Source organism: Scyliorhinus torazame, chromosome 7 (genome assembly GCF_047496885.1).
Source record: "Scyliorhinus torazame isolate Kashiwa2021f chromosome 7, sScyTor2.1, whole genome shotgun sequence".
NCBI classification, from domain to species: domain Eukaryota; kingdom Metazoa; phylum Chordata; class Chondrichthyes; order Carcharhiniformes; family Scyliorhinidae; genus Scyliorhinus; species Scyliorhinus torazame.
The window spans coordinates 79,679,320-79,750,989 of NC_092713.1; the positions used below are offsets into that span (position 1 = coordinate 79,679,320).

Genomic DNA, 71,670 nt, shown 5'->3' on the forward strand with positions numbered 1-71,670 from the left:
AGATTCCGGCTGAGCAGGGAGAAGTGCGGCATATCTGCCAGCTGATGGCATACCTGTCACCGCAGGGGAATGGGGGTGGACACCCGCTCCCAGTGGCCATCAAGGTGACGATCGCCCTGAACCTTTATGCTACGGGGCCCTTACAGGCGCCGAATAGGGATCTCACAGACCTCGGTGCACAGGTGCATCCGGGCAGTCACGGAGGCCCTATATGCCCAGGTGGCTCAATACATCCATTTCAGGGTGTGTGGGCAGTGGGGTTCACTGCCATCGACGGGATGCTCCAGGTCCAGGGGGTGATTGACATGTCGCATTACGAGCCCCTGCAGATGACAGGCTGCTCTGCACAAACCGAAAGGGATTCCACTCGATGAACGTGCAGCTGAAATGCGACCATCAGCTGCGCATCAAACACGTCTGCACCCGGGCAGTGTACAAGAAATCCAGGTACGGCCTCCGCAAAGTCATCAGGGATGCCAAGAGACAATATCAGACTAAGCTCGAGTCACAGGCTAACGTCACAGACTCTCGTCGGTTGTAGCAAGGCTTAAACAAAGTAATGGGCTACAAAGCAAAGACGAGCAGATTCTCCGGCAGCCGCACACGCCTCCCCGATGAACTCAATGCGTTCTGTGCTCGGTTCAAGCAGAAACCGTCAAACCGCTGTCGACTGCAACAGCAGCCCTGGAGCCAAACATATCCATGGGTGGCACGCATGGTCGTCACCTCCTCCTGCTCCTGCATGCGGTCGGACTCCTCCAACTGCACCTGCAGGTTCTGGATGCTCGCCAACAACCCCTCATGTAGTCCCTGACTCTGTGACTGCATCTCCACAATTGATGGGACTGTCCGTTCCAGAAGCCCGAAGCCTGTCTGGACAGCATAGTCCCTGGGATCAGCCCGCCCCTCCGACCAACCGTCCCCTCAGGTGTTCCTACCTCCACCTGCTGTACCGGATCAGCTGTGTGGTGTGCATCAGAGAGTGCCCCAGGAACCTGTTTACTACAATGCTCAACCGAGATGAGTGTCTCTGGGATGGTGGAGGCTGTTGGAGACAGCTGTGACGGGAAGTCAGTGTCATCCTCAGACTCGAACTCTGGCGTGTCCTACGTCTCAGGTGGAGGGCTGGTTTCCGAGCTGCTCCCATCGCTGCTCGGCTCACGGGGGAGCGTACGGCTGTGGCACTGGCTAGGGGCGGGGGACAACAGATGGATCCGCCCCATCTCCAGCAGGTCCTGCATGACACAAGATAAGACGCATGATTTAACCGTGGGGCGGGAGTGAGTGGGGATGAGCGTGTGCATGGAGGGGAGGGGGCGGTGAGGGTGGGGGTGGTGTAGGGTCGTGTGGGGGGGAGAGTGGTGTGGAGGTGGTGTTTGGGGGGGGGTTGACATATGTGTCATGGGAAATCGCAACTCAGCGGGGTCTCGCCTCCTTAGTCGCGGCCGAGCTCCACCCTGGCGACCTCCCTTTCCTCCAGGCTGCCGACCACGTCCCTCTGCTCTGTCGTGGTGAGGGGAAGCAAGTCCGGCGGTCGCTCTCCGGTTTTCTCCCGCTCCCAGCGGTTATGGGCGGCCATCTCCTGGGGTCGGGCAAACGGAAAACGACAATGTTAGCCAGTCTGACACGTGCAGCCCAGGGGTGGGTAACTGATGGCCTCAGTGGTCAGGGCACACATGGCGGCCGGTGTGGGTGGCGGCGTGTGATGCAAAGTTGGGGTACGGCCACCCTCCGGGTTGGGGGGGGGTAGGGTTACGGGTGTGTGGGACGGGTTTGGTGCCAGGGGCACAGTGCTGCCTCCTCACCCTGGCCGCCCTGAGGAAGTCATTCCGCTTCTTCTGGTACTACTGGCCAGTTTTGACGGTATTTCCCATGGTACTCATTGCCTTTGCCACCTGTGCCCAGGCACAGAGGATGGCAGCGGCTGGCAGCCTCCTTCCCAGGCAAGGGTTCAGTGTCATCCGCCTCTTCTCCACCTCGCCCAGGAGGGTCTCCAGCTCGGGGTCGGTGAAGAATGGTACTGCTCTCCTCGCTGCCATCTTATTGGCTGGGATGGTGTGTGTGGGGAGTGATGTGTGTATATGCACATGCAGCTTGTCAGCCTCCTGAGTGTCACTCTCGGTCCCGGCGAATCCTGCAGTTTCCCATTGGATTCAATTGTGTTCCACCTGGCACCGGTGCTAGCCCCTTAACAGTAGCTGGATTGGTCCAGGTGCGGCGCCGGCTTTGCTCTCATGGAACTCCACGAATTCTGCGCCGGCGTCAACGTAGTCTCAGAAATAGAGAATTCAGCCCAAGGTGTCTCTCATTTAAGACCAAGTAAAGTAGGATTTTATTTTCTCTCAGAATGTCGTTAGACTTTGGAATTCTCTTCCACAGAGAGCAGTGAAGGCTGTGCCATTAAATATTTCAATGCTGAGTTAGAAATATTTCTGATCGCTAAGGGAGCCAAACATTATGAGGAAAGGCAGGAGAGTGGATTAAGGTCACAATCAGATGAGCCATGCTCTTATTGAATGGAGGAGCTGGCTTAATGGGCTGAACAGCTTAATCTTACACTTATTTCATCTGATCTTATGACCCAAACAATCTTATTAGGCGCAGGCTATCATACCTATTTTGTATGTGCAGGCTTTGAGGTGCCCCGAATGCCACTCTCATCCTCACTGACCCACGTCAGTTCAAATTTGCACTTTTGTATTTAAATTCTTTCATGGTCTTGTCCCTCCCTATCTTTATAATCTCTTCCAAAACCACCCAAGCAACCCCACTCTCCCTCCATGGTTCTATTCTTCTGACTCTGGCATTTTGCGCATGCAACGCCTGCTCCAACATTGACAACTGCTCCAATACTCCGGAAACCCCTCTCTAAACTACCCCATCCCTCTACATTTGTCCCCTCATTCAAGACTTTCCTTTAAGCCCACCTTTGTGACCAAGCTTTTTGTCACCTCTGCAAATCTCTCTGTCTTTAGCTCAGCCTCTATTTAACAACTCTGTATGGGCAGCACAGTGGCGCAGTGATTAGCACTACTGCCTCACGGCGCCGAGGACCCTGGTTTGATCCTGGCCCCTAGTCACTGTCCATGTGGAGTTTGCATATTCTCCCCGTGTCTGTGTGGGTCCCACCCCACAGCCCAAAAAGATGTACAGGGTAGGTGGATTGGCCATGCTAAATTACCCCTTAATTGGGGAAAAACAAATTGGGTACTGTAAATTTATAGAAGAAAAACATCTCTGCAAGTGCTATGGGACATTTTTAATGGTAAAGGTATAATTGTTGTTGCTATTGATTGTCCTTAGTCAAAAACACTGATACTTCACAGTGACATTACCCTTTCATAACTGAGACAATTTAAGCATATGGTTGAATGCTCCTATTCCAAAATTGCTAACCTAGTCATATTAATGGTTGATGTATAATGTACCATCTTAGTTAGAATTTAATGCTTCACTCTGTCATATGCACATGTGAAGGTTGAAAAATTAAACTGTGTATTTAATGATCCAAAGAGCAAGAATTCAAATCACAGCTGGAAAATTACCACATTACCTCATGCACAGGGATAATGTAAGCAGCTGTCACAAGCAGAGCTCAGAAATTAAGGTGAAAACTGGAAGCAGGATTCATGCTAACAATGCATATTAAAGCTCTAGAAGATTATTTCATGTGGTGCTTAGTTTTAAAATCATTACTGATCATCCCAATGGATTCAGGGCAAGCGTGCTTATATACATTTCTAAGATGTGGAGATGCTGGCGTTGGACTGGGGTGAGCACAGTACGAAGTCTTACAACACCAGGTTAAAGTCCAACAGGTTTGTTTCGATGTCACTAGCTTTCAGAGCACTGCTCCTTCCTCAGGTGAATGGAAGGATTCACCTGAGGAAGGAGCAGCGCTCTGAAAGCTAGTGACATCGAAACAAACCTGTTGGACTTTAACCTGGTGTTGTAAGACTTCGTACTATACATTTCTAAATCAGTGATTGGAATGTTTGTTGAATGTGACAGCACCATGAAGGAATATCCTTATGATTTCCATTATCTGTTCTCAAAATTCCTCCTTCACAGTTCCCAGCAACTCTTCTACAAGGAAGTTGAATGGCTATAATTTAATCTTCTAATTTGGATCAATAAGCTCCATAGCTTTAGTGGAAACATTTGAAAGAGTAATGCCAATCGCTTGTGTAAATGAGGTTTCCACTGCAGATGCCAATTGTGTTTTCATGTGCTGAAGGTTGAACTGTAATGCAGGCATCCATTGGTTCAATCAAACCGTACAATTTCCTGAATGCCATGTGTATGGAGACAAATATCTGTTCAATATAGATTCTTACTGTGGTGGCTCAAAAAACACTCTGGAGGCTTCCAGTTGTATATTTATCAATTTCCAGTTTATTAAGGAAAGGCAAAGGTTGTTAATTATACAGGCACAGAACACAATAGGTTGGGTCTTTTCTCTTCAGCATCAATGTCCACACTGCACAGGCTTCTGCTACCAGAACCCCAGGCACATTCGCTGTTGGCTGGGGTTCATATGCTGCCGTGCAATTGGTCCCAAGCCGGTCACGTGGTGAGCCAAGCTTGCCTCCTTAAAGGGGCCTCGCTACCACATCTCTTCCCGCCTCCCCCCCGCCGCTTAAGTCCCGTATAACATTTTACACAATAACTATATATATGTTCTACATACATGGTAAAAGACTACAGGGGGTGTGGTAAACACCACTGGTAACACACTACGCGTATAACGGTGCTGCCACTGTACTACAGGTAACAGCCAGCCTGCTGGCTCATCCCAGCAGGCGACGTATAAAAGTGTAAGCTCTCCTGCACTGCTCCCATTCTGGTTCCAGCTGCAGGAGGCTCAATATCTTGTGCAATAAAGCCTCAATGGTTTCACCATTTTCGTCTCGTGGTCATTGATATTATATCAATTTACTGCACAAGAATGTTAGAGGTGAACGTTTTAATCAAGCCTGATCGCCTGGAGCTGAACCCTCACGTAGCCGATGCCACAGGCACCTTCAAGTACTGGCTAGCCTGCTTTGAAGGATACCTCGGAGCATCTACAGAAGCCCTCTTAGACCCGCAGAAGCTCCAGATCCTCTATCACGGGTGAGCCCACAAGTTTTCCCCCTCATTCGGGACACGCCCACCTACGGGGAAGCGATGGCGCTATTAAAAGGACAGTACATCAGGTCTGTGAATCAAGTGTTCGCCAGGCACCTCCTGGCCACGAGACGGCAACTCCCGGGGGAGTCTCAGGACGATTTCTTGCGTGCTCTGCGGACACTGGGTAGGAACTGTAATTGCCAGGCAGTGTCAGCAGTTCAGCACACAGAGCTGCTAATCAGAGATGCTTATGTTACGGGCATTAAGTCTAATTACGTTCACCAGCGGTTATTGGAAGGGGATACGCTCGAGCTTACAGAGACTGTGCAGCTTGCTAACTCCCTAGAAGTAGCCTCCCACAATCTGGAGGCCTACACCACCGACCGCGCAGCACCCTAGTGGGCATCGTGGGCCCCACCAGCTGCCGACTCGAGTGCACAGCAAGCCTGCGCCGCGCGGCAGCCAGCCAACTCCGGAGGGCCCAATTGTTATTTTTGTGACCAGAGCAAACATCCCAGGCAGCGCTACCCGGCGGGGAGCGCGACCTGCAACGGGTGTGGAAAGAAGGGCCACTTCGTCTTCGTTTGTCAGGCCTTATCAGTCGCTGCCGTTTCCAGGCCCAACATCGCTGCACCCCCCATGTGCGATCCAGGGGCGCCGCCATCTTCTCCGCCACCCGCCACGTGCGGCCCTTGGGCACCGCCAACTTGGATGTCATCCGCCATGTGCGCCCCGTGGGCGCCGCCATCTTTGGCGCCATCTTGGACCGCGCCTCAGGACCCTTGCTCGCCCGGCCGTTCGCGGCCCGCCGATACCTCTGCCACCGCTGACCAGCCCAGCGACTCCCAACATCTTCCGCAGCTCGCCTCCATCACCCTTGATCAGTCTCGGCCCCACAAACTCGCGACCGCTACGACGACGGTAAAGATCAACGGGCATGGGAAGACCTGCCTCTTTGTCTCCGGGAGCGCAGAGAGTTTCATCCCCCCTGCTACGGTAAGGCACTGCTCCCTCCCAGTCCTCCCCGTCAGCCAGAAAATCTCCCTGGCCCCAAGATCCCATTCTGTGCAAATCCGGGGATATTGCGTCGCGACCCTCACCGTTCAGGAGTAGAGTACAGCAACTTCAATCTCCACGTCCTCCCCCACCTCTGCACTGCCCTGTTACTAGGTCTCGATTTTCAGTGTCACCTCCAAAGCCTTACTCTGAAATTCGGCAGACCCCTGCCCCCCTCACCGTTTGTGGCCTCACGACCCTTAAGGTCGATCAGCCCTCACTTTTCGCAAATCTCACCCCGGACTGTAAGCCCGTCGCCACGAGGAACAGACGGTACAGTGCACAGGACAGGTCCTTTATCAGGTCGGAAGTCCAACGGCTTCTGCGGGAGGGGGTCATTGAGGCCAGTAACAGCCCCTGGGGAGCCCAAGTGGTGGTAGTTAAGACTGGGGAGAAACACAGAATGGTCATCGACTACAGTCAGACCATCAACTGGTACACGCAGCTCGATGCGTACCCCCTCTCACGCATATCTGACATGGTCAATCAGATTGCGCAGTATCGAGTGTTCTCCACAGTTGACTTGAAACCCGCCTACCACCAGCTCCCCATCCGCCGGAGGACCGCCGATACACTGCGTTCGAAGCAGATGGTCGCCTCTTCCACTTCCTTAGAGTCCCCTTCGGCGTCACCAATGGCTCTCGGTCTTCCAGCGAGAGATGGACCGAATGGTTGACCAGTATGGGCTGCGGGCCACGTTCCCTGAGGCACGATCAATTTGGCTGGAGACGAAGTTGAATTCAAACTGAGGCTTTATTAGTATCTGAAGTGTGGCCTCCGACGGCAGCTGACGAAAGGGCTGCTAGCTGAAGGCCACGCATATTTATAACCCGGCTCCTGGGCGGAGCTAGCATGCAGGGGCCCAGGTGAACCTGTAGTGCAGGTTCTACCGTACAACCCTTAATATAGGAACACAGTGGTTTACCACATTCACCCCCTGTTAAAATTGAGTCCGGCGGGGGTGGTGGATAACTATATACAAATCGCAATCTTTAATATTTACAGAACAGTGAAAAAAAAATGTCTCTGGTCAACCGGTGGGCCGGTCAGAGGTTCAGCCGGTCCGGCGCCTTGATCGTCCTCTGGGATCGACGAAGTGGAGCCGGCGATGTTGGTGCTGTCATGGTCGAAGTTGACTCCGGGATCGTGGCCGAAATCCTCTTCATCAACGGGGGTGGGCGGGGGGGGGGGGGGGAGGGGGGGATGGTCCTAGGGGGGGGGTGATGGGGACAGTGGGGGACGGGAGGGTGGCGCGGGGGGCGACGGGGGTGGTGTGAGGGCGGAACCTGCTGGTGCCAGGTCCCTGAGGGAGACGGTATCCTGGCGGCCGTCGGGGAACGCCACGTAGGCGTACTGTGGGTTTGCGGGGAGCAGGTGCACCCTGTCCACCAACGGGTCCGCCTTGTGGAGCTGCACATGTTTACGGAGAAGCACGGTTCCCGGAGCTGTGAGCCAAGTTGGGAGTGATACCCCGGATGTGGACTTCCTGGGGAAGGCAAAAAGGCGTTCATGTTAGTAGCAGTGCAAAGTAATGAGCGAATGGAATGTAGTGCATCAGGGAGGACCACTTGCTAGCAGGAGGCCGGGAGATTTCTGGACCATAGGGCCAGCTGGACGGCCCTCCATACCGTCCCATTCTCCCATTCTACTTGTCCGTTTCCCCAGGGGTTGTAGCTCGTCGTTCTGCTGGAGGCGATACCCCTGCTGAGCAGGAACTGGCGTAGCTCATCACTCATGAATGAGGATCCCCTGTCACTGTGGATGTAGGCGGGGAAGCCGAACAGAGTGAAGATAGAATTAAGGGCTTTAATGACGGTGGCAGACGTCATGTCGCGGCATGGGATGGCGAAGGGAAAACGGGAGTATTCATCGATCACACTGAGGAAATACGTGTGTCGGTCGGAGGAGGGGAGGGGGCCTTTGAAATCCACGCTGAGGCGTTCACCAGCTGCGCGCGGTCCAGCCAGTAGAAGTGCGGTTTGCACTCCGCACAGACCTGGCAGTCTTTGGTGATCGTCCTTACTTCCTCGACGGAGTAGAGCAAAGTTTGTGCCTTAATGAAGTGGTACAACCAAGTGACCCCTGGGTGACAAAGGCTGTCGTGCAGGGCCCAGAGTCGGTCTACCTGTGCGCTGGCACATGTACCTCGGGATAGGGCGTCTGGGGGCTCGTTGAGTTTGCCAGGGCGATACTTAATCTCGTAGTTATAGGTGGAGAGCTCGATTCTCCACCGCTAGATTTTGTCATTTGAGATCTTGCCCCGCTGCGTGTTGTTAAACATGAAGGCTACCGACCGTTGGTCAGTGAGGAGAGTGAATCTCCTGCCGGCCAGGTAATGCCTCCACAGTCGCACAGCCTCAACGATAGCCTGGGCCACCTTTTCGACGGATGAGTGCCGAATTTCGGAGGCATGGAGGGTGCGGGAAAAGAATGCCACGGGCCTGCCTGCCTGGTTGAGGGTGGCGGCAAGGGCGACGTCCGAAGCGTCGCTTACTACTTGGAAAGGACGTTTTTCGTCTACAGCGTGCATTGTGGCCTTGGCAATATCAGCTCTGCTCCGGGCGAAGGCCTGTTGGACCTCTGCCGTTAGGGGGAAGTGAGTGGACTGTATGAGTGGACGGGCCTTGTCCGCATAGTTTGGGACCCACTGAGCATAATACGAGAAGTACCCCAGGCAGTGTTTGAGGGCCTTGGGGCAGTGGGGGAGGGGAAGCTCCATGAGGGGGCGCATGCGGTCGGGATCGGGCCCCAGAACTCCGTTCTGGACTACGTAGCCGAGGGTGGCTAAGCGGTTTGTACGGAACACACACTTCTCCTTGTTATACGTGAGGTTGAGGAGAGTGGCGGTGTGGAGAAATTTAGTGAGGTTGGCGTCGTGGTCCTGCTGATCATGGCCGCAGATGGTCACATTGTCTCGGTACGGAAACGTGGCCCGCAAGCCATACCTGTCGACCATTCGGTCCATCTCCTTTTGGAAGACTGTAACCCCATTGGTGACGCCGAAGGGGACCCTAAGGAAGTGATATAGCCGGCTGTCTGCCTCGAAGGCGGTGTATGGCCGGTCCGATTTACGGATGGGGAGCTGGTGGTAAGCGGATTTCAGGTCCACCGTTGAGAAGACCCGGTACAGTGCAATCTGGTTAACCATGTCAGATATGCGTGGGAGGGGGTACGCGTCGAGCTGCGTGTACCTGTTGATGGTCTGGCTGTAGTCCACGACCATTCGATTTTTCTCCCCAGACTTAACCACTACCACTTGAGCTCTCCAGGGGCTGTTGCTGGCCTCGATGACTCCCTCCTGAAGCAGCCGCTGGACCTCGGACCTGATGAAGGCCTTATCCTGGGTGCTGTACCGTCTGCTCCTGGTGGCGACGGGTTTGCAATCTGGAGTTAGATTGGCAAAGAGGGAAGGAGGATCGGCCTTTAGGGTCGTGAGGCCGCACACAGTGAGGGGTGATAAGAGTCCGCCGAATTTAAGGGCCAGGCTCTGGAGGTTGCACTGAAAATCCAGGCCAAGGATAAGTGCAGCGCAGAGGTTAGGGAGGATGTAGAGGCAAAAACCGCGGAACTCTACGCCTTGGACTGTGAGCGTGACCTTGCAGTACCCCCGGATCGCTACGCGATGGGATCCGGAAGCCAGGGAGATACTTTGATTGGTAGGGTGAACCTTAAGGGAGCAGTGCCTTACCGTATTTGGACGTACAAAGCTCTTGGTGCTCCCGGAGTCTAGTAGGCAGGGGGTCACATGGCCGCTGACTTTCATGCTGGTGGATGCGTTGGTCAGAGTGTGTGGTCTGGACTGGTCGATTACCATGGATGCGAGTCGTGGCTGATCGTCAGGTAGTGAGGCGGCCGCTGCATCGGGGTCCTGAAACGCGTTGGTCTCCGTGTGCTGCGGGGTGGACAAGATGGCGGCGCCCGGAGGTCCTGGGGGTCACAAAATGGCGGCGCCCATGGAACGCACGTTGCGGGGGTGGAGCAAATTGGCAGTGCCCATGAAACGCATGTGTTGTGCGGGGGAGAAGATGGCGGCGCCCATTGCTCGCACATGGCCTGGGGAGGAGGGGAGGATAGCGGCGCCCATTGTCCGTGACCGGGGGGGGGGGGGGCGACCGCTGCCGCTGAGCGGGCCTGGCACACCGCTGCGTAGTGGCCCTTCTTCCCGCAGGCCTTACAAAGGGCAGTGCGGGCCGGGCAGCGTTGGCGGGGGTGTCACTGTTGGCCGCAAAAATAGCAACGGGGCCCCCCGGAGATCATCGGCTGGCGCGTAGCGCAGGCGTACTGGGTGGGTAGCGCCCCCGCTGGGGCCGCTGCCTGTGGGGCCCATGAAGCATAGGAGGAGTGGGCCGCGCGGTTGGGGGCGTAGGACTGTACATTGTGCAGGGCGACCGTCATGGAAAACTCTAGTGTTTTAGTCTCTAAGAGGTCACGCGTGGCCCCTTCTAGGAGCCGCTGCCTGATAACATCGGACCCAATCCCAGTTACAAAAGCGTCCCTCATAAGGAGATCAGAGTGCTCCTCAGCTGTAACGTACTAGCAGTCACAGTCCCGAACTAGTGGGATCAGGGCCCTCCAGAAGTTCTCGATTGACTCACCAGGTAGTTGAGTACGCATTGCGAGCGCGTGTCTGGCGAAGAGCGTGTTCGTCTTCTGTTCATAACTCTCTTTGAGTTGAGTCATAGCGTCAGTGTAATTGGGCACATCCTGGATCAGCGAGAAGATTTTAGAGTTGAGTCTGGAGTACAAGATTTGAATCTTCTGAGCCTCTAGATCAGGGATCGGCGCCGCGTAGATATACGCTTCAAAACAAGCTAGCCAGTGCTGAATATCCTTTCTGGCGTCGCTTGCGTGTGGATCCAGCTGCAGTCGATCTGGTTTGATCCGGAGGTCCATCTTCTGAATCAGATACTAATAAATTGAGGCACGATCAATTTGGCTGGAGACGAAGTTGAATTCAAACTGAGACTTTATTAGTATCTGAAGTGTGGCCTCCGACAGCAGCTGACGAAAGCGCTGCTAGCTGAAATCCACACATATTTATAACCCGGCTCCTGGGCTGAGCTAGCATGCAGGGGCCCAGGTGAACCTGTAATGCAGGTTCTACCGTACAAACAAAGAACAAAGAACAAAGAAATGTACAGCACAGGAACAGGCCCTTCGGCCCTCCAAGCCCGTGCCGACCATACTGCCCGACTAAACTATAATCTTCTACACTTCCTGGGTCCGTATCCTTCTATTCCCATCCTATTCATATATTTGTCAAGATGCCCCTTAAATGTCCCTATCGTCCCTGCTTCCACTACCTCCTCCGGTAGCGAGTTCCAGGTACCCACTACCCTCTGCGTAAAAAACTTGCCTCGTACATCTACTCTAAACCTTGCCCCTCTCACCTTAAACCTATGCCTCCTAGTAATTGACCCCTCTACCCTGGGGAAAAGCCTCTGACTATCCACTCTGTCTATGCCCCTCATAATTTTGTATACCTCTATCAGGTCGCCCCTCAACCTCCTTCGTTCCAGTGAGAACAAACCGAGTTGTTTTTACAACCCTTGATATAGGAACACAGTGGTTTACCACATTCCCGCACCTACATAATGTCACCATCGAACAGTACAGCACAGAACAGGCCCTTCGGCCCTCGATGTTGTGCCGAGCATTGTCTGAAACCAAGATCAAGCTATCCAACTCCCTGTCATTCTGGTGTGCTCCATGTGCCTATCCAATAACCGCTTGAAAATTCCTAAAGTGTCTAACTCCACTATCACAGCAGGCAGTCCATTCCACACCCTAACTACTCTCTGAGTAAAGAACCTACCTCGGACATCCCTCCTATATCTCCCACCCTGAACCTTATAGTTAGGCCCCTTGTAACAGCTACATCCACCCGAGGAAAAAGTCGCTGAACGTCCACTCTATCTATCCCCCTCATCATCTAATAAACCTCTATTAAGTCGCGTCTCATTTTCCTTCGCTCCAATGAGAAAAGCCCTAGCTCCCTCAACCTTTCCTCATAAGACCTACCCTCCAATCCAGGCAGCATCCTGGTAAATCTCCTTTGCACCCTTTCCAATGCTTCCACATCCTTCCTATAATGAGGTGACCAGAACTGCACACAATACTCCAAATGTGGTCTCACCAGGTCCTGTACAGTTGCACATAACCCCACGGCTCTTAAACTCAAGCCCCCTGGGGTTTTGTGGAGGATGGGTTGTGAGGGAGATGCAGGAAGCTGTGTTGTTGGCCTCTAGGGGATTGGGAGAAGATGCGAGGAGTGAGGGACGAGAGTGAAATCAGGGGAACAGAGGTGGTTACTCACCCAAGCAGCTCTAAGGAGGTCATTCATCTTCTTCCAGCATTGTGTGTCACTCCTTCTGGTGAGGCTGGCAGCACTGACAGTCTCTGCCACCTCATCCCAGGCCTTGTTGAGAATGGCAGGTTGGAGTCTCCGCCCCACCCTGTGGAAGACAGTGTCCTTACTCTCCTCAATGGCGTCCAGCATTCGGTCAATCTCCGACTTCAAGACCCTTGTAGTAGCCATCCTCTGGGCTGGAATGACAGTCGGTGTGAGTGGAGCACTTAAAAGCTGCTCCAGCTTGTGAGGTTATTAATGCGATTCCTGACCCCAATGAATCAGACACCAGCGTGGCCGGGAATCGGATGTCTGCATGTCGGCAGCATGCTGGCCCTTTTGCATGACCTGAATTTCTCCTGGCCAGTGGTCCTAGCAGGAGCCGCAGTCCCTGCAATTGTATCCTGGCCAGCTGCCATCTCCAAAACGGAGAATCGAGCCTGTAATCTTTTACATGCCTGTCAACCAGGTTTCATCTAATGGGGCTTCTCAGCCGGCTAAAATAATTCAAATAAAAAGTGAGTGCAGCTCAAAACTGGGCAAACGTGAAGCACTGTGGCGTGAGCTATCAGCAGCAGCAGCAGATTTCAGTAATAATCTGTAACCTCTTGGCATTTTCATCACTCAATTATTGCTATTAAGCCACAGATGAATCTGTGGCCACGAGCTGCAGGACCACGACGCAAACCTCCAAAAATTCCTCTATACCGCCAAACTCCTTAACCTCACCTACAATAAGGAGAAATGCATTTTCCGCACCAACCGCTTAGCCATCCTTGGCTACGTTGTGGAAAATCCTTGGCTAGGTTGCAGTCCTAGGGCCCGACCCCGACTGCATGCGCCCCCTCCTAGAACTCCCCCTCCCCCACTGCCCCAAGGCCCTGAAACAATGCTGGGGTTTTTCTCATATTACGCCCAGTGGGTCCCTAATTATGCGGACAGGCCCGCCCACTCATCAAGTCCTCAGTTTTGTCCCCTGACGGCTGAGGAAGCCGGGCCTTCAACCACATCAAGGCGGACATCGCCAAGGCCACGATGCACGCGGACGACGAGTCCCTCCCCTTTCAGGTGGAGAGCGATGCATTGGCCGTGGCCCTGGCCGCCAGCCTCAACCAGGCGGACAGATCCATGGCTTTCTTTTCCCGCACACTCCATGCCTCTGAAATTCGGCACTCCTCTGTCGAAAAGGAGGCCCAAGCCATTGTAGAAGCTGTGCGACATTGGCGGCATTACCCGGCCGGCAGGAGATTCACTCTCCTCACTGACCAACGGTCGGTTGCCTGCATGTTTAGCAATACACAGTGGGGCAAGATCAAGAATGACAAGATCTTGAGGTGGAGGATCGAGCTCTCCACCTATAACTATGAGATCTTGTATCGCCCGGGGAAGCTCAATGAGCCCCCAGATGCCCTATCCCGCGGTACAAGTGCCAGCGCACAAGGGGACCGACTCCGGGCTCTCCACAATGACCTCTGCCACCCGGAGGTCACCCAGTTCTTCCATTTTATCAAGGCCTGCAACCTGCCATACTCCATTGAGGAGGTCAGGACCGTGACCAGGGACTGCCAAGTCTGCGCCGAGTGCAAGCCACACTTCTACCGGCCAGATAGAGCTCACCTGGTGAACGCCTCCCGCCCCTTTGAGCGCCTCAGCATGAACTTCAATGGGCCCCTGCCCTCCACCGACTGCAATGTGTACATTCTCAATGTTATTGATGAATACTCCCGTTTCCCATTCACCATCCCATGCCCCAACATGACTTCTGCCACGGTCATCAAGGCCCTGCACAGCATCTTCACCCTGTTCGGTTTCCTCACCTACATCCATAGCGATCGGGGATCCTCTTTCATGAGTGATGAGCTGCGTCAGTTCCTGCGCAGCAAGGGCATCGCCTCGAGCAGGACGACCAGCTACAACGCCCAGGGAAAGGGACAGGTGGAGAGGAAGAACAGGGCGATCTGGAAGGCAGGAGGTCCTCCCTGATGCGCTCCACTCCATCTGGTCGCTCCTGTGCACTGCTACTAATGAGACCTCTCACGAACGTGTGTTTGCCTTCCCTAGGAAGTCCACCTCCGGGGTCTCACTCCCAACCTGGCTGACAGTTCCTAGGCCCGTCCTCCTCCGGAAGCATGCGAGGAGCCATAAATCGGATTCCCTGGTCGAGAAAGTCCTCCTCCTCCATGCGAACCCACAGTACGCCTATGTGGCACACCCTGACGGGCGACAGGACACAGTCTCCCTCCGGGATCTGGCACCCGCTGGGTCCCCACCCACAACCGTCACCACCCCCGACCTGGTACCGTCCCCTCCCCCTCCGGTTGCCTCCCTTGCCCCTGCGCCACCCACCCTCCCACCAGCGAACCTCGCCGCGCCCCCACCCCAGAAGCATCCGTCCCCTCACCGGATCTACTACTGGGTGAAGAAGGAGAGGACAACACGCTCCCGGAGTCGCAGGTACCCACATCGACACCACAACCAGGACTGAGGCGATCACGGCGGAGGGTCACAGCCCCTGACAGACTCAATCTGTAACGTTGTTTTTCACCCCCGCTGGAATTTTTTTAAAACAGGGGGTGAATGTGGTAAACACCACTGGTAACACACTACGCGTATTACGGTATGCCACTGAACTACAGGTACCACAGTAAATCCCAGCCTGCTGGCTCCTCCCAGCAGGATACGTATAAAAGTGTATGCTTTCCTGCGCTGCTCCCATTCTGGTTCCAGCTGCAGGAGGCTCAACATCTTGTGCAATAAAGCCTTAATAGTTTCACCATTTTCGTCTCGTGGTCATTGATGGTACATCAGGGGGAAAAGAGTTCATCAATGCGTCAATCGATCCCGGGACCTTCACGTCCTTCTGGACCACCGAAGACCCATCCACAAGGCTCGACATTATTCGAGGTAGTTAAGTTACCAACAGCCGGAACAGTTCAGTAGGCATTGTCTCAACGGTGTGAGAACTAGCCTCACCGGACTCCAAAGGTACAGCTGGCTGGGTTGAATTGGTAGTTCTCAGCTCCCTCTGCTTAGGAACATTCACAGGAGTTTCGGCAAAGCATTTGCTCTAAATTGTGGGTCGTCACCCCCCCCCCCCCCCCCCCCCCCATCCCACCCCCCAAGTTTCTCAATGTGCTTTCTGACAGTCCTCCCATTTATATTCGCCACATATGACACAGACCCTGACTGGGACACAATCTTTCCAGCTAACCATAGCAGCCTGCAGGTGAAGTTATGAACCAAGGCTGGGCCCCCCACCCGGAATGATTGGTCGCCCCTCTGCGTAACCCGTTGACTTTTCTGAGAGGACTGACAACCTCAACCCTTCCCACCAAATTACGAAACACTAAGTCGAAACGGGTTCTGAGGCGATGACCCATCAACAACTCAGAAGGTGTAACCCCCCCACCCCCCTGGTGGTTGGGGGGTCAAATTGTATGACAACAAAAGTTGGCAAGCCGTTGGCGCGGCAGCTTGTCAGATTGTTGCCTCATGGCTTCTTTAAAGGTCGTCTCAGCCAAGCCATTGGATGCAGGGTGGTATGGGGCCGTCCTGGTGTGGCATATGCCGTTAGCTTGAACAAAAGTGTGGAAGCTGCCCCTTATAAAAGGGGTGCAGTTGTCCAATATAATAGACTCAACAGTCCATAAATGGCAAAAGCTCGGCGCAAGGCGTCCACTGTGGTCGCCGAGGTTGTGGTCTCCATCTTCTGTATAGACTAAAAACATCCTGCCAAAGAAAGGGCCCGCATAGTCAACATGGACCTGGGTCCTGGGTGACTGGGCCATTCCCAAGGGCGGAGAGTGGCGGACGGAGGCAGGAAATGTTGTATGCTACACCATCTCTTCGATGGCTTTATCAATGCTTGGCCACCATATATAGCTGCGTGCCAGCATCTTTATCTTTGTTTGCCCTGGGTGGGCACTATGCAGCTCCTGAAAGAGAGGTCACCTGGCTGGTGGCGGAACAACGACTTGTTAGCCCCACAAAATCACACCACCCTCGTAGGTCAGTTCACCTTGGCGGGTCAAGTGCCCGGATTTCTCATAGTGACACCAGGTATGTATCCTCTTTACTTTCAATAATATGGGATCCTCCTGGGTTCAGTTACAAATGTGAAGGTGCCTCAGAAATTCAAGGCCAATATGATCTCCTGGGGTACAGGTGAGGGTGGTATACTTCTCAGCAGGGGGAGTCAGTTCAATGCATCTGCATTGGCAATCTGCATGTCTGGCCAGTGCTGGAAGGCATAATTGTGGGCCGCCAGCAGCAAGGCCCAGTGCTGCACCCTAGCCAAAGCTATTGGTGCTTTGGTTTGTCCTCCCTCAAAAGGCCCAGTAGGGGGTTATGGTCGGTGACTATATTAAATTGCAGCCCATACGCAACTTGTTGGAATTTCTTCACACAGTATATGACCATTAAACCCTTTTTCTTGATTTGAGCACAGTTCCGCTCCACTTCTGAAAAGGTCCTCGAGGCAAAGATGATGGGGCGGTCGGAACCATGAGGGCAGCACGGTAGCATAGTGGTTAGCATAATTGCTTCACAGCTCCAGGGTCCCAGGTTCGATTCCCGGCTTGGGTCACTGTCTGTGCGGAGTCTGCACGTTCTCCCCGTGTGTGCGTGGGTTTCCTCCGGGTGCTCCGGTTTCCTCCCACAGTCCAAAGATGTGCAGGTTAGGTGGATTGGCCATGCTACAATTGCCCTTAGTGTCCAAAATTGCCCTTAGTGTTGGGTGGGGTTACTGGGTTATGGGGATAGGGTGGGGGTGTGGGCTTGGGTAGGGTGCTCTTTCCAAGAGCCGGTGCAGACTCGATGGGCTGAATGGCCTCCTTCTGCACTGTAAATTCTATCTATCTATCTCCTATCATGGAATAATAATAATAATCTTTATTGTCACAAGTAGGCTTACATTAACACTGCAATGAAGTTACTGTGAAAAGCCCGGGTCACCACATTCAGGCGCCTGTTTGGGTACACAAAGGGAGAATTCAGAATGTCCAATTCACCTAACAGCATGTCATTCGGGACTTGTGGAGGAAACCCACGCTGACACAGGGAGAAACATGTCCCTTCTGAGGCCTGAAAAGCACATTTTTTGCATTTCAGCCAGACCCCTGCATCCCAAAACCTTCTTAACACCTTCTCCAGGCTCGGCATGTGCTCTTCAGGAGTGGTGCCGGTGACCAAAACGTTGTCAATAGACCATCACCGTGGGAATCCCTTGAAGGAGATATTCCATCTTTCGCTGGAAAATAACACAGGCTGATGTGACAGCAAATGGCAACTTCGTATACTGAAAAAGGCCGTTATAGGTGTTTATGGTGGCAAACTCCTGGGATTCCTCCTCCAATTCTAATTCAAGATATGCATGGTTGAGATCTCATTTAGAGTAGACAGCTTTGCGTAGAGGTCCTCGATGTGGAAGATCAGGGACCTATCCACCTAAGCAGCCTGATTTATGATTAACTTGTAGGCCCCGCAGATTCTTATGGAATGATCAGGCTTTAGAAAGGGGACTATGGGGGCTGCCACTCTGAGAACTGAACCAGTTTGATTATGCTCAGTTCTTCTAATCTCTTGAGGTCAGCTTCAACCTTCTGATGCAGCACATCAGGGACTGGTCTGGCTCTAAAGAACTTAGGGGTCAATTCCAGATTGATGTAGATTTTGACTTTGTTGCCTTTAGTCCACCTAGTTCACTGTGAAAAACGTTCTCGTACCTTCTCGGGATATCTTGAAGGACACCGTTGGAAATTAAAAATATTTCTAGCCAAATAAGTTTGATCTGATGTAACCAGTCCCTTCCCATGAAGCTGGGTCTATGTCCTTCCATGACAACTAGCGGTAGACGGACCTCTTGTTCTTTATAAACCATTGGTGTGCTGGTGGTTCCAACGATGATCAAGGTTCCCCCAGTGTAATTGGAAAGCTTGGCTTTCCATATTTTCTCTGTGTCATTTCTCTGTGACAGCAACACAGCTAGTCCCACTCCTCGACTTTATTGCTTTTATATTATTGTAAAATCTTTTCTCTTCAGATAATTATCTAGTTCCCTTTTGAAAACCATAATTGAATCGGTCTCCACCATACACTCAGGCAGTACATTCCATATCCAACCACTTGCTGCACAATAAGTTTTTCTTCATGTCTCCTCTTGTTCTTTTGTTAATCATTTTAGGGTTCTCAACCTTCTGCCGATGAGAACTGTTTCTCCCCATTTATGCTATTCTGACCTTTCATGATTTTTAATGTCTAACAATTCTCCTCTCAACCTTCCCTTCTCCAAGGAGAAGTGCCCAGCTTCACCAATCTGTCCACATAACTATAGTCTCTCATCCTTATGTTAAGAAATAGATATAGTTGTAAGTAACTTATATTTGTATGTATGTGTGTTTAGCTTTTCTTTCTATTTCTGCAGTTGTTTGTTAAGGCAATTTAAATTTAGTTTCACTTTAAAAGATGCCTGCATTTTAATGAGATTTGTACGACTCTAAAACAAATACTGTGTAAAATAATTTGGCCATTGCCAAACAACCATAGCCAAAAGAGGCAACAAAGGCAGTTTGAGTTCAGTTGAAAGAATGTAACCAAGAAGTAAGGAGCTTTTCACAAAAACGGCTGGAACAGAAACATGAAGGTAGACCGCAGAGAGCAGGTTCCAAGCTAAAAAATAGAAATTGCTCCAAAACCAGGGAGAGGGACAGAAGGCAGTCCCAGGACATCTTTCTAGTCGACCTAACTCAAACCAGGAATCTTGGAAACAAGTTCTGTTCAGTGAAGTTAAGAGTGAGGAGCAGAAAGAGACTCCTAAAAGGCAAAGCTGCAGAAAACAGATGGAAAGTGAAGTGGGCTTGTAAAACCAGAGAGCAAGATGACCAGAAGGCTGATGACTCCTTACAATGGGCCTGTGAAGCAGTGGTGTTCTGTTGGTACAGCTGGGTATCTGAGAGATTGTGTGGAAAAGAAGCTTAAATGCATATGGCAACCCTGGGGGGGACATAGAAAGGAAAGGTTGAAAACCTGGATGTGGATCCTTGGTCAAGGCATGTGAAGAAATGTATTATTTGGGGGAAGATTCCAAGGCATGTCCTTCGAGAGCAGAGATCGGAAACTCATGTATGGAAGACAGATCTCCGGTGAGAGCAGTTGATTGATTCCCAGTGTGACATGCATCTGGGGTAATTGATGAGAAATGTGTTAAAGTTGTTTAGGGTGGCGTCTGTCACTTGGTTTCAGAATGTAGGGTATCTGATCACCAATTGGATAACATGAACTGTGTACCTATTGTGAATATTGGTGTATAAGATGAATTTTATAACTGGTGTTATCCTTACAAATCTGTATGCTGACTTTTGTGGGGTAACATACCTTCAACTATATCCGTGACGGAGTCCAAACTTTAAACTTGAGCAACACCATATGTTGAAAGGTGTTTTAAGTCTTATGGATGTTAAAAGGAAAGCTTTAAGAATTACTTAGTTGTAGTGTTTGGGGGTTGTATTTGAATTAATGGTTTCTAAGATGTTCACTGTATGTTTTAAAAAGGTTAACTTGAGTTCATAGAATAAACATTGTTTTGCTTGAAAAAAAAGTTTCCATTTCTGGTGTACCACACCTGTAGAGTGGGCCGTGTGCTCCCCATACCACAATCTAGTAAAAGTTGTGGGTCAGGTGAACTCCAAGGTATACTTTGGGGTTCTCTAAACCCTGGCACATAACAGTCCCTCAGTTGAAAAAGTCTTAAGACTGCTCCATTTTCTGCCCCTACTAATTTTCAATCATAATTTTTTTTTAAACCTCTTGCAATGAAGCTAGTCTGCAGATGAATGCGAGGTCACAGTGGGTGTCAGGTAGGAGCGGCGTGGTGAGCAAGCACACGGAATGTAGATCTTCAGGATCCCAGCCAATCTGTAACCCTGCACCAAGAGGTGTAATTCGGAGTTTGGGAAATCCATTTACAATCCACAATGTTTCGCCAAGGTCTTCAGCTGTGTTGTGTTTTTATCGCATTGGTCTCTGTAAATACCCAGAATGGTAGGTGAATAGTTTTTATTTAAAATGCGAGGATCGTATAACGCGTGAATCGAATTAAAACCCAGCTAAACCTCGAGAGACCCGTTGAGGCAAAAATGTTAACAGTTGTTAACATTGTTCCCCAGTATTGTTGATACTTAGAAAAAAAGAGTGTTCAGTAAACGTTGATCTCCAAGGTGGTTTAGGAAGCCTCCAGAGAACAATAACAATACACATCCTTAAGTAATTCAAATATTATAACCGGCTGGGTGCTATTTTAGGATCGATTTCATTACTTTTCCGGAAGTTGAGTCCATTTCATGGCATTAGAAACACATCGGATTGTCATTTCGGATTTTTGTAAATTCAACATTTTGTCCCGTAGGTATTTTTAAAAACAAACTATCTTTCTCATGACCTTTATTTCAATAAGGGGGGCGTTCGGACTGAGTGAAAGGTGATCATACGGTGAAAGGCACAATTAATAAAATAAGCCTCGATGTTGTTCAGTTTTCTGATGAAGGTATTCCGAGTCAGAATCCATTGTTGCAAAGCGACACAGGCCACCAGTCCAACAGTTTGTCGGTTCCTTACAGCTACGCAAGTGTAATATCGATCGGCCAGCCTTCTCCTCTAACCTCACTGGGCTACAATAAACACTGCAATGTTTCCGGAAACCTTGGTCATTTCAGTATAAGCACACAACCGGCGAGTTAAACGTTAACGCTGCTCGAACGCCCTGCACTGTTCAACCTCAAAACGCAGTTGCTCAAGAATGACTGAACTAATCTCATCCTCGCACTTGCCGGTGGAAAGCAGCCCGAAGTCCAGTTTTGAGGTGGCGCTGTCTGTGGCTCTTGGGCATCAGTAATGCGGAGGACAGGGTGAAATGACTTTACTCTGAAATCTTGTTTGTTTCCGAGCTCTGCTTTCGCTGACTATCTGAGTAAATGAGGTACTGACAGGCCTCCGACGAGTGAGTTGTTCCGTTAGAGCTCTCGGCCACTAAGCTTTTTACACAGATTACATGTTATGCATTATAATTACTCTATTTTCACCACTGTTTGCTGTGGTCTTCCTTAAATTCAGCACTTTAGTGTTTACCTGGCACTGCAGCATGTTATGATGCTGCTATGTTATTCTCTAATTCTGAATAACGACTGTAGACTTACAGTTAACACAAACACTTTATTCAAAGGGTTCGTTCTGCTTCCAGAGCTCAACTAGATGTAAAACAGTCAAGAGGTATCACCAAGGTAAACTGCCGATGCTAAGCTATCCCTGTGTTCTGCTGCTCCCTAGCTCTGTGCTTCTCAAAGGGCGGATCCTGCCTTGGGCTCGACCCTTTATACCCGTCTCTGATGATCCCTCTAGTGATGCTGTGGCTGTCACATCTGTGCTCCAGTCCCCTGGTGTATTTAGATGTATGTACAGATGTACAGATCACTACATCCCCCCCTTTTGACTTGATATGTTTTCTAGACTGGCCTCAAGAAAACTGTACACAACAAGTGGTGAGAATAAGCAAAGCTGCACACATCGAAAATGATACAGTAATACAGAAACAATTAACAGTGTTATGAGTCCATCATGAGAAATGTTCATATTTGTCTTGTGGATGTGTTGAAGTGTCGTTACAAATCTAGCCGGTCAGGTGCCTTACGGCTTCTGCTGGAGCGTCTTAACGGTGGTGGTGGGGATGACAGTTTGATGTCATCAAGAGTACTGTCTGGCGTTGTGTGGCGAGGAACGTCCTGTGGACTAATGGACTTGGTCAAGTCCAGTGTGGGAAACACGGGCGTTGTAGGCCGAAGCATCAACAGATCCCAGCGGTTATGGCAAAAGAGTACTCCCGCCGACGACTTGACCATGTAGGACTGCGGTGCCTTCTGCCTGATCACCATGGCTGGCTTAGACCAACCGCCTTCTGGGTCCCTGATCCTGACGATGTCGCCCATGTTCAGTGGCTTGAGTGGTATCACATGTTGATCGTAGTATTGTTTTTGTTTGGACCGTAGTAGCCGCATTTTGTCGAGTACCAGAGTGTTACCGGGGTCTCGGAATTGAATCGCCGGGAGGGTTGTCCGGATGTCCCTGCCGAAGAGTATCTGCGCTGGCGACAGTCCTGAGCTCAATGGGGTTGCTCGGTAGGACAACAGCGCTAGGTTGATGTCCGAGAGTGAATCTGTTGCCTTGCTAATAAGTTGTTTAACAATGTGGACACCCTTTTCCACTTTCCCATTTGACTGTGGGTAGCGCGGACTGGATGTTACATGCCGAAAGCTGTAGCGGTCTGAGAACCCTTTCCATTCCCAGCTCGCGAAGCAGGGACCTTTATCTGACATTACCACACGCGGGATTCCATGTCGTCCAAATGTCTCCTGGCACGCCTTGATGACAGATGAAGACGTGAGATCATGGAGTTTCAGTACCTCTGGATAGTTTGAGTAATAGTCCATGATCAAGACGTAATCACGCCCTGTGGCATGAAATAGGTCAATGGCCACTTTTGTCCACGGTGCCATTGTGAGTTTGTGTTGCTGCAGTGGTTCTTTACACTGTGCGGGTTGATGTCTTTTACAGGTGTCACGTATCATGACCATGTCCGTTATGTCTTGATTCATGCTGGGCCAGTACACAGCCTTTCGTGCTCGCCTTTTGCATTTCTCAATTCCTAGGTGGCCTTCATGAATCTTGCGTAGCATCTCGGCGCGGAGAGTGGCCGGAATCACAATCTGCGCATTGCGTAGCAGCAGGCCGTCAACTTCAATCGGTTCTGACTTGACATTCTGAAATTGTGGACATTGTCCCCTCGTCCAACCGTGCTGGAGTAGGTGCAGCACCCTCTGTAAGGTTGCGTCTTTCTGCATCTTCTGTCGGATTAGGCAAAGTTTCTCATCCGAAGCAGGCAAATTCTCCATGCATAACTGTGTTTGGGTCTCGATTTCTCTGATAGGGGCTGATGGTGCATTGTCAGTACCAATTGATCGGGACAGTGTGTCGGCAATGGCAAGATCTCTTCCCGGAGTGTATACTAGGGTGAAATCATACCTTCGCAGTTTCATCATGATGCGCTGCAGACGAGGTGTCATGTCATTTAGATCCTTGTCTATGATATGGACCAACGGTCTGTGGTCGGTTTCCACTATGAACGTGAGCAGGCTGTACACATAGTCATGGAACTTCAGAATCCCAGTGAGGAGTCCGAGACATTATTTTTCGATGTGTGCATATCTGCATTCAATTGTGGTCATGGCCCTGGACGCGTATGCCACCGGGACCCAGTCAGGCTGGTCGGCCTGTTGGAGGAGAATGGCGCTAATCCCGTCCTGGCTGGCGTCAGTGGAGATCTTGGTGGGTCTCGTTGCATTAAAAAAAGCAAGGTTCGGTGCCCTCATTAGTTGCTGTTTGAGATCCACCCATTCATTTTGGTGACGTTGTGTCCACTCAAACGCAGTGGTCTTTCGGAAGAGATTGCGTAAAGTTAAGGTCCGTGCGGACAGGTTTGGGATGAACCTGCCGAGGAAGTTGACGAAGCCCAGAAATCGTAGCACCGCCTTCTTGTCGTGTGGCGTCTTCATGGTCCATATTGCAGCGATTTTTGCCTCATCAGGACTGACACCCTGAGATGATTATGGTGTCACCCAAAAAGGTTACAGACTCCTTCGCAAATGTGCATTTTGCCTGGTTAAGTTTCAAACCATATTTATGAATCCTCTGAAACACCTTCTTCAGACGACAGAGGTGTTCTTCTTCAGTGGTGGACCATACAATGATGTCATCCACATAGACTCTGACACCCTCGATGCCCCCGGTCATTTTCTCCATTATCCTGTGGAAGATCTCTGATGCAGAGATAATGCCAAAGGGTATGTGATTGAAGAAAAAACGTCCAAATGGCGTGTTGAGCGTACACAGTAATCTGCTCGAGTCATCGAGCTGTATCTGCCAAAATCCCTGTGAGGCGTCGAGTTTGGTGAAGATACGAGCAGTCGCCATCTCAGATGTGATCTCTTCACGCTTGGGGATGGGGTAGTGTTCCCGGCGAATGTTCTGGTTCAGGTCCTTCGGGTCTATGCATATGCAAAGATCTCCAGAAGATTTCTTAACACTGACAATGGAGCTAACCCAGTCAGTCGGCAGTGTGACTCGCGATATTACGCCTTGTGACTCCAGTCTGTTGAGTTCCGCTTTCAACTTCTCCTGCAGTGGAGTTGGAACCCTCCTGGGCAGGTGAATGACGGGTTTGGCGTCTGTCTTCAGCATGATTTTGTATTGGCAGGGTAGGGTGCCCATGCCTTTGAATACGTCGGGGTATTCTTGTAGCATGCTGTGAATTTTAGCTTCTAGGCTTGATGGATCCTGGGTGTGCATGTAAATGCGTTGCACCAGCCGCAAGTCTTTGCAGGCCTGAGCGCCTAACAGTGATGATTTATTGTCGTCTACAATCTCGAATCGTAGCTGCTTGCGTATCGTCTTGTTGTTCACCCGGAGATGGCACGATCCCTTTGAGGCGATCCGATTGCCGTTGTAGTCCTTCAGCCGACATGCAGCGGGTATTATTTCATGGTCTCCTGGAATCGAATGGAGATCCTTATTGGTGTGGAGGTTAGCTGAGGCCCCAGTGTCAAGCTTGAAGACTAATGGAAAGTCATTGACTTGCACAGTCGCAGTCCACTCACTGCTGGAATCAATGCTGTTGACCGGGTGAGGCGTGGCGATTGTTGCGTCATGTTCCTCAATTGTCTCGATCGTGTCCACGACAAACGAGTTGCCACAAGCGAGGTTGTCCTCATTCAAGGAATACTCATCATTGTTTTTTATGTGCTCTGTTGAGTCTATGCTTTTTACGTTGAAGTTCATGTGTTTCTGTCTTGTTGTCTTCATTTGCAGTGCAGCTCTGCACTGTGAGGCAAAGTGGTTGTATTTGCCACACATTAAACATTGTTTTCCAGAAGCTGGATATTGCCCTTTTAAGTGGGCGTGTCAGCAACGGGGACACGTCATGGCGCTGTCCCTCCACGCTCGCGCATGCGCAGTAGGCCTTTCTCATGTGTCAAATCTTCGGGAGAAATACGCATGCGTGTGGCCTGCATCCAGGTTCGCATGCGCGGGATTGCCGCTAGAGGAGCGCCTTCTGGACGCCTGGGCCACCATTTTGACGGGCTCAACCTTGTGCTGAAGGCCTTGGTCCTGGTAAGTAAACTCCTCATATTCTTCTTTACTTTTTTCATAAGTAGATTCATAAATAATCTTTGCATGGCTGTTTCTAGGGTAAGGTTTTTGCGTTTTAATAAAGATTTTCTAAGTCCCTCATCAGATATAACAGTGTTCTTCAAACTTTTTTTCCGGAGACCCATTTTTACCAACCGGCCAACCTTCGCGACCCACGCCGGCCGACCTTCGCGACCCACGCCGGCCGACCTGCCCGACCCACCATTTTCTCTGACCTTGTTTGCTGCTGACAAAAATGGAGGAAATGGTTTTGGGTCCCTTTGGCCCTCGTACATGCTCCTCCAATGGAACCTGTTTGATGAAGGTGAAGCCTTCTGGTGTCGGAAAGTATGGAGTCTCCATCTGCCCAAAGTTCTGAATTTTTTTCCTGTAAAATTTTATCAAATAAAACCCCCCCCGAACTTGTAAAAAAAAAAGTAAAATAAATGAAAAAAATGAATAAACCCCCCCGAACTTGTAAAGAAAAGAAAATGAATAAAATAAATGAAAAAAATAAAAATTAAATGAATAAAATAAATGAATAAATGAATAAAAACCACTACCGCTAAAACAAAAAGCTGCAACCGTTTAAAAAATAGCGGCCGCATTGCGCGTGCGCGCTTATCACCGTGCGCGCATGCGGAATGTGGCCAAATTTGTTTTTTAACATGTTCGCGGCCGCTTGCAACCGGCGCTATGAAAAGCCGGCTGCTGCGCGGGGATTTGCGCGATCGGGAGTGCCGCGGACAACGGCTCCGCGACCCTCCCGACACCCGCCTGCGACCCACACGCGGGTCGCGCCCCCGACTTTGAAGAACACTGAGATATACCATTGACTATCTGGTCTCTGATGAGGGAGTCACGGAGGTTTGCAAAGTTGCAGGATTGAGCTAGTAATTTTAAATCAGTTACAAAACTGCTGAAAGGTTCTCCCGTTTTTTGTAAACGCCTGGTGAACTTGAATCTTTCAAATATCTCATTGACTTCAGATTGACAGTGGGTTTCAAATTTTTTGATGATTATTTCCAGCTTGCCCTTGTCCTCTCCTTCCAGGTAGATAAAGGAATTATATATTTCTAATGCCTGTGGACCTGCCAGGGATAAGAGCAAGGCTATCTTCCTGGCATCAGACGCTGAGGTTAGATCCTTAGCTTCTAGATATATTTTGAACTGTTGTTTGAAAAGTTTCCAATTGGAATGCATATTACCAGTGGTCTTGAGCAGGCGTGGAGGTTGGATTGGGGCCACCGTGCCGATTGGTATCTGAAGGGTCCGCATGCTGCGAGGCCTTCCTTGATCGAATGTCTGGTTTAAGTTCTCTTCTCTTGCTGGTGTCTAGCTGGCTTGCTGAAACCACTCCTGGTACTATATGTTATTCTCTAATTCTGAATAACGACTGTAGACTTACAGTTAACACTAACACTTTATTCAAAGGGTTTGTTCTGCTTCCAGAGCTCAACTAGATGTAAAGCAGTCAAGAGGTATCACCAATGAAACTAAGGTAAACTGCCTATGCTAAGCTACCACTATGTGCTGCTGTTCCCTAGCTCTGTGCTTCTCAAAGAGCGGATCCTGCCTTGGGCTCGACCCTTTATACCCGTCTCTGATGATCCCTCTAGTGATGCTGTGGCTGTCACATCTGTGCTGCAGTCCCTGGTGTATGTGCAAATGTATGTGCAGATGTACAGATCACTACAGCTGCCATCTGATCCTTCCAGTTGCAAGCACATGGGTGTCACTTTGGACCCAAGAACCCAACAAAAACTGTCCTGGGTTTGGAGGAGGGAAGAAAGTTGGCTGAAGTTATTCTCGCAACTTAAACGTAAATGGGCCATTAACTGGATCTTGACCCAAGCCGTTTTACAGTGACAATCCTCTCCTTTGATGTGCTCTCTAACTGATACACCCCATAACAAAATGCTGAGATAATATTTTTATTACCGTCCGACGCGTTTACCCTCGACACCAACCCCTACTTCCTGACATGTGGGAAAGTTGGAAAATGGAAAGTGGCCATGAAGATGTGATGGCACGCTGTGGACTGAGTGCTTGGTGTTTGTAAAATACTGGTGCTTTTCACGGACATTCCTGGATTTGTTGGTCCCACCGCTATTCCCGGACATTCTTTTGTCCAGTACTCTTCATTCTGCAGAACATTTTTGATAAATTTAATACTCTGAAGCTTTGAGAAGACAACATCAACATCCTTGGCCATTGCTCCCCATACACTGAGTCCACTGGAAGATTTCCCTTTTGCCCAAACACAGTCACTTTTCTCAAAGCCAGCTTCTCCAATAAAACCTCCAGATAAAAGGACAACGATGGGCCTGAGATCTTGATTCTAAACTGGACGAGTAGGATTGTAATAAAATTAAAGAGATTAACATAGACAGAGAGGAGGTTCTGAGTGGTCTGGCAGGCTTAAAGGTAGACCAATCTCCAGGGCCAGATGAAATGTATCCCAGTCTGCTGAGTGAGGCAAGGGAGGAAATAGCAGGGGTGCGGGCAATAACTTTCAATTCCTCTCTGGCCACAGGAGAGGTGCCAGAGGACTGGAGGATAGCCAATGTGGTTCCATTATTCAAGAAGGGAGGAAGGGATAAACCAGGAAACTACAGGTCAGTCAGTCTAACCTCAGTGATGGGGAAACAATTGGAGGCAATTCTGAGAGTCAGTATTAATCTGCATTTGGAGAGGCAGGGATTAATCAAAAATAGCATGACTTCCGGTTGCGGCGATGCGGAGCTAAGCCGCACGAGTCGGCAACTCCCGCTATTACGGACTTTCGGGCTCTCTAGAGGAGCCCCAACGGGATTTTTTTGAAGATGCTCCGTGTGGGAAGGGAAGAGGGAGGTCCCCCTTCATCATTTATGGACCGGACCAGAAGCGAAACGGCCAAAAAAGCGGCATTGGAGCAGCGGGAGAAGCGAGGGAAGAAAGACAAAATGGCGGCGGCCGGGGATAAAGTGGAATGCGGGCCGGAGCTGCAAGAGTTCATCAAGCACTGCTTCGAGGAGCTGCGGAAGGAGATGCTGGCGCCTATGCTGTCGGCGATTGAAGGACTAGGGATGACCCAGAAGGCCCACGAGGTAAAGATCCAGGAGGTGCAGAAAAAAGTCAATGAGACCGAGGACGGGATCTTGGGCCTGGCGGTGAGAGTGGAGGAGCACGAGGCGCTGCACAAAAGGTGGGCAGGAAGATTCGAAGACCTGGAGAACAGGTCGAGGAGATAGAATCTTCGGATCCTGGGTCTCCCTGAAGGAGTGGAGGGGGCCTATGCCGGGGCATATGCGAGCACGATGCTGGAGTCGATGATGGGCGCGGAGGCCCCTTCGAGGCCTTTGGAGCTGGATGGGGCACACCGGGTGCTGGCGAGGAGGCCCAAGGCTAACGAGCCGCCAAGGGCGATTGTGGTGAGGTTTCACCGTTTCACGGACAGAGAGAGGGTCTTGAAATGGGCCAAGAAAGAGCGGAGCAGCAGGTGGGACAATGCGGAGATCCGAATATACCCGGACTGGAGCACGGAGGTTGCAAAGAGGAGAGCGGGTTTCAACCGGGCCAAGGCGGTGCTGCACCGGAAAGGAGTGAGATTCGGAATGCTGCAGCCAGCGCGATTGTGGGTCACATACAAGGATCAGCACCATTATTTCGAAACGCCTGAAGAGGCGTGGACCTTTATTCAAACCAAAAAGTTGGACTCAAACTGAGGGTTTGTGAGGGTGGGGGGGGATGTTTGATGGTTGTTGTATATAGGGTGTTAATCACGAGCAGGAAATGTTACACGGGCTGGGGGAGAGAGGGGGATGGCGATGGGGGAAAAGAGACAAGGCCGCGACAGGAGCTGCCCCAGAGGGGGCGGGGTAGGCTTAGGAAAGCGCGGGTTTTTGTTCCCCGCGCTAGGGAAGAAAGGCGGGAGGGGGACCGGAGGAACGCACACTGATTGGGAGATTCCCACACGGGGGGGGGGGTCAATGGGACGGCGGGGGAAGCCGGTGGCAGCAGGTGTCAGCTGATTTACGGGAGTGTTATGGGGGGAGCAAAAAAGCTAGACACGGGTCTAGCGGGGGGGAGGGGGGGGAGAAAAAGGGTTGTTGCTGCACTGGCCGAAGGGGAATGGGACGCAGAAGAGGTGGTCAGGGCGGGGGTCCCCTGTCTGGGGGACTGGAGGGTGAGGGCGGCGCGGGCACGGGACTGGCCGAGAAAAGGAGATGGCTAGTCGGCGGGGGGGGGGGGGGGGGGAGCCCAGGGGTGGGAGCCCCCCCCCCCCCCAATCCGGCTGATAACGTGGAGTGTGAGGGGCCTGAATGGGCCGGTAAAGAGGGCCCGAGTGTTCGCGCACTTAAAGGGACTGAAGGCAGACGTGGCCATGCTCCAGAAGGCACACTTGAAGGTGGCGGATCAGGTCAGGTTAAGAAAGGGGTGGGTAGGACAGGTATTCTATTCGGGGCTGGACGCGAAGAACAGAGGGGTGGCAATATTGGTGGGGAAGCGGGTGTCGTTTGAGGCCAAGAATATCGTGGTGGACAACGGAGGGCGATATGTGATGGTGAGCGGTAAGTTGCAGGGGACGTGGGTGGTATTGGTAAATGTATACGCCCCGAACTGGGATGATGCCGGATTCATGAAGCGCATGTTGGGGCGCATTCCGGACCTGGAGGTAGGAAGCTTGATAATGGGTGGGGATTTTAATACGGTGTTGGACCCACACTGGATCGCTCCAGATCTAGGGCCGGAAAGAGGCCGGCGGCGGCCAAGGTGCTTAGGGGGTTTATGGATCAGATGGGGGGAGTGGACCCGTAGAGGTTTGCCAGGCCACAGGCCAGGGAATTTTCTTTTTTCTCCCACGTGCATAAAACCTACTCCCGGATAGATTTTTTTGTTCTGGGCAGGGCGCTGATCACGAAAGTGGAGGGAACGGAGTATTCGGCCATAGCCATTTCAGATCACGCCCCGCACTGGGTGGAACTGGAGTTGGGAGAGGAAAGGGACCAACGCCCGCTGTGGCGGTTGGATGTGGGACTGCTGGCAGATGAGGTGGTGTGTGGGAGGGTGAGGGGGTGTATCGAAAGGTACTTGGAGGTCAACGACAACGGGGAGGTGCGGGTGGGGGTGGTATGGGAGGCGCTGAAGGCGGTGATCAGGGGAGAGCTAATCTCCATCAGGGCTCACAGGGAGAAGATAGAGGGCTTGGAAAGGGAGAGGTTAGTGGGGGAGATTTTAAGAGTGGACAGGAGATATGCAGAGGCCCCTGAGGAGGGATTACTTAGGGAAAGGCGACGTCTCCAGACGGAGTTTGACCTGTTGACCACAGGGAAGGCAGAGGCACAGTGGAGGAAAGCGCAGGGGGCGACCTACGAGTATGGGGAGAAGGCGAGTCGGATGCTGGCACACCAGCTCCGTAAGAGGATGGCAGCGAGGGAAATAGGTGGAGTTAAGGATGGAAGGGGAGCTACGGTGCGGAGTGCGACGAAAATAAATGAGGCATTCAAGGCCTTCTATGAGAAGCTGTACAGATCCCAGCCCCCAGCGGGGGAATAGGGGATGAGACGATTCCTAGACCAACTGAGATTCCCGAGGGTGGAGGAGCAAGAGGTGGCTGGTTTGGGGGCACCAATTGGGTTGGAGGAGCTGAGCAAAGGTTTGGGGAATATGCAGGCAGGGAAGGCCCCGGGACCGGAAGGGTTCCCGGTGGAGTTCTACAGGAAGTACATAGACCTGTTGGCCCCGCTGCTAGTGAGGACCTTTAATGAGGCAAGGGAGGGAGGGAGGGGAGGGAGGGAGGGGAGGGACCCTGCCCCCGTAAAGCGGGACAATGACCCGCTGCAATGTGGATCGTACAGGCCGATCTCGCTCCTCAACGTGGATGCTAAGTTGCTGCCACAATTGCTGGCTACGAGGATCGAGGACTGTGTCCCGGGGGTAATTCACGAGGACCAGACAGATTTGTAAAGGGCAGGCAACTAAACACCAATGTGCGGCAGCTCTTAAACGTGATAATGATGCCATCGGTGGAGGGAGAGGCGGAGATAGTGGCAGCTATGGAGAACGCCTTTGACCGAGTAGAGTGGGAGTACCTCTGGGAAGTGCTGCGTAGGTTTGGGTTCGGGGGAGGGTTTATTAGCTGGGTTAAGCTCCTTTACAGAGCCCCAGTGGCGAGTGTGGTTACGAATCGGCGGAGGTCGGAGTATTTTCGTCTGTACCGTGGGACGAGACAGGAGTGCCCCCTGTCCCCCCTGTTGTTTGCATTAGCAATTGAACCCTTGGCCATATCATTAAGGGAGTCAAGGAAATGGAGGGGGGTGGTCCGAGGGGGAGAGGAGCATCGAGTGTCGCTTTATGCAGATGACCTGTTGCTGTACGTGGCGGATCCAGTGGAGGGGATGGTGGAGGTCATGCAGACTCTAAGGGAGTTTGGGGATTTTTCAGGCTATAAGCTTAATGTAGGGAAGAGTGAGCTTTTTGTAGTACAGGCAGGGGACCAAGAAAGGGGTACAGGCGATCTACCGCTGAGGAGGGCGGAGGGGAGCTTTCGGTACCTGGGGATTCAGATAGCCAGGAGTTGGGGGGCCCTACATAAACTGGATCTGACGAGACTGGTGGAGCAGATGGAGGAGGACTTCAAAAGATGGGACATGTTACCGCTCTCGCTAGCGGGTAGAGTGCAGTCGGTCAAAATGGTGGTCCTTCCGAGGTTTCTCTTTTTGTTTCAGTGCCTTCCCATCGTGATCACCAAGGCCTTTTTTAAGAGGGTAGCCAGGAGCATTCTGGGGTTTGTGTGGGCAAATAAGACCCCGAAGGTAAGGAGAGGGTTTTTGGAGCGCAGTAGGGACTGAGGAGGGTTGGCGCTACTGAATTTGGGGCTCTACTACTGGGCAGCAAATGTGGCGATGATCCGTAAGTGGGTGATGGAGGGAGAGGGGGCGGCATGGAAGAGGTTGGAGATGGCGTCCTGCAAAGCAACGAGTCTGGGGGCGCTGGTGACGGCACCGCTGCCGCTCTCGCCGTCAAGGTACACCACGAGTCTGGTGGTGGCGGCAACGCTAAAGATCTGGGGCCAGTGGAGACGGCACAGGGGTGCAATGGGATCCTCGGTGTGGTCCCTGATCAGGGGTAACCACCGGTTTGTCCCGGGGAGGATGGACGGGGGGTTTCAGAGCTGGCATCGGGCGGGGTTTAGAAGAATGGGGGACCTGTTCATTGATGGGACGTTTGCGAGCCTAGGGGCACTAGAGGAGAAGTTTGGGATACCTCTGGGAAATGCTTTCAGATACATGCAGGTGAGGGCGTTTGTGAGGCGGCAGGTGAGGGAATTCCCATTGCTCCCGGCACAGGAAATCCAAGACAGGGGGATCTCGGGCGTATGGGTGGAAGAGGGCAAGGTGTCGGCAATATACCAGGAGATGAAAGAAGAGGGGGAGGCGTTGGTAGAGGAGCTGAAGGGTAAATGGGAGAAGGAGCTGGGGGAGGAGATTGAGGAGGGGCTGTGGGCTGATGCCCTAGGGAGGTTTAATTCCTCCTCCTCGTGTGCCAGGCTTAGCCTGATACAATTTAAAGTGGTTCACAGAGCGCACATGACGGGGGCGAGGCTGAGTAGGTTCTTTGGGGTAGAGGACAGATGTGGGAGGTGCTCAGGAAGTCCGGCGAACCATGTCCATATGTTTTGGTCATGCCTGGCACTTGAGGGGTCCTGGAGAGGAGTGGCGGGAACAATATCTAAGGTGGTGAAAGCCCGGGTCAAGCCAAGCTGGGGGCTAGCAATATTTGGAGCAGTGGATGAGCCGGGAGTGCAGGAGGCGAAAGAGGCCGGCATTCTGGCCTTTGCGTCCCTCCTAGCCCGGCGAAGGATCTTGCTAATGTGGAAGGAGGCAAAAACCCCCAGCGTGGAGGCCTGGATAAATGACATGGCTGGGTTCATTAAGCTGGAGAGGATAAAGTTTGCCTTGAGAGGGTCTGCGCAGGGGTTCTACAACCTTTCCTAGACTATCTTGCGGAGCGTTAGATAAGGGTCGGTCAGCAGCAGCATCAACCCGGGGGGGGGGGGGGGGATGTCTCGGGAAAGGGGGGTTTGCCTGGGGGGTATTTGAGCAAGAGAACACATGAAAGATCTGGAAAACCCGCATGGACGGGAGGAATTCAGTGTACAAAGCTCTGTAACATATCGTTTTACTATGTTTAAATCTTGCTATGTGCGTTTTCTTTCTATTTTGTTACGAGGGGGGGTGGGGTTTTTGTTTGTAAGGGTGAAAAATTGTGTTAAACAACTTCAATAAAGATATTTTTTTTAAAAAAGAATAGTCAGCATGGTCTTGTTAAGGGGAGATCATGCCTGACCAATTTGATTTTGTTTTTTGAAGAGGTGACCAGGTGTGTAGATGCGGGAAATGCAGTTGATGTAATCTACTTGGGCTTCAGCAAGGCTTTTGATAAGGTAACAAAGGTAAAAGACCATGGGATCCAAGGAAATTTTCAAATTGGATCCAAAATTGGCTGAGTGGCAGGAAGCAGAGGGTGATGGTTGAGGAGTGTTTTTCTGACTGGAAGCCTATGTCCAGGGGGGTCCCACAGGGATCAGTGTTGGGGCTCTTACTGTTTGTGCTTTATTTAATGATTTAAATGTGAATGTAGATAGGTTGATCAGTAAGTATACGGAAGATGCGAAAATTGGTGGGGTAGTAAATAGTGAGGAGGATATCCTACGAATACAGGAGGATATAGACGGGCTGGTCAGATGGCTGATCAGTGGCAAATGGAATTCAATACGGAGAAGTGTGAGGTGATGCACTTGGGCAGGACAAACAAGGCAAGGGAATATATGATAAACAGCAGGACCCTGGGAAGCATTGAGGTGCAGAGGGATCTTCCTGTGCATGTACACTGGTCCCTTAAGATAGCAGAGCAGGTGGATACAGTGGTTAAGAGACATATGGTATATTTGCGTTTATTGGCCAAGCCATAGAGTTTAAAAGCAGGGAGGCTTTGCTGGAACTGTATAAAATGTTGGTTAGGTCATAGCGAGAGTATTGTGTGCAGTTCTGGAATTCACATTGCAGGAGGGATGTGATAGCACTGGAAAGGGTGCAGAGGAGATTTACCAGGATGTTGCCTGGGCTGGAGAGTGTTAGTTATGAAGAGCAATTGAATAGACTTGTATTGTTTTCCTTGAAGCAGAGGATACTGAGAAAGATTATGCTTGAGATGTATAAAATTATGAGGGGCATAGATTGAATAGACAGGAACAAACGTTTCTCCTTGGTGGAAGGGTCAATGACCAGGGGACATAGATTTAAGATAAGGGGCAGGAGTTTTAGAGGGGATGTGAGGAAAAACCTTTTTACCCAGAGGGTGGTGGAGGCAGAGACCCTCATAACATTTAAGAATTATTTAGATGTGCACTTGCGATCCCAGGACATACAAGGCTATGGGCCAAGTGCTGGGAAATGGGATTAGAATGGTTAGGTGGTTGTTTTTGACCAGCGCCGACGCGATAGGCCGAAGGGCCTTTTCTGTACTGTGTGACTCTATGAATGACAACCTCAGAATCAACCCTTAAATGTTCCCAAAAAATGCATGTTAGAAATGCCTCCAAGGAGATCTGCTCCTCTCTTTGGAGTTTGTGACGTGGGAGTTTTGCTGGAAACCAGAAATTGTACAGTGCTCCGTGAACAGTCAGTCATGTTGTCAATTATAAATTCTTCTGTTTCTTCACTTGTGGTAAATTTCTGATGGAACAAACAAAGTAATTATCTCAGATATGCTCTTCTGATTGAAAATCAAATCCAGGGGAAAAACTAATTCGAATAGCTGTTTTCAAAGTTCATTGTAACCCTAACAGATATTGTGCTTTGAAGTAGCACCAGTTCCAAGTTCAATCATTGGGGTATTTTACTTAGCAATTACTTCTAGCTCGGAAAGTTCTCATAGCTGGTTTCCCACTTCTGAGCTCAATTTCTATCCATTATTTACCCGTATTCTGTAATTGCTAGCATTAGCAATAGGTAGCGATGTGGAATGGGTCAAAAGCTTTCTAAATATCCCAGTATGCTGCATGATCTCCCTTTGTCAATCTGGGTCTCAGTTGTCTATTGTGACTTTTAACATGATTCCATTTGGAGATATGGAACTGAGTTGAAAGGAGAATAAAGGGCAGCAAAAGCAGAGGCAATGAGGCAATCACAATATTTCCCAACATACTAACACAATTGCAGTATTGTTGGAGCTTCTCATACTCCACTGAATTACAGAACCACAAAACTGTTACAGCACAGAAGTAGACCATGTGGCCCATCGTATCTGTGCCGGCTGTCCAAATAAGCCATCCCTCTGCTATTCCTCTGCTTTTTCCCCGTACTCCTGTACATTGTTTCTATTCAAGTAATCATCTCATGCCATCTTGAATACCTCAATTGAACCTGCCTCCACCACACTGCCAGGCAATGCATTCCAGGCCTGAAGCACACTGTTATAACCCCAATGGAGGTTCCGAGATCAGGACCATATGATTTCGCATGACCTCCCCAGAATATGAATTTCCTCTTTAAGGGAGGCAGGACTTCTCCTTTAAGAGGACAGGGTTTATCCTTTACAAGGAGAACCCCAGGTGTATAAAAACCGGTGCAGGTCGGGGAAGGAGGCCCTTGTGGGAGTGGAGGAGTATTGTAATTGTATTGGAATAAACCTTGTTCTTTCACTTCTACCATCATCTATGTGTTCTGCTTATCGCGCGTTCAACACACTCGTTGTGTGAAAAAGTTTTTTCTCTCATCACATTTGCTTCTTTTGCAAATTTCTTTCATTCGTGATCTTTTTACGAGCAGGAACAGTTTCTCCCTAGTGACTGTCCAGTCCCCTCATGATTTTGAATATCTGTCAAATCTCCTCTGAGCCTTTTTCTCACCAAGGAGAACAGTCCCAACCTCTCCAGTCTATCCTCATAACCAAAGTTTCTCATCCCTGGAACCATTCTTGTAAACCTCTTCTACACCCTCTCCAATGCGTTTACATCCTCCCTATAGTGTGGTGCCCAGAATTGCACATAATAGTGCAGCAGAGGTCTATTTAGTGTTTTGTCTAAGTTCAGCATAACTGCTGTCATCTTGGTAAGAACTGTTTTTGCAAACAGGAGCAGAGATTCTGTCAAAGTTGCAGCAGCAGAGTGGGAGAAGCTCCAAGGAAATTCTCAGCAAATACAATTAGATTGAGAAGGATTTATGCCCAAATAGGTAGGTAGTGAATGCAGTTCAATGTGTTTGAGAATAAAGCAATCTATATGCAAAAAACAAAGAAACAGGTATGTAAATGGAATAGTTATACAGCATGCAGAGCTGTTTGGAAATTTAGGGGGTATGTTGACCTATGAAATCATCAGCCCAGCTCTTGGCTGTTTTAGTAAAAAGAACGTATGGATTGCAGTAGTTCAGGTTATATTGTTGCTGTGTGAGGAATTGATCAGACTCCATCTAGGCTACTTGTCATTGTTATGGTCAGTGAGTTATAGGAACATCATTAGGGCGGCATAGTAGCACAGTGGTAGCACTGTTGCTTCACAGCGCCAGGGACCCGGGTTCAATTCCCAGCTTGGGTCACTGTCTGTGTGGAGTCTGCACATTTTCCCCGTGTCTTTGTGGGTTTTCTCCGGGTGCTCCAGTTTCCTCCCACAAGTCCCGAAAGACGTGCTTGTTCGATGAATTGGACATTCTGAATTCTCCCTCAGTGAACCCGAACAGATGCCGGAGTGCGGCGACGAGGGGATTTTCACAGTAACTTCACTGCAGTATTAATGTAAGCCTACTTGTGACAATAATAAAGATTATTATTATTATTGCTATACTTGAGCGGGTTGAGAGCCTGAATCAAAATTACTCCAAGCCTCAGGCAACTAAAGTCATGAAGACAAAGTTAAGAAAGTTGGGCTTCTGTGGAAATTGTTCACAGTGACAAAGGTTTCAAACGGCAGGTCACAGCAGTTAGAAAGTTAAGAGTAAGAAAGAAGACGCTCGCTTCAACAATGAGCCAGGATGTTTTCAGGACTTTTGCTTTACACAGTGCTTTCAGCTGTTTCTTGTTATGATTTGGAATTAATCCACTTAGCTGAAGACTGGCATCTGTGATACTGTAGACCTTAGAATGAGGTACTTCTGGCTAAAGGTGGTTGCAGATGCTTCAGCCTTGTATTTTCACTGACATACTGGTTCCCCCATCATTAAGGCTGATGATGTTTGTGGAGCCTCCTCCTCCTGTTAGATGTTCAAGAGATTTGTGAGATATTGCCTGGAATGGAGAGTTTGAACTATGCTGAAACATTGGATAGGCTGGACAGTATTCTGTGGAATAGAAATGACTGAGGGGAGATTTCATGATATTATAAGGAGGTATAAAAGGGTATTTACTTCAGCAGTGAGATCAATAACCAGGGCAATTAGATTTAAAGTAATTGGTAGAAGGGAAATTGAGGAGAAATTTCTGTTGGTGGTCTGGAACTCACTGCCTGAAAGGAGAGTATGGTGATATGCATGTACACATCTATGTATATGGTTTCTTTCAGTGCACATAGTTATCGGTATGACCTCCCGACCAGCAGGTGGTGAGAGAGATCTATCATGTGACCTGAGACACCTGGCAGTTGGTAGCGAGTCATTCAAGAGGATAGTCGCACTTAGAGTAGCTCCAGGAGAATTCACTGAATTCATTTAGTAGCCATCTCTGTATTATAGTTCGTCAGTTACCTTTCCACGTGTTTGTCACTAAATCATCTTTCTAGTTAAACAACTAGATATTCTATGTACACCATTACAACGGTCATCACACAGAACACAAGAGAGTAAAGGCAGAAACCCTCATCGCATTTAGAAAGTACTTGGATACGGACGTGAAGTGTCATAAACTACAGGGTTATGGACCAAGAACTGGAAAGTGGGATTTGGATGGATAGCTCTTGTTCAGCCAGCATGAACACAATGGGCCGAATGGCCTCCTTATTTGCCATAAAGCTGTATGATTCTGTGAAGCACCATAACAGAGATTTCATCGTAGAGGAGCTAGGAAATTCAAACAGCAATTTCAGATTTTCCTTGTATTACTGTGCATATGTAGTCACCAGATATTTCTGTCCAATTTACTGATAGCAGTGAGCATTGATAGTCTCACCATTGTTTCCATTGTAGAATCCTCACCCTTGCATTTCTTTACTCTGATACTGAAATCCCACTGGTGTCGAAATTAAATTTTTAGGTATCTTTATAATGTTATTAATGTTTGGAATTTGGGAGCATGTAAAGGTGTCATATTAATGAACACCTAAAACGTGTAACATCCAAACGCCACAAATAAATAAATATATTAGAATTTATGCAGCACTACCTAAAATGTGAATGGCTTCCTTAGAAACCAGCGTAAATTCTGCACTGAACCATTTTAGGCCCTTGAAAGGGCAATTCAATTACATGAAATGGATTTAATTTATGGTGATTTTTATGCACTTTGTTTCAACAGAACAACCTAAAGAACAGACTGGCAGAGCTTTACAACCCTGGCTTACAGGAATTATTGCAGTAGTTGTATTTTTGTGCGTATGTTTCATTGGGTTTATCATGAATAAAGTCTGGTGCAAAGAATCCGAGTAAGTACCTGAACTACTTTACTTTTAAGTATGAACTCCTTCCTGGTTGACAGTTTATTGATTTACGCAAATAATTTTGGAATTCGCAATAGGCGGTTTTAATCTCATATGTTTCTTCTTTTCCTTAGTCTCATGCCATTACAAAGAGTTACAATGAGGATGCTGTTTGGACATCACCACCAATGCAGCTCTTGATGTGCAGCGGTGTGGTTTGGGATAATACAATACAGTTGACAATTTGTTCATGTCTCCAGTTAACAGGATTAATCTGTAGGCCTAAAACTGATGCTTGACAAATGCTATTAATGTCTGCAGACTGATTTCATGTATCTTAATGACAGAGTTAAAGGCCCATAACTTCCAAGTTCCCCACTGTCACATTCAGAGCGTACCCCAGTGATGAGTTGAAGATCCCTCTGGGATGTTCCCATGTAAGACCATAAGACCATAAGACATAGGAGCAGAATTAGGCCACTTGGTCCATTGAGTCTGCTCCGACATTAAATCATGGCTAATATTTTTCTCATCCCCATTCTCCTGCCTTCTCCCCATAACCCCTGATCCCCATATTAATCAAGAATCTATCTATCTCTGTCTTAAAGACACTGAGTGAATTGGTCTCCACAGCCTTCTGCGGCAAAGAGTTCCACAGATTCACCACCCTCTGGCTGAAGAAATTCCTCCTCATCTCTGTTTTAAAGGATTGTCCCTTCAGTCTGAGATTATGTCCTCTGGTTCTAGTTTTTCCTTAAAGTGGAAACATCTTCTCCACATCCACTCTATCCAGGCCTTGCAGTATCCTGTACGTTTAAATAAGGTCCCCCCTCATTCTTCTAAACACCAATGAGTACAGGCCCAGAGTCCTCAATCGTGCCTCATATGACAAGCTCTTCATTCCAGGGATCATTCTTGTGAACCTCCTCTGGATGCTTTCCAAGCCACATCCTTCCTTAGATATGGGGCCCAAAACTGCTCACAATACTCCAAATGGGATCTGACCAGAGCCTATACAGCATTTGATGTAATAAAATGTCCCAAGCCACTTCACAGGAGCATTATGAAACAAATTATGACACCAAGTCACGAAAAGGATTTGGGGGCATAATAGGAAGATCGTGGAAAGTGATGTTAGAGGTGAAGAGATACCAGGAGGGAATTCCAGAACTTAGGGTTAAGGTAGCTGAGGTCTGACTACTAATGAGAGTGATTAAAATCAGAGATGTTCAAGAGGTCATTATATAAGGAGCATAGATATCTCAGAGGCTTGTGGGATTCGAGGAGATTACAGAGATGGGGAGGGACAAGGCAGTGGAGAGATTTGAAAAGGAGGGTGCTAACTTTCAAATCGAGGTGCTGCTTGCTCGTGAGTCAGTGTAAGTCAACGGGCACCACGATGATGGGTGAATAGGATTTGGTCTGAGTTAGAAAGCAGGCTGAAAAGTTTTGCTTGTCCTCAAATTATGGGAGGGTAGAACGTGTAAGGTCACCCAGGAGTGTATTAGAATATTCAGATCAAGAGGGATGAAGTTAATGGTTAGGGAGTGGAGTCTATGGCAAGGTCCAATGACATTGGCTTCAGTGTTCCCAAATATTTAACTGGGCAAAATCTTTGCTCATCTGGTACCAAATGTCAGATAAGCAGTCTGACAATTTAGAGACAGTGAAGAGTTTTCACCGAGCTAGTGGTGAAGTAGAGCTTGGTGTCATCAGCCTTCTAATGTAAACTGACATTGTGCTTTCAGGTGACCTTACTGAGGAGCAGCATGTCATTAAGAAATAGGTGGGGGGGCAAGGATACTTGTTTGGGGGGACGCTGGAGGCGATGGTGCAGGAGGGAGAAGAGAAGCCACTGTAGATGCTTTTATGGCTATGATTAGATAGATAAGAATGGACAAAGGCAAATGCAGTCCTACCCAGCTGGAATCATGGAGAGGCATTGAAAGGAGATGGAGTGATCGAGAAGGGTGAGAAGGAAAAGCTTACCTTTGTCAGTCACTTTTGTGACTTTGATACTGTGGTGGGGGTTCAAACTGATTGCAGAGATTCAACGGTGGAGTTCCATGAAAGACAGACACAAATTTGTGGGGGGGGGGGGTGCAGTGGTGGCAACATGTTCAAGGACATTGTTGAGGAAAGGGAGGTTGGAGGGATTGATGTTTTGCACACAATGAAGAGATAATTGATTCCCACATAGAGTATTGTAAAATATAATAATGCCTTGGTGTCACTCAGTTAAAATCAATTTAGCAAAATGCATGGAGAACTATAAACTTGCTCGTTGCTGATAAACAGTCACTAAGATTACATTTTTCAGTGTTACATTTCTAAACATTTGAATTGATGTGGACTGTCAAAACTTCTATTTGCATAAACTGCACAGCAAATGAAACCAGCTCTTGATGACCCAGAAGTTGAACTTTATATTAAATTCCAGTGGAGCTCTAGAATGTGATATTTTACCAGGGAGCATCCTGCAGACAGCACAACCAAATGATTAGCGGAATCCTGTTGGTAACGCAGTAGCTGAACTTCATTATCAAAAATGTAATTTGATAATCTTGGTTTCTTGTTTTGTTCAGGGACAGTAATCACCCGGAATCACCAGCAACAGAAGTTCACTTTGCAAATATTAATGGAACACAGATCACTGAAATCCTGACTTTAAAAGATGCTATGAGGTGACTCAATGGTTAACTTTTTCCTAAATGTTTTGAATATCAGCAATGCGCTGATTCCATATGTTTTACTTAGTCCCCTGCAGGATAGCCAGGGACAATAATTGTCATTTACAAAGAAATGTCAATAGATGAGCTGATAGTAGAATCATTTAAGGTGCAATATTTCTGGAAGCAGTTGGGAATAAGCTTCAAAAAGACTTTGCAAGCTGAGGTATATTTACCTCACTGCACAGTGACTAGTGGTATCATTCTGAGGAAAAGGAGACAGGAACCGCATACCTGGAAAAGTTCCTTCATCGCATTCTGTTACATATCAGAACTAATAGTCAGTTTCACCACTTGTTCATTGGATTAGTTGATTGTTTTATATATCTGAACACGAAAGAAAGGTTGTGCACTTGAAGTCATTACTTGGACCAAGCCTGAAAAACAATAAGGGCGAGTGTCAGCAACCAGGAAATAGAATATATTTTCCCCTATTTACAATTTATTTTGTTGAAAATAATACAGTTCCCGCCTCCTAGCTACTGACTCAATTGGGGAGCAAATCCCAGATTCCAATTAACTAAATTCCAATCACAGACCTAGACTAAACAAATCATAGATTCACTACAGTGCAAAAGGAGGCCATTCGGCCCAATGAGACTCCACCGACCCTCCAAAAGAGCACCTTACCAAGACCCACTCCCCATCCCAGTAACCCCACCTAACCCTTGGACAGTAAGGGCCATATTAGTAAGGCCAATCCATCTAACATGCACATTTTTGGACTGTGGGAGGAAACCAGAGGACCCAGAGGCAACCCATGAGGACACGGGGAGAATGGGCAAACTCCACACAGACAGTTACGCAAGGTCAGAATCGAACCCTGGTCCCTGGTGCTGCGAGGCAGCAGTGCTAACCACTGTGCCATCGCGCCAACCAGATATCAGAGACAGAGGCATAACTATCAGGACAAATCCAACCCAGCCGATCAGTCTACTGTCAATAATCAGTAAAGTGATGGAAGGGGTCAGCAACAGGGCTATCAAGAAGCACTTATTTAGCAATAACCTGTCACTGACGTTCAGTTTGGGTTCCGCCAAGGTCACTCAGCTCCTGACCTCATCACAGCCTTGGTTCAAACATGGACAAAAGAGCTGAACTCCAGAGGTGAGCTGAGAATGACTGCCATTGACATCAAGGCAGCATTTGACTGAGTATGACATCAAGGAGCCCTAGCAAAACTGGAGTCAATGGGAATCAGGGAGAAAATTATCCGCTGGTTGGAATCATACCTGGCACAAAGGAAGATGGTTGTGGTTGTTGGAGGTCAGTTATTTAGCCCCATAGGGGATGGCTTCTTTAACGTGTTTAGGGTGGAAGCTGGAGAAGTGGAGCATCGTGAGGTTATCCGTGGGCTTGCGCAAAAGCGAAGTACTAAGGCTCACCATGGACTACTCTCCAAAATCGGTTGCATTCTTGGTCACACTCAACCCCATCAAGGACGGTCACCTCAGCACTTCGCTTTACCGCAAGCCCACGGATAATTCCAGCTTCCACCCTAAAGACATTAAAGAAGCCATCCTCTATGGACAAGCCCTCCGCATACACAAGATCTGCTCAGACGAGGAGGAGCGTAACTGACATCTACAGACAGTGAAAGATGCCCTCGTATGAACGGGATATGGCGCTCGACTCAGCGATTGACAGTTCCAACACACCACAGCAAAAAACCGCACCGACCTCCTCAGAAGACAAACATGGGACACAACCGACAGAGTACCCTTCGTCATCCAGTATTTCCCCGGAGCGGAGAAACGACGACATCTTCTTTGCAGCCTTCAATACATCATCGATGAAGACAAACATCTGGCCAAGATCATCCCCACTACTTGCCTTCAAACAACCGGGCAACCTCAAACAGACCATTGATGGCAGCAAACTGCCCAGTCTTCAGAACAGCGACTACGACACCACAGATCCCTGCCACGGCAATTTCTGCAAGACGTGCTAGATCATCGACATGGATACCACCATTACACGTGAGAACACCACCCATCAGGTACGTGGTACATACTCGTGCGACTCGGCCAACGTTGTCTACCTCATACGCTGCAGGAAAGGATGTACCGAAGCATGGTACATTGGCGAGACCATGCAGACGCTGCGACAACGGATGAACGGACATCGCACGACAATCGCCAGGCAGGAATGTTCCCTTCCAGTCGGGGAACACTTCAGCAGTCAAGGTCTTTCAGCCTCTGATCTTCGGGTAAGCGTTCTCCAGGTCGGCCTTCAGGATGCGCGACAACACAGAATCGCCAAGCAGAAACTTATAGCCAAGTTCCGAACACATGAGTACGTCCTCAACCAGGACCTTGGATTCATGTCGCATTACATTCATCCCCCACCATCTGGCCTGGGCTTGCAGAATCCTACCAACTGTCCTGGCTTCAGACAATTCACACCTCTTTAACCTGTGATTATCCCTCTCTACAGTTGCTCCGTGTAAAGACTTAATTACCTGCAAAGACTCCCATTCAAAGTATCGTCTTGCATCATTGACTTTGTCTATATATATGTTTCTGGAACCCACCTCTTCATTCACCTGAGGAAGGAGCAGTGCTCCGAAAGCTAGTGTTTGAAACAAACCTGTTGGACCTTAACCTGGTGTTGTAAGACTTCTTACTGTGCTCACCCCAGTCCAACGCCGTCATCTCCACATCATATCTTAAAGAATGCAGTTTATTGAGATGAGCATTCTAACTTTAGGAAATTGGACGACAATGTTAGGCCCTGTTGCTCTCTTTGGTGTTGTCTCTTAATTTGGCTCTGTTTAATTACGTTTGCTCAAGAGTCGGCAGGTATCTTTCGACACCGCCACAATGTTCAGATCCGAATAATGATGAAAGTCTCGATACTCCAGTTAGTAAGTTCAAAAGCAATGCTCATTTATTTACACACAGTCAAATCTACTCATGCATAAAACTATCGCTATTACTAAAAGCCTATACTTAGCTTCGGGTGCCCACTCAGTCAGAGGAACAATGGCCGTTGCTCGGTTCTGAGGCTGCTGGGTTGAGCTGTTTACAGGATAGCAACTAGGAGCATCTATCTCGTAGCGTGTGTTGACTTGGAACTTACTTGGTCTGGCATAGTTGCTAGGCTGGTCTCTCTTCGCTGAGAGCCAAGACCAAAGAAGAAAGATTCTCTCTTGGGGAATACTTTTATACCCGAAAGGGCTTCGCGCGCTTTTGGGTGGGCCTTGAACTTGGCCTCAATTAATTGGGCCTTTCCCAATCATTCTTATCGATCTTCCTCCAATAGAGGGGTGGGTTCTCTGGTTGCTGGGCGTCTCCTAGGTGGCCATTGGTTTGCTTTGTTTGAGTCTCCTCTGGCGCCGGGGTGTCTGCCTTAACATTGTTTATCTAAATGTTTCCCTTTTGTCCCGGAGATGGCTCATTAGTATGTAGATGGCTTAGCAGTTTCTGTCCTGTCTGAGAGCCTAGGCTCCAATCAACAGACAGACCTTGCACCTACTTGTTTTTCAGTGTTGTCCAATTTTCCCTGCATTCTTTGCAAGTGTCCATTTTGTAATCGGGACGTGACCATCCCAGATGGCTACAGCCCAGTGAAGTCAAAGCTGATGTTAATTAAACAATAAAGAATGGAATAAGGTGTGATGGATAATTTTTTAGAATTTAATGGCATGAAGAGGAATGGGGGGGAAGCAGGAATATGGCATTGGGAGCTGTGATCATATTAAATGGCAGAGCAGGTTCGGAAGGCCGAATGGCCCATTCCTGCTCCTAGTTTCAGTGTTATGTATTTCTTCACAATGCCAGGACTGTAAATTTTGCACCTAGTACATAACTTTTGAATTAAGTATTGCATCCTAGATGTATCCAATTTCTACTACTTTCCTTGCTCGTTCTAACATACTCAGATGCTGGCTTAAACCAGCCCACTCTGTGCCACTAGAACCCTTTCTCCTCTATCCAGTTCTTTCCCACCCACTAAGTGCTGACTGTGGTACCATGGTATATGTGTGAACCTAGACATTTTTCTTTAACAAGCTATTCAAACACTGGGGGTCAAATTCTCCAAGCCAGTCGTGTGCCCAGTAAATGCACACATATGTACATTTCAGCGGGAGCCACAAATAGCTATAAAAAATTGCAAACCTGGCTGCTTAAACCACCTCAATTTCTTTAATGTATTTTCGCCTAAATTATACTTTTCTTTACTGAACCTGCATATCACTATCACTTCATTACACTTCATCGTTTGACATGTGGTGTATAGTGAGATTATTTTACCTGGTACAAGATGGATAAAACAATATTGTAGTGATTTTAAGGATCATTTTATTTGATTGATAACAAATACTCACTATTGTTTAACCTTTCGTAGGTCCAGTGCACATCCCAATGTCTATGAAAATATGTGTGCGATCACCGATGATGAGTCACCAAAGATAATTATAACCGCAATGTAGCACGATTAAGATATTTTTCAGAAGATCTATTTGCAGTATTGGATTATTTTCATATGATTTCTTAGATATACAGCACATTTCCATGTTTATTCTTGAATATACAGGTGGTATAGGACATATTGTGGAGAATTTTCCATGGCAAGGAGCTTTTAGTACAACTTGAACCACATTTTTCAATGAGTGTTTCACATATATGAACTTGGAAATTTGATTTTGTTTGTGTATATTTTTACGTAAAGCTTCAGATTCTTTTTCCCTGAGTTTTGGGGTAAGCAGGTGATGTGCTCACACGTGCCGCTCTGTCCACCAGTTCCAACTGGTTACTCAGAAATATGTGAGAGCGTGCATCACGGCGCTGAGGACGCGGGTTTGATCCCGGCCCCGGATCACTGCCTGTGTGGAGTTTGCACATTCTCCCCGTGTCTGCGTGGATCTCACCCCCCAAACCCAAAGATGTGCAGGGTAGGTGGATTGGCCACGCTAAATTGCCCCTCAATTAGAATTTTTTTTTAAAAAGAAGAAATGTGAGAGCAATTCAGGATTGTTCAAGTTCGGATTTTTCTTTTTTCGAGAACAACTTTCCCAGTACACTCGCTGTATCTCCTGAACGCTATCGTGTCAAGAACGGAACTCTGGGGCGAAATTCTCCGGAAACGGCGCGATGTCCACCGACTGGCGCCCAAAACGGCGCAAATCAGACGGGCATCACGCCGCCCCAAAGGTGCGGAATGCTCCGCATCTTTGGGGGCCGAGCCCCAACATTGAGGGGCTAGGTCGGCGCCGGACGAATTTCCGCCCCGCCAGCTGGCGGAAAAGGCCTTTGGTGCCCCGCCAGCTGGCGCGGAAATGACATCTCCGGACGGCGCATGCGCGGGAGCGTCAGCGGCCGCTGACAGCTTCCCACGCATGCGCAGTGGACGGAGTCTCTTCTGCCTCCGCCATGGTGGAGACCGTGGCGGAGGCGGAAGGGAAAGAGTGCCCCCATGGCACAGGCCCGCCTGCGGATCGGTGGGCCCCGATCGCGGGCCAGGCCACCGTGGGGGCACCCCCCCCGGGGCCAGATCGCCCCGCGCCCCCCCGGGAACCCGGAGCCCGCCCGCGCAGCCTTGTCCCGCCGGTAAGGTAGGTGGTTTAATTTACGCCGGCGGGACAGGCATTTTAGCGGTGGGACTTCGGCCCACCTGGGCCGGAGAATCGAGCGGGGGGCCCGCCAACCGGCGCGGCGCGATTCCCGCCCCTGCCGAATATCCGGTGCCGGAGACTTCGGCAACCGGCGGGGGCGGGATTCATGCCAGCCCCCGGTGATTCTCCGACCCGGCGGGGGGGTCGGAGAATCTCGCCCCTGGAAAGAGCCATAGGTTTGCTGCCAGCCTGCTGTTCTCAGCAGGCAGTGAGCGTCCAGTTTTTTACATATGCTGCCCTGAAACCAGCCACTAGGGGGTGTAGGAGACAGCTCAAAGTGACCACTTTTCTCATCTGTGCTCAGATTGAACCCTGTTTTGGGTTATTTCAGGATAGAAATTTTGAATCGCATTCGCAGCAGGTATCAGATCAATGATTTGTTCTGTTCTTCTGTTTTGCTATGAAAAATAATGTTAAACAGTATACTCCTGAGTGATTTCAAAATGATTCAGAAATGTATTTGAAAAAATAATATACAATATAAAAGAATAATGTGCATTAACTCTATTTTGACAATGTAAAAATGATGAACAATTTATGTAATTATAGCTGTATTGAGAATTAAACCAACATATGATACTGATTCTGATTTTGAGGTCAACGTAGGCTTGAGGAACAGCACCGTATCTTGATCAGGCATTTTACAATCTTAGAATCATAGAATCCCTACAATGCAGAAAGAGGCCATTCGGTCCATCATGTCTGCACTGGCCCTCTGAAAGAACACCCTACTTAGGCCCACTCCCCCACAGCCCCATAACCCCACCTAACCTTTGGACACTAAGGAGCAATTTAGCATTACTTATCCACCTCACCTGCACATCTTTGGACTGTGGGAGGAAACCGCGAGCGTCCAGAGGAAACCCACACAGACAGTCACCCAAGGTCGGAATCAAACCCGGGTCCCCGGCGCTGTGAGGCAGCGGTGCTAACTACCGTGCTGCCCATGGGCTAAATCCAACAACGGCTCAGAAGCTCTATCCCTTTTTTTTAAGGACAGTTGTGGTGATGCTGCTTCAGCCATTTACATATTCTCCAGATGTCTCTCATGTTTCTTTACTTGTCCTACTAATCTTTTTCCTCCACTGTTCTCTTGTAATTTAATCTCTCCTGTTTTCCTCTCTAGCACAGACCTTGCTGGTGGTTCTTTTTCCCTTCTCCCTCTTTCCCTGCCTTTCGTGAAAACTGTTACATCCCTAGCTACTCCGGTTCTGAGGAAACATCACCAACTTGAAATGCTAACTCTCTTTCTGTCTCTGCAGAAGCTACTAGAAGAATACTACAGGTGTTCACTGTTGTGAGGTGGCTGGGGAAAGGGTACATTTAAAAAGGCAAACATAGGTATTTTAAGACTTTCCAGAATTCTTATATCTGTCAATTCTGACTTTGATGTTGTTTGTTCCTGCCAGTTACTTCACCATCTCCCTCTCTGCCAGTTGCTAAGGGGTCAACATCCCCCTTTTTCTCAGAAAAGGAAATACAATGGGTTTCCATTGGGAATTCCCAGGGACCTTAAATTCATGAGGGAACAGAAGCTGCAACAGAGATATAAGGCACCCATTCCCCACCCCTGAGATGCTGTTAGCACATAAGAAGCAGCAATCTAAAGATGGAAAATATAACCTCACCTTAGCTGTAACACACCTTGGTGTTACAATGATAAAGGAGTATTTAACTTGATGAGTCATCATACAAATAAAATCGGATGGACAACCTGGCATCAACTGAAGCACTGAAATAATAAAACCACACACTGATCAGTCAACTCTGCCGGCAAAATCTTTCTTAATAACATCTGTAGATTTGTGCCAAAATTGAGAGAGCTGTGCAACAGGCTATTCAAGCAAGCGTCTGACATAGTCACACTCACCAAATCATACTTACAGCCAATGACCCAGACTTTTCCATCACTATCCTTGGATCTGCCCTGTTCCACCATCAGGGCAGACAATGGTATACAGTGGCCCTCGGAGTCCTCAACATTGATTCCAGGCTCCCTGAGATCTCACAGCACCAGATTAAATATGGACAAAGAAACCTTGTGCTGAATTCCTCAGCCAATGAATCAGTTTCTTTCCATGTTGTACACCACTTGGAAGTAGGACTGAGGGCGACAAGAGCACAGAATGTACTCAATTCAATGTCTAGCACCACTACTGACTGAACTGGTGGGTTCCTGAAGGATACATCTGCCAGACTGGGCAGGTGGTGAGGGAACCAACTTTGGGCGGAGGCCAACTTGACCTTGTCCTCAACATTCTACCAGTGGCAGACACATCTGCCCATGACAGTATTGGTCAGAGTGAACACTGAACAGCCCATGTGAAGATAAAGTTCAATCTTCACACTGAGAGCATGCATTGTGTTGTGTCGCACTATTACAATGCTAAATGTGGTAGACTCAGAATAGATCTAGAGCTTAAAATAGGGCAAACGTCAGGAGCTGTGGGCCATCAGCAGCAGAATTGTGTTCAAATGCAATGGGCCCTGAAAACATCCTGGCTGTAGTATTGAAGATACTACATGTGCTCCATAACAACCTATATCCCGAACCAAGCTCTTCCATTACAGCTACAAAATTGTCATCTACACAAAAATGGGATCTCGATCATTGGCAAAGTGATGGATGGTGTTGCTGAAAATACGATCAAGTGACACGTACTCATCACTATCCTGCTCGCCGAAGCTCAGTTTGGGTTCCATCAGGAGATATTGGCTACAGATCTCAAAGAGCTGAAGTTACGAGGTGAAGTGAGAGTGACTGTCCTTGACATCAATGTAGCATTTGACCAAGTGTGGCATCAAGGAACACTGGAAAAGCTGGTCAGTGGAAATCAGGGAAACTCTCTGCTTATTGGAGGCACACCTAGCACAAAAGAAAATAGTTGTAGTTGTTTGAAACCAGATGCCTCAGCCCCTGGATATCGCCAAAGCGTTCCTCAGGGAAGTGTCTAAAACCCAATCATCTTTAGCTGCTTCAACAATAAGAACATAAGAACTAGGAGCAGGAGTAGGCCATCTGGCCCCTCGAGCCTGCTCCACCATTCAATGAGATCATGGCTGATCTTTTGTGGACTCAGCTCCACTTTCCGGCCCGAACACCATAACCCTTAATCCCTTTATTCTTCAAAAATCTATCTATCTTTATCTTAAAAACATTTAATGAAGGAGCCTCTACTGCTTCATTGGGCAAGGAATTCCATAGATTCACAACCCTTTGGGTGAAGAAGTTCCTCCTAAACTCAGTCCTAAATCTACTTCCCCTTATTTTGAGGCTAAGCCCCCTAGTTCTGCTTTCACCCGCCAGTGGAAACAACCTGCCCGCATCTATCCTATCTATTCCCTTCATAATCTTATATGTTTCTATAAGATCCCCGCTCATCCTTCTAAATTCCAACAAGTACAGTCCCAGTCTACTCAACCTCTCCTCGTAATCCAACCCCTTCAGCTCTGGGATGAACCTAGTGAATCCCCTCTGCACACCCTCCAGTGCCAGTACGTCCTTTCTCAGGTAAGGAGACCAAACCTGAACACAATACTCCAGGTGTGGCCTCACTAACACCTTATACAATTGCAGCATAACCTCCCTAGTCTTAAACTCCATCCCTCTAGCAATGAAGGACAACATTTCATTCGCCTTCTTAATCACCTGTTGCACCTGTAAACCAACTTTTTGCGACTCATGCACTAGCACACCCAGGTCTTTGTGGGTAAGGAACCAGACGGGTTCATGTAGGGGGTCGGGATTGAGGGCACTGGTAACAGAGCAGCTCCTGTTGGCCCCAGGGAAGTATTTGGTGAGTCTGGTGGTGGTGGTCATGCTGAAGACTTGGAGACAGTTTTGGCAGCATTTTAGGTTGGGAGCGGAGTCGGGGGAGATGTCGATCAGGGGAAATGAAGGATTTGAGCCGTGGAGGATGGATGCGAGGTTCCGGGAATGGAATGAGAGGGGGATAAGGGAGATGAAGGATCTGTTTCTGGGAGGGTGATTTGTGAGCCTGGAAGAGCTGAGTGAGAAGTTTGGGTTGGAGCAGGGGGAGTGTTTAAGGTATGTGCAGGCACGGGACTTTGCAAGAAGGTCTTCCCAAACTTCTCGATAGTGTCTGTTGTTGGAGGGGTGCTGCCAATGCTGGGAGGGGGGTTGGAGAGGGGGATCATCTTGGCGATTTATGGGAGTGTTTTGGAGGAGGATAAGGTGTCCATGGAGGGGGTTAAGGCTAAGTGGGAGGAAGAGCTGGGGACAGCATTGGAGGAGGGATTGTGGTGTGAGGTGCTGCGGACGGTGAATGCCTCGACTCTCTGTGAGACTGAGGCTGATTCATCTGAAGGTAGTGTACAGGGCGCACCTGACTAAGTCAAGAATGAGCCGGCTGTTTGAGGGGGTAAAGGATATCTGTGAACGATGTGGCAGTCATGTACATATGGTCCTGCCCGAAGCTGGCAAAACTTTGGAGGGTTGTTTTCAGCTCCATTTCGGGAGTTCTGCATTTAGATGTGGAGCCCGATCCCCTGGAAGCCATATTCGGGATGTCGGACCGGCCCGAGCTACAGGCGGGTGCGGGGGCAGATGTCTCACAGGCGGGTCTTGTTGGGGTGGAGGTCAGCTTCTCCACCCTGTGCCTCGGCGTGGCAGGGAGACCTGCTAGAGTTCTTAGCGCTGGAGAAGGTGAAATGTGCTCTAATGGGGGCGAGTGATGGGTTCTACAAAAATTGAGATTTGTTCATTCTGCATTTTGGAGAGCTGGTTACCATTGATTGCTGAGGGAGGCGTTGGGGGGGAGGCAGGGAGGGGGAGGTGTGGGTTGGCGGGGTGTTTAATGTGTTGGGTGGGTTTATTGTGTTTGTAATACGTGAAAAGCTGAAAATTTGGAATAAAAATACTTCAAATTTTAAAAAATATATATTCGACAATGAACCTTCTCTAGTAGACAATTGAAAAGATTCGCAACCTTCTGAGGGAAGACATTTCTCTCCATCTGAGTCCTAAATGATCAAACCTTTAAGACTGTATCTCAATGTTCTAGATTCCCCAGCTAACGAAACAACCTCTCAGTGTCAACCCTGTAGTTAATATTACCAAAGTGTCGATCTGTTTCTCACCTCTGAGTCAGAATATTGTAGGTTCAAGTTCTTCAAAGACTTTAACGCACAAGGTAGGTTGGTGGTATTGAAGCAATTCTTCTGATGAAAGGTCATCAACTTGAAATATTAACTCTGTTTCTCTCACCCCTGAGTATTTCAAGAATTTTATTTCAGAAGGAGTGTTGCACTGTTGGAGGTAACGGGCGGAATTCACTGATAATGGGGCTATGTCCACGCGGCCGTGAGAAAAGGGCCTTTCCTGAAGAAAGCCCAGAGTGATTCTCCATTTTGCAGGGGGCTAGCAGGGCCCCAGAGTGCTCCTCGCAGCTCCGGCTGCCGATACGGAGCTCTGCACTCCGTCCGTGGATCCGCGCATCCGCGCATGCGCACAGCGGTCGCCTGTGGCGACGGCCCCGCGCAACATGGCGGACCCACATCACAGGCCGGCTCTGATAATATAGGCCCCCCCGAGATCGCCCGGGCCCACCGATCGGTGGACCTCGTTTGCGAGCCTGGCAGTCCTGGAAGACCTCCTCTCCCCCAGTGACGGATTCCCCCGCCCCCCACCTGGGCGGCCGCGGACTGAGTCCGCAGCCGCCACTCCAAGCTCCTGCCGGGTGGAACCATGAGTGAACCACGCCGGCGGGAACTCGGCCAGTTGTCGGCGGAGAATCGCCGTGGGGACCTCTTTCTATGGCCCCCGACTGCGATTGGGAGCGGTGTCGGACCCGATCGCGAGTCTGACGCCGATTCTCCGACCCCGCGCCGAGCGCGACTGTGGCGCGGAGGCTCGGAGAATCCCGGCCAACAACCTTCAGATAGAAACAAAGAAACTATGAGCAGGAGTAGGCTATTTGGTTCTTTGAGATTGCTCCACCATTCAATATGATCATAGCTGATCCTCTAGCCCAAAGCTATAGTCCTGCTTTCACCCCACACTCCTTGACGCCATTAAAATTTTAAACAAATCTATTTAATCTATTGGTTGAGTTGAGATGTTGAAATGAGGCCCGTTTGCTATTTCATTTGAACGTAAAAGATCTCATGGTATTAAAAAAAAAAAGCAGGGGTAAGTCCTGGCCATTTTTTATACTCCTATCAAGATGTCCAAAACAGACTGGGGAAATGTAAAGGAAGCAACTGGTACAGGGAATGTTTCATCTGCTGGAATAGGTGATTAAAATTGAACCTCATATAATTTAGAGTGGTGATTGAAACTGTCTTCATATGCTCATTGGTGTATTGGTCGTCAATTCTGGGCCACAACTACCTGGACAGCAGATCTTGGCAGGGCCATTTGCTATTGCAAGCAATGTTCTGCCATTGGGCAGGTCAATGGCCAGAAACCTCTGAGCTTTGAGCATCTGGTCATGAAATCACCTTAATCATGGTGTGGGGAAGGAATGAACAAGTACCAAGAAATGTACAACAGTCACGTTTCTGAACATTTCATACAAATGGTTTTGGTGAATGTTGGTGCCCTTCAAAATTAGGAATATATAAGTGATTCATTTCAGGTATCCACCTTCAATCATTCTCAGCTCACTTACAGCACTGATGCCAAATAAAGCTTCCTTTAGCCTTATGGACCGAAGTGCAGACGTGTCCTCACTGGGAACTGCTTTTAGGTTGACCTAGCTCCTTTCAATTAGTGATCTAAGAGCAATGTTTCATTCCTTTATCCTCTACTGGGTTTCATGCAAATATGGAGAGGACAAGAGGTGAAAGTTTTGATTTTCAAGACATGAACTCATATGATCTCATCTTTACCAAATAATATGTAAAGCTAATTTATTTGTTTTGGACAAGAGCAGACTTTGAGATTTTCCAGTTGAGGTTTCCAAGAAATTTAAAGGAGATTGGTAAAATTTAGCCAAACAAATTGTTGGTTATCAAGAATTCAAGAAGCATTCAAAACTTAGGAGAGCGTGTTAAAAATTAAAGACATAAAGTTAAGCGACTTGGAACATTTTAATGACGAGTAACAAATTTGTGAAATAAGTTACCAGGGAAAGTCACTGAATAGAGTAATGGATTTAATAAGCAACTGGACATGTTTTAGAGTATGCATTGTGGTAATATAATCAGGGTCTAGTTTTAAGGCTGATTAAATTGGATATTCTAAATGAAAGAATTGGGCATTTTAAAATTGTACTGCAGTCAAACCTCAGAAAGGCTGTTGGAATCCAGATTTGACCAAAGTCAAATGCACAACCAACATACAAGCTGCCAGAACATGTCTGGGCCTGTCCCATCAATCACCCATCAAAGATCATCACACCCTACTGAGACCCAACAGGAGATCATTGTACCCCATTAAAATGCACAGGTCTATTGTCAGTAGCCCAGGTCGGGCCAGATTTTCCATCACCCAGAGTATCTACTGTTACCTTATATGGGAACAAGTCATGTGCAGCCCACACCACCAGACATGAGACACCTGGGGTGGGCTCAGGTGGCCCGTCAAACGGTCATCAACCGGTCCTTTGGCTGCTGGGACCCCCTCCCGAGATCTCATTGGCCGGAAGCCAGAGATGTTTCTGGAAAAACGGGGAGAGAGGGGGATAAAGGTAGGCATCTCAGAGACCCCAGCAGCAAAGACTCAGTTTGTGAGGTGACCTTGACCGGACCAGAAGGAAGGAAGGAAGGAAGAAACAGCCAGCGAGTATCACCTTCGCAAAGAGGAACCAGAGGGACTCAGGGATCAGATCTACAACTTACCAAACCACCTTTGCGTGTAGTATATTCAAATCCTGGGTGTTTCTTGTATATCGAGTGGGTAATTTACGGGTTAACTATATTTAATAAAGTGTGTTGCATTATATCTGTGTCCGTACTTTGTTCTCCTCATAAATAAAGACACCTGGGTAAACTTTAATTAAGGAGCTGGGTGAAGTACCTGAATTGGACAGATACAACAGTATAGCTTGTGATATTATTCTTAACCATGTATTTATCCAATTCTAGCCAGCTGCATGCAGAACAATACTTTTCACTGTACCTCAGTACACATGACAATAAACAAATCCAATCCAATATTGTCAATCATTCATTTATGTGTGCTCTGCCCAAAGGCAGGTCCTTGGCTCATTGTTCACTGATGTTTTTTGTCATAGGTAGTTTGCCATTGCCTTTCACTCAGAGTTACAGGCGAGGAAGCAGGCCCCAAGTCTACCTTAGCCAGAACAGTAATTAAACCTCATCTGTTAGCGATATTTTGAACAATGTGAACAAAGTGGGTGGCACGCTGGCACAGTGGGGGCATCACAGTAGCACAGTGGGGGCATCACGGTAGCACAGTGGTTAGCACTGTTGCTCCACAGCGCCAGAGTCAGTTCGATTCCCGGCTTGGCTCACTGTCTGTGTGGAGTTTGTACGTTCTCCCCGTGTCTGCGTGGATTTCCTCCGGGTGTTCCGGTTTCCTCCCATAAGTCCCGAAAGACGTGCTTGTTAGGTAATTTGGACATTCTGAATTCTCCCCCAGTGTACCCGAACAGGCGCCTGAGTGTAGCGACAAGGGGATTTTCACAGTAACTTCATTGCAGTGTTAATGTAAGCCTACTTGTGACACTAATAAAGATTATTATTATGTGCTGGCTATCGAGCCAACTCAACTAATCAGTCCTCTCTTTATAGTAATTCATTAAATTTAGTTTAAATAAATTGGTTAAATTGGCAAAACACCTCTGTTCAGTACATAAGCATGGCCCCAACCTTCAGATTGCTTGCCATTTCAGTTCACTTCATTGCAGAGTTTGTTGGGGAAGTCACAAAGATGATTGATGCAGGTCGGGCAGTGGATGTTGTCTGTATGGACTTCAGTAAGGCCTTTGACAAGGTCCCTCATGGCAGACTGGTACAAAAGGTGAAGTCACACGGGATCAGAGGTGAGCTGGCAAGATGGATACAGAACTGGCTAGGTCATAGAAGGCAGAGAGTAGCAATGGAAGGGTGCTTTTCTGATTGGAGGGTTGTGACTAATGGTGTTCCGCAGGGTTCAGTGCTGGGACCTTTGCTGTTCGTAGTATATATAAATGATTTGGAGGAAAATGTAACTGGTCTGATTAATAAGTTTGCGGACGACACAAAGGTTGGTGGAATTTCGGATAGCGATGAGGACTGTCAGAGGATACAGCAGGATTTAGACTGTTTGGAGACTTGGGTGGAGAGATGGCAGATGGAGTTTAATCCGGACAAATGTGAGGTGATGCATTTTGGAAGGTCTAATACAGGTCGGGAATAGACAGTGAATGGTAGAACACTCAAGGGTATTGACAGTCAGAAGGATCTAGGTGTACGGGTCCACAGGTCACTGAAAGAGGCAACACAGGTGGAGAAGGTAGTCAAGAAGGCATACGGCATGCTTGCATTGAGTATAAAAATTGGCAAGTCATTTTGCAGCAGTATAGAGCCTTAGTTAGGCCACACTTGGAGTATAGTGTTCAATTCTGGTTGCCACACTACCAGAAGGATGTGGAGGCTTTAGAGAAGGTGCAGAAGAGATTTACCAGGATGTTGTCTGATATGGAGGGCATTAGCTATGAGGAGAGGTTGAATAAACTCGGTTTGTTCTCACTAGAACGAAGGAGGTTGCGGGGTGGCCTGATAGAGGTCTACAAAATTATGAGGGGCATAGTCAGAGTGGATAATCAGAATTTTTCCCAGGGTAGAGGGGTCAAATACTAGGGGGCATAGGTTTAAGGTGAGAGGGGCAAGGTTTAGAGGAGATGTATGGGGCAAGTTTTTTACACAGAGGGTAGTGGGTGTCTGGAACTCGCTGCCGGAGGAGGTGGTGGAAGCAGGGACGATAGTGACATTTAAGGGGCATCTTGACAAATACATGAATAGGATGGGAATAGAGGGATATGGACCCAGGAAGCATAGAATATTTTAGTTTAGACGGGCAGCATGGTCGGCATGGGCTTGGAGGGCCGAAGGGCCTGTTCCTGTGCTGTACATTTCTTTGTTCTTTGTTCTCTCATGCTTACATTTCTGTCCTCGGCCCACTTGCATTGTCCCAGTGAAGCCCAAAGCAGGCTTGAGGAACAGCACCTCATCTTGCGGTTAGGCATTTTACAGCCTGGTCGGCGCCTGTTCGGGGAGGCTGGTACGGGAATTGAACCGTGCTGCTGGCCTGCCTTGGTCTGCTTTCAAAGCCAGTGATTTAGCCAGCGTGTGGAGCTGTAGAAAACCCAACCTATATATTAACCAGTGACTCGGGTTGTGGTAGACAGGAGTACAGAAACCATTAGCAAATCTGTCAACCAGCACTTTAAGAAAAGGGAGCTTTTCTGGTCCAATTTTAAGATGAATTTGAGCACGGAATGAGTGCAGAATTAAGGTTTGTAAGGCAGTTGCAGATTCAACTACTGTAAACCTATCATCTACATATTGGAAATCTGCAAGTTATAAGAGGTTAGATATCATTCCATCGAAAATGCATTTCCTGTGGAAACTGACAAAAATGTTAGAGAGTGCTGGGTTTAGAGGGGATCGCATGGCAACGTCATCTCCTTGGGCATACATGGCGTTGTTAAGACTGAACTCAACTGCTTAAGTTGCTAAGTTCATAAATTGAATGGATATAGATTCAGAAAATGATGGCGTGTCTAGATTGCCAGCAGGAGAACAATAGTTATTGGGGACTCGATAGAGGGATGATGCACGATCAGTTGCACAAAGACTAAATTTGGGTACAACTGTGGCTTTATTACAGCCAGATGCGTGGCCTCCTGCTGCAGCTGGCGAAATGGCAGGGCACTGGAGGTCATGCATATTTATACAGTTCTCCGTGGGCGGAGCCAGCTGGCAGGAGCTACCGGCGAACCTGTAGTGCAGGTCCTACCTTACATCTCCTATTACAGTGGTTCACCACATTCACCCCCTGTTAAAAATGAGTCCGGCGGGGGTGCCGTGAAACTATATACAATTAGTGCAATTATGTACAGTGGTAGGGAAAGAAAAGTCCATGTTGACGGTCCGGAGTCCGTCAAAGGTTCAGCCGGTCCGGTGCTTTGGTGCTTCGTTGGGAGCGGCGTAACGGTGGCGGCGAAGTCGGTGCTGGCGGTGGTGGAGGTGGCACCGATGGCGGTGGTGGCGGTGCTGATGCTGGCCACTCATCAGGGAACTCCGGGAGCGTGCAGAAGTCCTCTTCATCCTCTTGTGCGGAAAAGGGGAGGGGGAGGTGGGCTGGTGGGGTCAATATTGGCGGCGCGGTGGGAGGTGGGGGGGGGCGCATTGGTGTGTTGGGGTGGAACCTGACGGTGCCAGGTCCCTGAGTGAGACAGTATCTTGGCGGCTGTCGGGGAACTCAACGTAGACATATTGAGGGTTGGCGTGGAACAGGTGAACCCTGTCCACCAAGGAAGTCGGCCTTGTGGAGTCGGACGTGCCTACGGAGAAGGACCGGTCCTGGAGCAGCGAGCCAAGTCGGGAGCGACACCCCGGATGTGGATTTCCGGGGGAAGGTAAAAACACGTTCATGGGGTGTGTTATTAGTGGCGGTGCACAATAGTGACCGGATGGAGTGCAGAGCATCAGGGAGGACCTCCTGCCAGCGAGAGGCTGGGAGCTCCCTGGACCGCAGGGCGAGCTGGACGGCCCTCCAAACCGTCCCATTCTCCCGTTCTACTTGCCCGTTCCCCCGGGGATTGTAGCTGGTCGTCCTGCTGGAGACTATACCCCTGCTGAGCAGGAATTGACGCAGCTCATCGTTCATAAATGAGGATCCCCTGTCACTGTGGATGTAGGCGGGGAAAACAAACAGAGCGAAGATGGTGCTGAGGGCCTTGATGACGGTGGCAGACGTCATATAGGGGGCATGGGATGGTGAAGGGGAATCTGGAGTACTCATCGACCACACTGAGAATGTACGTGTTATGGTCGGTGGAGGGGAGGGTCCATTTGAAATCCACGCTGAGGCGTTCAAAGGGGCAGGAAGCCTTCACCAGGCGCGCACGGTCTGGCTGGTAGAAGTGCGGCTTGCACTCCGCACAGACCTGGCAGTCCCTGGTGACTGTCCTTACTTCCTCGACGGAGTAGGGCAGTTTGCAAGCTTTGACCAGATGGTACAATCGAGTGACCCCCGGGTGACAAAGGCTGTCGTGTAGGGCCCGGAGTTGGTCCACTTGTGCGCTGGCACATGTACCTCGGGAGAGGGCGTCTGGGGACTCGTTGAGTTTACCAGGGCGATACAAGATCTCGTAATTATAGGTGGAGAGCTCGATTCTCCACCACAGGATTTTATCATTTTTGATCTTGCCCCGCTGTGTGTTATTGAACATGAAGGCTACCGACCGTTGGTCCGTAAGGAGAGTGAATCTCTTACCGGCCAGGTAATGCCTCCAATGCTGCACAGCTTCAACGATAGCTTGGGCCTCCTTCTCGACGGATGAGTGTCGAATTTCAGAGGCATGAAGGGTGTGGGAAAAGAATGCCACGGGTCTGCCTGCCTGGTTGAGAGTGGCCGCAAGGGCGACGTCTGAAGCATCGCTTTCTACTTGGAAAAGCAGTGACTCGTCCACTGCGCACATCCCGGCCTTGGCGATGCCTGCTCTGATGAGGACGAAAGCATGTTGTGCCTCGGCCGCAAGGGGGAGTTGGGTGGACTGAATGAGTGTGCGGGCCTTGTCCGCATAGTTTGGGACCCACTGAGCGTAGTAGGAAAAGAACCCCAGGCAGCGTTTGAGGGCCTTGGGGCAGTGGGGGAGGGGAAGTTCCATGAGGGGGCGCAGGCGCTCAGGGTCGGGCCCGAGAAGTCCGTTTTGGACTACATAGCTGAGAATGGCTAACTGGGTTGTGCTGAACACACACTTCTCTTTGTTGTAGGTCAGGTTGAGAAGAGTGGCAGTGCGGAGGAATTTATCGAGATTGGCATCGTGGTCCTGCTGGTCATGGCTGCAGATGGTGACATTATCTAAGTATGGAAAGGTGGCCCGCAAACCGTACTGGTCGACCATTCGGTCCATCTCTCTTTGGAAGACCAAGACCCCATTGGTGACACCGAAAGGGATCCTAAGGAAGTGGTAGAGGCGACCGTCCGCCTCGAAGGCAGTGTATGGCCGGTCCGACTTCCGGATGGGGAGCTGGTGGTAGGCGGATTTCAGGTCAATCGTTGAGAAGACCCAGTACTGCGCAATCTGATTGACCATATCAGATATGCGTGGGAGGGGTTACGCGTCGAGCTGCGTGTACCGATTGATGGTCTGGGCTGTAGTCCACGACCATCCTGTGTTTCTCCCCAGTTTTAACCACTTCCACTTGGGCTCTGCAGGTGCTGTTGCTGGCCTCGATAATACCCTCCTTAAACAGCCGCTGGACTTCGGACCTGATGAAGGTCTTGTCCTGGGTGCTGTACCGTCTGCTCCTAGTGGCAACGGGCTTGCAATCCGCAGTTAGATTGGCAAAAAGGGAGGGGGGATCGACCTTGAGGGTCGCGAGGCTGCAAACGGTAAGGGGGGGTAAGGGCCTGCCGAATTTGAGGGTGAGGCTCTGGAGGTTGCACTGGAAGTCTAGGCCCAATAGGAGTGCAGCACAGAGATTACTAAGGACATAGAGGCGGAAGTTACTAAATTCTACGCCCTGGACCGTGAGGGTGACTGTACAAAAGCCTCGGATTGGGATGGGGTGGGATCCGGAGGCTAGGGAGATCTTTTGATTGGCAGGGTGGACCGCGAGGGAGCAGCGCCTTACCGTATCTGGGTGAACAAAGCTTTTGGTGCTCCCGGAGTCCAGCAGGCACGAGGTCGCGTGGCCGTTGATTTTAACCGTCGTCGACGCGATGGCCAGGTTGTGCGGGCGAGATTGGTCCAGCGTCATCGAAGCGAGCTGCGGGTAGCCATCTGATGCTTCGGGTGGCGAGCGTGTGCGGTTCCGATGTCGGGATGTCCAGAGACCCTGTGGGGGGCAAGATGGCGGCGCTCATGGTGCGCACATTGCGGGGTCGGGACAAGATGGCGGCGCCCATGGTGCGCACATTGCGGGGTCGGGACAAGATGGCAGCGCCCATGGGGCGCACATGGCCGAAGGGGAACAAGATGGCGGCGCTCATTGGTCGCACATGGACCCGTGAGGAGAAGATGGCGGCTCCCATTGTGCGTCTGGCGTGGGGGAGGGGGTGATAGCGGGCGCGATCGCAGCGACTGCGTGGGCCTGGCACACAGCCGCGAAGTGGCCCTTTTTACTGCAGGCTTTACAAACGGCAGTGCGGGCCGGGCAGTGTTGGCGGGGGTGCTTCTGCTGACCACAGAGGTAGCAGCGGGGACCCCCGGGGTGCGCGGATCGGTGCAGGCGTATTCCGAAGGCAGGGCCCTGGCTGAGGTGATCGTCGGCGGGGTCCAGGAGGGGTAGGAAGGAGTAGAAATGTGGGCAGCGCGGCGGGAGAGGTACGATTGTACGTTACGGGATGCGACCGTCATGGAGAGCGCCAAGGTTTTCGCCTCCGCCAGTTCGAGCGTGGCCCCTTCCCGCAATCATTCTCGGATGCGGTCCGACGCAATCCCCGTCATGAAGGCATCGCGCATGAGGAGATTCGCGTGTTCGGCGGCCGTGACGGCCTGACAGTCACAGTCCCGGACGAGTGGAATTGGGGCCCGCCAGAAGTCTTCGATGGACTCACCAGGTAGTTGCGAGCGGGTGGCAAGTACATGCCTGGCGAAGAGAGTGTTTGTCGGCTGCACGTAGTGTTCTTTGAGGAGTTCCATTGCTTTTGTGTAATTTGTGGCATCTTGGATCAACGGGAACACGCTGGAGCTCAGTCTGGAGTACAGGACGTTTATCTTCTGAGCCTCCGTTGGCGCGGGGTCCGCCGCGTTGATGTAAGCCTCAAAACATGCTAGCCAGTGAGTAAAGTCTTTCCTGGCGCGGGCGAGTGTGGATCCAGCTGCAGGCGATCGGGCTTAATTCTGATATCCATTCTGTGGAAAATCTGACTGCAATAAATTGATGCACGATCAATTGCACAAAGACTAAAGTTGGGTACAACTGTGGCTTTATTACAGTCAGATGTGTGGCCTCCTGCTGCAGCTGGTGAAATGGCAGGGCACTGGCGGTCATGCCTATTTGTACAGTTCTCCGTGGACGGAGCCAGCCGGCAGGAGCTACCGGCGAACCTGTAGTTCAGGTCCTACCTTACATCTCCTATTACAGTGGTTCACCACAAGGGACAGATAGACGGTTCTGTGGCAACGAAAGAGACTCACGGATGGTATGTTGCCTCCCGGGTGCCAGGGTCCGTGACGTCTCGGACCCTGTTTTCAGAATCCTTAAGGGGGAGGGGGAACAGTCACAAGTCGTGGTACACATCGGTACCAACGACATAGGTAAAAATAGGGACGGGGATTTAAAACAGGAATTTAAGGAGGTAGGATGGAAGCTGAGAGCCAGGACAAACCATGTTGTCATCTCTGGTTTGTTGCCTGTGCCACGTGCTAGCGAGTTGAGGAACAGGAAGAGAGTGCAGATAAACACGTGGCTGCAGGGATGGTATAGGAGGGAGGGTTTCAGTTATGTGGATAATTGGAGCACATTCTGGGGAAGATGGGACCTGTACAGACAGGACGGTTTGCACCTGAAGCAGAGGGGCACCAATATCCTGGCAGGGAAATTTGCTTCGGCTCTTCGGGGGGGGGTTTAAACTAATTTGTCAGGGGGATGGGACAATGAACTGTAGTCCAGAAGCCAGTGTTGAGAGTAGTGAGGTACTGAGGAGGGTATCAAGATCGCAGGAGTGTACCGGCAGACAGAAAGGTGGGTTGAAGTGTGTCTACTTTAATGCAAGGAGCATCCGGAATAAGGTAGGTGAATTTGGAGCATGGATTGGTACTTGGGACTGCGATGTTGTGGCTGATGTGTTGAGTGCTCTGGATCCGTGGAACACAAACAGGCCACCAACACTTAAAATAGTGCAACACTATTTTATTAAGTTAGAAACTGTTGAACATACTTTCACTGTGGGTTAACACGATGTTAGATTAAACTAAAGACCTATGCCTGTCCGAACCAGTCTATGCACTCAGCACATGGTGAGGACCTGTGCTGTAAGCTGTAAGCTCTGTCCTTGTAGGAGGCTGCATCCCGAATGAGCGGGAACTCTGATGCCCCATGTCTTTACAGTGAGTGTGCTCTAACTGGTGATTGGCTGCGGTGTTGTGTGTGTTGATTGGTCTTGCTGTGTGTCCATCAGTGTGTGTGTCTGCACCATGATATACTGGTGTATATTATGACATCCCCCCTTTTATAAAAGAATGTATGTGTGTGGCAATAAATAATGTATGGTGAGAATGTTCCTAACTACGTGTGGGGTGCGAAGACATATTTACAGGACTACGTATATGAGAACTAAGCTATTTACATGGGAAGGTGCCTGGTGCAGAGAAGCAGTATGCAACAAGAATAATGAGATCAACACTATATACAAACCAGGGAAACGATCAAACAAAGCAATGAAACAATTCAGAGAGTCTATAGGTCCGCAAAGTTCATAAATTCAGTCTCTGAGGTGGGCGACGAATTCTGGTTGACCGCCTCAAGGGTGGGTCGAGAGCCGCCGGTTCAGGAGCGGGCTGGACTGCGTCAAGGTCAGGGGGAGGCAGAGTGACAGGGAGCTCTGCATAGTCCGTGGCAGGGTAAGCAGGAGGGCGAGGCGATAGTGGAGGATCACGTGGCGAGCGTGGAACAAGACAAAGGGCGCATCGATTGCGGTGCAGAATAGAGCCATCCGGTAGACGAACCAGGAACGAGCGGGGGGCCACCTGCCGAAGGACAACAGCGGTCGCAGACAAGCCACTATCCAGAAGATGGACGCCGACGTTGTCATCTGGAGCCAGAGCAGGGAGATCAGCTGCACGGGAGTCATGAGCCGCCTTGTGCTGTGCACGAGACAGCTGCATCCGGTGAAGGACCGGAACGTGGTCAAGGTCTGGGACATGGATGGACGACCCATGAGTAACTGGGCTGGTGACAGGCCAGTGGACAGCGGGGCGGAGCGATAGGCCAGCAAGGCAAAGTGGAAATCGGACCCAGCATCGGCAGCCTTGCATAGGAGCCGTTTGACTATATGTACTCCCTTCTCCGCTTTGCCGTTGGATTGGGGGTACAGGGGACTGGATGTCATATGGGCAAAATTGTACCGCCTGGCAAAGTTGGACCATTCCTGGCTGGCGAAGCAGGGGCCATTGTCCTACATAACCGTGAGCGGGATGCCGTGTCGAGGAAATGTTTCTTTACATGCACGAATGATGGCAGACGAGGTGATGTTGTGCAACCGTACCACCTCCGGGTAATTCGAAAAGTAGTCCATGATCAGGACATAGTCTCTACCCAGCGCGTGGAACAGGTCGATGCCCACCTTGGTCCATGGTGATGTGACCAACTCATGCGGCTACAGGGTCTCACGTGGCTGGGCCGGCTGGAAGCGCTGACAAGTGGGGCAGTTGAGCACTGTGTTGGCAATGTCCTCATTAATGCCGGGCCAGTACACTGCCTCTCGGGCCCATTTTCAACGCCGCGGTGGCCCTCGTGTAGTTGTTCCAGGACAAGTTGGCGCATGCTATGCGGGATGACAATGCGGTCCAGTTTTAGAAGAATCCAGTCTACTACCGCCAGATCATCTCTGATATTATAGAACTGAGGGCATTGGCCCTTGAGCCACCCGTCTGTTAGGTGGTGCATGACACGCTGTAGCAAGGGGTCAGGCGCCGTCTCGCGGCGAATTTGGACGAGTCGTTCATCCGAGGCAGGTAGATTGGAGGCCGCGAATGCCACATGGGCGTCAACCTGGCAGACAAATCCCGCTGGGTCACATGGAGTGTTGACTGCCATGGAGAGAGCGTCAGCAATGATGAGGTCTTTGCCTGGGGTGTATACCAGCTGGAAGTCATATCGCCGGAGCTTGAGAAGAATACGCTGGAGGCGAGGCGTCATGTCGTTCAAGTCTTTCTGTATTATATTGACCAGCGGGCGATGGTCGGTCTCAATGGTGAATTGAAGAAGTCCGTAGACATAATCGTGAAACTCAACCACACCGGTCAGAAGGCCCAGGCACTCCTTTTCTATCTGCGCGTAGCACTGCTCCGTGGGGGTCATCGCACGGGACGCATATGCAACGGACTCATGATGAGTCCTCATCACGTTGAAGGAGCACTGCCCCAATGTCGGATTGACTGGCATCGGTCGAACTTTTGGTCTCCTTTGCTGGATCAAAGAAAGCTAAGACCGGGGCCGTGTTCAATATTGTTTTGAGTTCTCTCCATTCGCGCTTGTGGGCAGGGAGCCATTGGAAGTCTATCGTCTTCCTGACCAGGTTCCTGAGAGCCGTGAAATGAGAGGCGAGGTTAGGGATAAATCTCCCTAAAAAATTGACCATGCACAGAAATTGGAAGACGGCCTTCTTGTCCTCTGATGTTTTCATAGCTGTGATGGCAGCTACCTTGTCCGCATCCGTCTGCACACCCAGTTGGGAGGTGTGGTCCCCGAGGAACTTGAGTTCTGTCTGACCAAAAGAGCATTTGGCCCTGTTGAGGTGGAGGCCATAATCATGTATACTTCTGAATACGCGCTGGAGGCGACTAACATGCTCCTGCATGTTAGACCAAATGGACCAAATGATTATGTCATCGACATAGACACGAACACCTTCAATGCCTTCCATCATTTGTTCCATAATCCTATGGAACACTTCTGATGCAGATATGATCCCAAACGGCATCCTGTTGTAACACTATCTGCCAAAGGGGGTATTAAATGTGCACAGTTTCCTGCTGGATTTATCGAGCTGGATTTGCCAGAATCCTTTTGAGGCGAAGAGTTTGGTGAAGAGCTTGGCGCGAGCCATCTCACATGTGAGCTCTTCGCGCTTGGGAATTGGATAATGCTCCCTCATGATATTGCGATTTAGATCCTTGGGATCAATGCAAATTCTCAATTCGCCGGAAGGCTTTTTTCCACATACCATGGAACTGACCCAGTCGGTCGGTTCCGTGACTTTGGAAATCACTCCTTGGTTCTGGAGGTCCTGCAGCTGCTGCTTGAGGCGGTCCTTAAGGGGTGCTGGGACCCTGCAAGGTGCGTGCACCACAGGCGTGGCATTCTGTTTTAATAAAATCTTGTAGGTGTACGGGAGCATGCCCATGCCCTCGAAGACGTTGTGGTACTGGTTGATAATGGCGTTGAGCTGCGCCCTGAAGTCGGTGTCCTGAAAGGCAGACGCGTCAGCAGGAGAGAGAGAGTGAACTCTCTGAACTCGGTTCAATAGCTTGCATGCCTGACGCCAGCAGGGAGGCTTTCGAGGAGCCCACGATTTCAAAGCGAAGGATGGCTTTGGTGACTTGTGCATCACTTCGAGCTGACACGAGCCGCTGGCAGCAATGGCATTGCCATTATAATCTAATAGCTGGCAGGTTGATGGGAGGATGGCTGGTTTGATACGAAGGCTTTGGAGGTCAGACCGCGCAATGAGATTGGCGGAGGCACCAGTGTCCAGGCGGAATCATATTTGGGACCGGTTGACCGTAAGGGTGGCACACCACTCATCGTCTGGATCGATGCTGTATACCAATAGAGGCTCGATTCTTTGCTTCGGGGACCCCCGGTTTTTTGTAACGATACCGATTCGAAAGGTGTCTTCGGGTCCTCGGTGTCAATATCAGGTAGTAGGTCCGCATCGGACTCGGTGACCGTGGGTTGAATGGCCCGGACATTCCTGCGAGGCTGGCTGGAGCGATACAAATTGGCAGGCCGAGCTGATCTGCATAAAGCAGCATAGTGACCAAGTTTGCCACATCTCAGGCATCATCGGGATTTGGCAGGGCATTGCCGCTTTAAGTAGGCAGAGCCACAATTGTAGTACGTTGTAGCGTCAGTACGTTCGCTGCGCCACCGCGCATGCGCGGTGCAGCCGTACGTGGTGCACGCCTGTGCAGTACGTTCATCGACGTCACCGTCCCCTCGTTCGGTGCACACAAGCACGGGAGTCCGCGAAAAGCACGCAAAATGGCAGCCCTCATCCGGGCTGAGACCCTGGAGTTGCTCGATTGCTTGGACCCGTTCTGCCTCGTGGGGAATTTGCCACGCCGTTTCAGCCGCTTGGATGTGGGAATACCGACTAGTGGCATGTTCGTGTAGCACGCAGGTCTCGATGGCAGTCGCTAGGGTGAGCTACTGTACCTTGAGGAGCTGCTGACGTAGGGGTTCCGACTGAACACCGAAAACGATCCGGTCGCATATCATGGAGTCGGAGGTGGGCCCGTAATTACAGGACTGCGCAAGGATGTGGAGGTGGGTGAGAAAGAACTGGAAAGGTTCATCCTTACCCTGCAAACACTGTTGGAATACATAGCGCTCAAAACTTTCATTCACCTCTACGTTGCAGTGAGTGTCAAACTTGAGGAGGACCGTCTTGAATTTTGATTTATCTTCATCATCAGCAAATGTGAGAGAATTGAAAATGTGGATGGCATGTTCCCCGGCCGTGGATAGGAAGAGACCGATCTTCTTGGTGTCCAAGGCATCTTCCCGGTCTGTGGCTTCCAGGTAGAGCTGGAAGCGTTGTTTGAATATCTCCAGTTGGTCCCCAGGTTACCGGTGATGCGGAGCGGCGGCGGCGGGCGGACGCTGTCCATTTTGCAGGATGACTGTATGCTGGTGGAAGGCAGATCACTTGCAGGTAGGTCTAAGAATTTCTAATATCCCTCAACTCCTGGTATCATGATGTGTTGGGTGTTCTGGATCCGTGGAACACATACAGGCCACCAACACTTAAAATAGTGCAACACTATTTTATTAAGTTAGAAACTGTTGAACATACTTTCACTGTGAGTTAACATGATGTTAGATTAAACTAAAGACCTATGCCTGTCCGAACCAGTCTATGCACTCAGCACATGGTGAGGACCTGTGCAGTAAGCTGTAAGCTCTGTCCTTGTAGGAGGCTGCATCCCGAATGAGCGAGAACTCTGATGCCCTCTGTCTATATAGTGAGTGTGCTCTAACTGGTGATTGGCTGCGGTGTTGTGTGTGTTGATTGGTCTTGCTGTGTGTCCATCAGTGTGTGTGTCTGCACCATGATATACTGGTGTATATCATGACAGTGGCCATTACGGAGACATGGTTAGAACAGGGACAGGAATGGTTGTTGGAAGTTCTGGCGTATAGATGTTTCAGTAAGAGTAGGGAAGGTGGTAAAACAGGTGGAGGAGTGGCATTGTTAATCAAGGATAGTTTAACGGCTGCAGAAAGGCAGTTCGAGGGGGATCTGCCTACTGAGGTAATATGGGCTGAAGTTAGAAATAGAAAAGGAACGGTCACGTTGTTAGGAGTTTTCTATAGGCCCCCAAATAGTAATAGAGATGTGGAGATAGAAATTGCAAAGCAGATTATGGATAGGTGTGGAGGTCTCAGTGCAGTTGTCATGGGTGACTTCAACTTTCCAAATATTGATTGGACCACTATAGGTCGAACAGTTCGGATGGGGGAGTTATTGTACAGTGTGTGCAGGAGGGTTTCCTGACACAATATGTGGATTGGCCGACAAGAGGGGAGGCCACATTGGATTTGGTACTGGGTAATGAACCGGGCCAAGTGTTAGATTTGTTTGTGGGAGAGCACTTTGGAGATAGTGACCACAATTCAGCGTCTTTCACAATTGCAATGGAGAGAGATAGGGCCATACAGCAGGGAAAGGTTTACAATTGGGGGAGGGGTAACTATGATGCAATTGGCAAGAATTAGGGAGCATAAGATGGGAACAGAAACTGTCAGGGAAAGGCACAAATGAAAAGTGGAGCTTGTTCAAGAAACAAATACTGCATGTCCTTGATAGGTATGTCCCTGTCAGGCAGGGAGGAAATGGCCGTGTGAGAGAACCATGGTTCACAAAAGAGGTTGAATGTCTTGTCAAGAGGAAAAAGGAGCGTATGTAAGGATGAGAAAACAAGGTTCAGTTGGGTCGCTTGAGGGTTACAGGTAGTAAGGAATGAGCTAATAAAAAGGGCCTAGGAGAGCTAGGAGGGGGCATGAGAAGTCCTTGGCGGGTCGGATCAAGGAAAACCCCAAGGCTTTTTACTCTTATGTGAGAAATAAAAGAATGACCAGGGTGAGAGTAGGGCCGGTCAAGGACAGTAGTGGGAACTTGTGCATGGAGTCAGAAGAGATAGGAGCGGCGTTGAATGAATACTTTTCTTCAGTGTTCACCGAGGAGAGGGGCTATGTTTTTGAGGATGAGAGTGCGATACAGGCAGGTAGACTGGAGGAAGTAGATGTTCTGAGGGAAGATGTATTAGCAATTTTGAAAAACCTGAGGGTCGACAAGTCCCCTGGGCCAGATGGGATATATCCTAGGATTCTTTGAGAGGCAAGGGATGAGATTGCAGAGCCTTTGGCTTTGATCTTTGGGTCCTCACTGTCCACGGGGATAGTGCCAGAGGACTGGTGAGTGGCAAATGTTGTTCCTCTGTTCAAGAAAGGGAATAGGAATGACCCTAGTAATTATAGGCCGGTTAGTCTTACTTCGGTGGTCGGTAAGTTAATGGAAATGGTCCTGAGGGATAGGATTAATGACCATTTGGAAAGATGCAGCTTAATCCAGGATAGTCAACGCAGATTCGTGAAGGGTAGGTCTTGCCTCACAAATTTGATTGAATTCTTTGAGGAGGTAACTAAGTGTGTAGATGAAGGTAGAGCAGTTGATGTCGTATACGTGGATTTCAGTAAAGCGTTTTGGTAAGGTTCCCCATGGTCGGCTCATGAAGAAAGTAAGGAGGTGTGGGATAAAGGGAAATTTGGCCAATTGGATAAGTAACTGGCTAGCACATAGAAGACAGAGAGTGGTGGTGGATGGAAAATTTTCAGACTGGAGACCAGTTACCAGCGGTGTACCACAGGGATCAGTGCTGGGTCCTCTGCTATTTGTGATTTTTATCAATGATTTGGAGGAGGGGGTTGAAGGGTGGGTCAGTAAATTTGCTGATGACACCAAGATTGGTGGAGTAGTGGATGAGGTGGAGGGCTGTTGTCGGCTGCAAAGAGACATTGATAGGATGCAGAGCTGGGCCGAGAAATGGCAGATGGAGTTTAACCCTGATAAGTGTGAGGTAATTCATTTTGGTAGGACAAATTTGAATGCGGATTACAGGGTCAACGGCAGGGTTCTGAGGAATGTGGAGGAACAGAGAGATTTTGGGGTTCATGTCCACAGATCTCTGAAGGTTGCCACTCAAGTGGATAGAGCCGTGAAGAAGGCCTTTAGTGTGTTAACGTTTATTAACAGGGGGCTTGAGTTTAAGAGCCGTGGGGTTATGCTGCAACTGTACAGGACCCTGGTGAAACCACATTTGGAGTATTGTGTGCAGTTCTGGTCACCTCATTATAGGAAGGATGTGGAAGCATTGGAAAGGGTGCAAAGGAGATTTACCAGTATGCTGCCTGGATTGGAGGGTAGGTCTTTTGAGGAAAGGTTGAGGGAGCTAGGGCTTTTCTCATTGGAGCGAAGGAGGATGAGAAGTGACTTAATAGAGGTTTATAAGTTGATGAGGGGGATAGATAGAGTGTGTAGTACCGTCAATATGATGCGAGGCAGGTTGAGGTAATGTCAATTGAAGGCTTTATTAAGCAGAACTTTATCCCCAGCAGCGTGGTTACAAAATGCAGCTACTGAGGGAAATGGAGGGAAAAGCTGGGTTCTTATACCGGCATTTCTGGGTGGAGTCCAGTAGGTGGCAGATCCTATCAGGACCTGGCATCCCTCCACCAATAGCCTGTCGACACGTGGTGTACCGTATTACCCCTAATACATACCACCACATTCACCCCTTGTTGAAAAAGAACCCGGCGGGATGGTGGTTCGCATGGTGGTAGGGGTTTACAGAGTCGGTACTGTGCCGTAACTTTGAAC

General features: G+C 49.5%; 1 protein-coding gene across 2 annotated transcripts; it reads left to right on the forward strand.

Annotated features, from left to right (window-relative positions):
- The first annotated feature begins 3,738 nt into the window (after window positions 1-3,738).
- pdzk1ip1 (PDZK1 interacting protein 1) lies at window positions 3,739-48,285 on the forward strand. 2 transcript variants are annotated; one of them, XM_072510946.1, is made up of 4 exons: window positions 3,739-3,772; window positions 39,236-39,362; window positions 41,942-42,040; window positions 46,436-48,285. In XM_072510946.1, exons 1-4 carry the CDS (start codon window positions 3,754-3,756, stop codon window positions 46,518-46,520), a joined length of 330 nt encoding a protein of 109 aa, XP_072367047.1. In that variant the 5' UTR covers window positions 3,739-3,753; the 3' UTR covers window positions 46,521-48,285. The 2 variants fall into 2 exon arrangements, with proteins under 2 accessions (XP_072367047.1, XP_072367046.1); XM_072510945.1 differs by lacking the exon at window positions 3,739-3,772 and adding an exon at window positions 20,362-20,554.
- The last annotated feature ends 23,385 nt before the right edge of the window (window positions 48,286-71,670 follow it).

Excerpts from the sequence above, each read along its gene's own strand:
- pdzk1ip1 (XM_072510945.1), top strand. The coding sequence starts at position 20,488 with ATGTTTCGCCAAGGTCTTCAGCTGTGTTGTGTTTTTATCGCATTGGTC. Across the intron at positions 20,555-39,235 it reads CTCTGTAAATACCCAGAATG|AACAACCTAAAGAACAGACT; the intron begins GTAGGTGAATAG and ends TTGTTTCAACAG. Across the intron at positions 42,041-46,435 it reads ACTTTAAAAGATGCTATGAG|GTCCAGTGCACATCCCAATG; the intron begins GTGACTCAATGG and ends AACCTTTCGTAG.